The sequence below is a fragment of the Alosa alosa genome, chromosome 10, assembly GCF_017589495.1.
Source record: "Alosa alosa isolate M-15738 ecotype Scorff River chromosome 10, AALO_Geno_1.1, whole genome shotgun sequence".
NCBI classification, from domain to species: Eukaryota; Metazoa; Chordata; class Actinopteri; order Clupeiformes; family Clupeidae; genus Alosa; species Alosa alosa.
Genome location: NC_063198.1, coordinates 27,784,612 through 27,855,979, shown reverse-complemented (window position 1 = coordinate 27,855,979; position 71,368 = coordinate 27,784,612). Strand labels below are relative to the sequence as shown.

The 71,368-nt window shown below is 42.0% G+C and overlaps 4 protein-coding genes and 1 long non-coding RNA gene across 7 annotated transcripts in view; 4 read left to right on the top strand and 1 right to left on the bottom strand.

Moving 5' to 3' along the window:
* necab3 (N-terminal EF-hand calcium binding protein 3) overlaps window positions 1–8,707 on the bottom strand; it is a 28,393-nt gene extending 19,686 nt beyond the window's left edge. The window contains exons 1-2 of the mRNA XM_048255959.1: window positions 8,165–8,707; window positions 2,568–2,592 (exon numbers count right to left, since the gene is read on the bottom strand). Of these exons, the coding sequence (XP_048111916.1) occupies window positions 2,568–2,592; window positions 8,165–8,287 (148 nt within the window). The 5' untranslated portion in view covers window positions 8,288–8,707. The remainder of the gene's footprint in view (window positions 1–2,567; window positions 2,593–8,164) is intronic.
* A 5,439-nt stretch (window positions 8,708–14,146) lies between these two features.
* On the top strand, window positions 14,147–36,212 carry itcha (itchy E3 ubiquitin protein ligase a). 3 transcript variants are annotated; one of them, XM_048254328.1, is made up of 24 exons: window positions 14,147–14,322; window positions 17,163–17,226; window positions 17,404–17,545; window positions 18,345–18,469; window positions 19,301–19,432; window positions 20,006–20,054; window positions 20,912–21,087; window positions 21,645–21,954; window positions 23,129–23,224; window positions 23,731–23,905; window positions 24,811–24,886; window positions 25,273–25,357; window positions 25,729–25,857; window positions 26,517–26,589; window positions 27,201–27,272; window positions 27,364–27,452; window positions 29,332–29,491; window positions 29,892–30,025; window positions 30,235–30,375; window positions 31,452–31,572; window positions 33,374–33,478; window positions 34,644–34,740; window positions 35,571–35,643; window positions 35,893–36,212. In XM_048254328.1, exons 2-24 carry the CDS (start codon window positions 17,202–17,204, stop codon window positions 35,990–35,992), a joined length of 2,685 nt encoding a protein of 894 aa, XP_048110285.1. In that variant the 5' UTR covers window positions 14,147–14,322; window positions 17,163–17,201; the 3' UTR covers window positions 35,993–36,212. The 3 variants fall into 3 exon arrangements, with proteins under 3 accessions (XP_048110285.1, XP_048110286.1, XP_048110287.1); XM_048254329.1 differs by lacking the exon at window positions 14,147–14,322 and adding an exon at window positions 14,434–14,455; XM_048254330.1 differs by lacking the exon at window positions 14,147–14,322 and adding an exon at window positions 14,484–14,502.
* Window positions 36,213–36,258: 46 nt separating this feature from the next.
* On the top strand, window positions 36,259–39,023 carry LOC125301666. The gene is made up of 2 exons (XR_007194780.1): window positions 36,259–36,486; window positions 37,655–39,023. It is a non-coding gene; the product is annotated as an uncharacterized LOC125301666 (long non-coding RNA).
* Window positions 39,024–39,193: 170 nt separating this feature from the next.
* Window positions 39,194–42,549, top strand: pxmp4 (peroxisomal membrane protein 4). The gene is made up of 4 exons (XM_048254326.1): window positions 39,194–39,545; window positions 39,873–39,935; window positions 40,046–40,244; window positions 42,254–42,549. Exons 1-4 carry the CDS (start codon window positions 39,433–39,435, stop codon window positions 42,521–42,523), a joined length of 645 nt encoding a protein of 214 aa, XP_048110283.1. The 5' UTR covers window positions 39,194–39,432; the 3' UTR covers window positions 42,524–42,549.
* Window positions 42,550–60,509: 17,960 nt separating this feature from the next.
* Window positions 60,510–66,613, top strand: tgm5l (transglutaminase 5, like). The gene is made up of 15 exons (XM_048255170.1): window positions 60,510–60,610; window positions 60,849–61,028; window positions 61,218–61,457; window positions 61,710–61,828; window positions 62,001–62,129; window positions 62,431–62,608; window positions 62,774–62,909; window positions 63,006–63,109; window positions 63,694–63,933; window positions 64,195–64,257; window positions 64,384–64,416; window positions 64,525–64,734; window positions 65,120–65,277; window positions 65,459–65,595; window positions 66,222–66,613. The coding sequence occupies exons 1-15, from the start codon at window positions 60,604–60,606 to the stop codon at window positions 66,370–66,372; spliced, it is 2,085 nt and encodes a 694-aa protein (XP_048111127.1). The 5' UTR covers window positions 60,510–60,603; the 3' UTR covers window positions 66,373–66,613.
* Window positions 66,614–71,368: the final 4,755 nt, after the last annotated feature.

Below are 71,368 nucleotides of genomic sequence, written 5' to 3'. Positions count from 1 at the left end.
ACCCCCCTTAGCCATCCTCCTCATACTTTCCTCTCTCCAGCCTGCTCTCCTCGGCGGTCCCCTCCTGCCCTCCATCACGAGGTTTTCTCCTGTAATCTCTGTTTTTTACCTCCCTGCCTTGCTACCCCCCTTTCCAGACAGACTCCATCTTGCGCTCTGCTCTGCGACCAGCAGTCAAGTCCCATTAGCACTTGTGTTCCAAACGGTCTGTGTTTGCCAGAATCGCAGTGGAAGTGGTGGAAAAAATAGGTGGAGAACTGTGATTTGAAAATTCACAAGATTCAGAAGCAAACAAATGTTAAGCAAAGCCAAGGAGAGATCAAAAAGAATCTGAATCAGAAACAGAGTTGTTGATCCAGAATATTGTTTCTAATTCCCATGTCAATTCTTTACATTCTCTAAGCCAGTCTCTCCCTCTCCCACTCCCTCCCTCTCTCTTTCTCCCTCATACTCTCTCTCCCTCTCTCTTTCTCCCTCATACTCTCTGTCTCCCTCTCTCAGTCATGGTGACAGCTCCTGTATTTTTGGAAATGCCCTCTGAGCGCTAGCAGGAGCTGACATGGCTTTGGCTTGACATGCGGTGTGTCATCTGATTGGCCACTACTGCCGGGCTAGGACTGACCTTCTTTCTGGCGAACACTCCGTTACGCAACACCAGCTGGGGGTGACTGGGTGAAGCCCTCGAGGAGCCCGTCTCAGAGGAGAGGACTTGACGAGAGAGAGAGAGAGAGAGAGAGAGAGAGAGAGAGAGAGAGAGAGAGAGAGAGAGAGAGAGAGAGCACAGCGTAGGGCGCCCACCATTTCGGATCGTGGCGCTCCACTGTTGCAGCCAAAATGACTGTGTGGCAATGGCACACTCCTACATAGGAATGCGTGGGCTCATTATGAAGGTGAAGCCACTGTCTTGCCACATGGTTTCACATCAGTGGCACTGTGACAGATTTGCATAATGTAGCCTTAGCCCCCATGAAGTCTTCTTACATTTCAAGATTAAGTGTGCAAGCCTCACACACACACACACACACACACGCACACATGCACACACGCACGCACACACACACACACACACACACACACACACACACACACACACACACACACGTCACATACTCCCCCACCACCACCACCACCACCACCAAGGAATCTGAAGGGCTTGCTTCAAATAAAGCCAACATGAATTTTCACAGTGGACCTTTTAAAGCAGATGCATTCTGAGGCTACAGTATGTGAAGGTCTGTCAGTCTCTCAGTCCCTCTCCCAGTTGCACCACACAGAGTTACTGGATCCTTCTGGGAGGCTTTTCACTTTTCAGGTTTTATAACATATCACCACCACCCCCACCCCCCACACACACACACGCACACGCACAGTACCGCTGGGCAAAACAATCTCACATGGGAAACAGCTACAACAGCTCCAGACAGAAAGTGCATTGACGGCAATATAAACCATAAACTTCAGAATTTCCTTGCCTCTCTTTTCTCCCCCCGATGCTCTACTTAGCGACTGTGCTCCACTTTTCCCGCTCTGACTGACGTATAGACTACATCTCTCCAGTGCTGCCCAAATTTCGTCTGATCTGATCGGTAGCCCATGCATACAGCCCTGGAACACATTCAGGATTCATTAATATACTATGACCACTGGCAATGACGCACGCTCCCGCAGAATTGCTTGTTACACATCACAGCCCTTGAAATCAGTCAGCATGAGAAAGAGATGCAGAACGATAATTTCCATTTAGAGTGAGTGATTGTGACCTCCGCAAGGACACAATCAGCCCTGCCACGACTGTCCACTCAGCCCTGATTGGCCTGGACAACACATCATTTTCTCTGCCAATCTGCCATTTGTTTTACATAAGAGTGGTGAAAAGTATAGTTTCACTGCATATAGCTACACCAAAGATTCAGACACAACACACAACAACATTTGGATGACGAACATGTGAAGTCAGAGAGACACAGCAGCTGTGGTGTGTGTGTGTGTGTGTGTGTGTGTGTGTGTTAATTTGCAAGGCACCCATCATGTACGTAGTGACACAGCATCTTACATTGTTACTCCTGTCAACTAAATCCTGTGAAAGTGGGTCATGATTTGTTCTCTGAGAATCCCTGGGGACATGTGCTGTGTTTATACTGAAGCATTTGGAGCAATAAGATGCCTGCAAGGCAGACCAGCAACTTATCGAAGTGGCAGTCAATAAATTAGCCTGATTGGATTGATTTCCAACACCTTAAATGAACACCTTTCAGGAACACTCTGAGCATATGGAACATAACAGGGGAAGAATAACACCTAAAATAAAACCTTTCTGTTCCAATGAACCGCCCACACTCATTCTTTGCCTTTTGAGCATCATGTCCTGGTGGCATTCTGAACAGTACTATGTGAACGTGACATTCAAAAAAACACAACTTCTGAAAGAAGGACACTTGTTGTTAGTGGGAAAACTAAACAATGAACTGTTCCTGTCAGGCAAAATGCTAATGCATTGTGCTTTTGACAATAAAATAGCTTTCCACAAGCCATAACAAACAAATAAAGAAATGTGTAAATGTGCTCACCATTTTTATCGGCACGCCGAAAGATCTGAAAGAAAAAGGAAGGTAAAAACTGTCAACATCTTCATCTTAATGCCAGACTGGGTCAGCACTGCTCATTGGCTTATAGACCCTTTCAAGAGAGTTCCATTATCAGCATCATAGTTGGCCCCACAAGACTTCCTTTTGAACATTCCATATGTTATCTTAATGCAGAGGAAGTAGATTGGGGCCCAAATAGAACGTTCAAGCATTGTTTTTGTTTTTATTGTTGAAAGGGTCCATGGTAAGGCCCTCAATCTATATTGAGGATATGTAAATGAAGTATAGTCTATGTAGGCTACAGCCCATGAATATGCAGGCAATGTTAGAATGCTTTCTGTCAAATTTGAAGTTCATGACTACACTATCATCAAAATGATATTGTTTAAACCAGGGACTGAAAACAGAATGATTTTCATTTTGGTTCGTTCTGAGCAAAAACTTTATTTTTTCGTTCCCGTTCCAGTGTTCCAAGGCCTCTCCTCTAAATGGTAACCGGGTAGAACGTTAGAAGAGCGGTTAATAATGTTCCTTAAAAATGTCATTGCCGTTTTAAATAGATTTTTGGCCGGTGGCACACTACTATAGGCATTTTTCTGCCCAACAGCCTTAAAGCTTAAATCAATGCACATTAGATATCAAGGCTAACTGTTAAAAACACTGTGCCTGAACTCAGATTGATGAGATGAGATTTGAATAGGTAATTAGCCTATATAATATTAGATCTTCAAAAATGTTCAAAACTTCAGGCACAGAAAATGTCCTTGGTTTAAGCCCTGTAATCGCCTAACTTATGTGTGGTGCTATCAACTACTAAATACTAAATACTTAGAAAAGACAGTTAGATAGTGTTGGATATGAAAATCCTTTTTTATCAACTTTTTATCAAAATCCTTTTTATCAACTAAAAATCCTTTTTATCAAGCCTATTATACAGGGAGACACTAATTCCTAAAAGCTAACTAAATTCATCCTAAAAGGGGTTTGGGGAACACTGTGTCGGCAGGTTTCCAAGCCTATGGACTTTTGAATAATATTACGGAACAATAAATACCGTTATTAACCGGTTATCTAAAATTTAAAAAAAAGTGAAATTGGTTTTGTTCCTGTTTTTTGTTACGTTCATCCAAAAATGTTCCTTTCCGGTTTCTGGTTTCGTTCTTTGAACTGTTTCTAATCCCTGGTTTAAAGAAAACAACTTACGTATCAAGAAATTACCAGTATGTGATATTGCAGCACCACATACTGACCAAAAATATGCACATGTGTGCACACACAGATAAACACACACACACACACACACACACACACACACACACACACACACACACACACACATTTGAATGCTTTTATTTGGAAGATTCACAGATCCAAACATTGAAGGAAGTAAGTTACACGCTTAGGCAGGTCTGATCAAACACAGAATGCATTGTGCTATTTTCATTCTGAACTGCATGATTATGGGTAAACATGGCATCGTCGCTTCCAGATGGATAAACTACCTATTATTGCAGAAATGGAGCAGTATTTTGCAAGTTTTTTTTGCAATTGGCTTGCTTAATCCACACAGTTGCAGTCCGCGTAAGACAAGTTTGTGCACATGCCCAAGACTCCCAAAAACGAGAATGATAATTTTGCAATGAAACCCCATATTTGTGATGTTGTCAGCAAGTGGCTGATATTTCAGCAGCTTGGAGTTAAAACACACACACACACACACACACACACACACACACACACACACACACACACACACACACACACACACACACACACACACACACACACACACACACACACACACACACACACACACACACACACACACACACACACACAGTGTCTCTCTCACCATTTTACACAGATAGACAGATACTGTACAGTAATCCCTACGGCTAGAAGTAATTGTAGAGATACAAGGACAGTGAATGATTCAAGCTTGCTGTTGAGCTGTAGAGAGTGGATTCGATGTCCACAGCCATAAACGAAGGCTTGCTCTGACACCTTTTTTTTGGCACTTATGTTTAAAGAATTCTCTGGTGTGTGGTTATGACACAAATAAGCAATCAAGCAATCAAAATGTCACAATGAATCAACTTCAAAATCCAACAAAAATATATATTGACAATAGGGGGATTATTGCATCATTTTTAAATGTTGTCTGCAAAAGAAACCATCTTTTACAGTAAGCTTATGAACATAGTGGGTTGGTGATAACTTGCAGTATCTACTTGCAGTATCTACTTTCCTGTCCGAGCAAAATTGGGTCAAAAGTGACTCCTTTACTACATCTTGCTGCTGTTGGTGACCTAAGCACATCTCAAGGAAAATATCTATTTTCCTTGAAGCCTGATAGTTGGACTATACCCAATGTTTGTGATATGCGTTTAAGTGTGCTATATAAATAAATATGACTTGACTTGACTTATATCTATATATATATATATTGCATCATCAGTACGTGATATTTGCATTGGCATACTGGAAAGAGTTAATGTTGCAATATATATACTGTAATATGTAATATATATATATATATATATATATATATATATATATTGGTGGCTTTATTTTGTTGGTGGTCTACAGTCTGTAGTGGTCTACAGATGAATACAACATCTGATTTTTTTTTTTTATTATTATTTTACCAGTAGCCTATGTATAATAAATGTGTGATGCCTAAGGTTATATACATATCATGATTATGACCTTTGCTTTGCATAATATACATAAACACATTACATATACCCCCAACATTTTATTTTTTATTGGGGTTGGCTTGGTTATAGAGGCTTGGATATACAGACTTTCCTTGGGTGATAAGCCAACTCATCTAATTCATCATTAACAATGTGTTTTAAAGGTCATCCCTGCTACCCAGGGAGACATCTATTCTGATGTCACCATGGCAGGTGTTCAAACAGTAGGACACTCAGATCCCACTGACTCTATTCTGCAAGAGCAATACTGAACAACAGAGAGAGAGAGAGAGAGAGAGAGAGAGAGAGAGAGAGATCAGCCTCAAGTTTAAAAATAGATAGAAAAGCTGAGTTGTTCCATATGTCCTCTACATTACGCAAATTTGATTGAAAGGACACAACTGTGGAACATTTAACACTGTAATCCCATTGATTTAGCCTTTTTAACTTCAAACTATCCACCTATTCACAATGTGAGATCTCCTAAAGACTAAGATGATCCATCTTACAAGATAAAGATGGAGATGTAGTGAAGGGAAAACATCCATAAATGGAGTCATGATTCATCATGGTTAAACAACCTTTCTGGGGATAATCCTGAACAAGAGGACAGAACTCTGAAACAAAATGTTGCTGTTTGTCCAATTAAATTGATGACCTAAGAGTACACTATCTCTCTCCTCTTCTGCAGTGAGGGTCAGTCATCCCTTTTCATCCATCCCTAGGGCAATGAAAATCAATTATCCATTTTTAAACCTCATTTGATAGTGTTATGCTGCAGTGAATAACAATAAACCTGTGTGTCTATATCACACCCTATACTGTACGAGAAGGAGGCATTGAGAAGAAGTGATCACAAATACACTACCTGCATAATTCAGGTTCATACATTATTCCATCTACTGAGGATGTATTTCTGGAGAGAGGGGCATGAATAAGACATTGGCCAACACAAAATGACCCCATTCATCAGGCACTGGAATCAGTATAGCAATCAACCACATCCGAGGTACACAACTGTCTTTGGTTATCTCTTCAAAGGTTGAGTCATATGTTTGTAAACTGCGTTGAGCTGTCAGCCAAGAGTACGAGTTGTTCTTGTAAAACCAGCGTCTTTTGATCTTGCTACGATCAAGTATGCCATCCAACTGCCAGCAGAACCCTAAAATCTAAGATACAGTTGGTTTCCAGCATTGATTTTCCATTCTTCTCCATCAGGACCAGCTCAGCGGCCCCGAGTGGCTTTTAAATCCACATCTGTGGGGTACCGGAGCCTGGCCCAGCGTGGTGGGTGAAAATGAAACTAGAGGACAAGTGCACACTTTTCTGTGTGTGCGTGCGTGAGTGCGTTTGTGCGTCTCTGTAAGTGTGTGAGAGAGTCACTGCTGTGTGTGTGTGTGTGTGTGTGTGTGTGTGTGTGTGTGTGTGTGTGTGTGTGTGTGTGTGTGTGTGGCGTGTGTGTGTGTGTGTGTGTGTGTGTGTGTGTGTGCGTGTGTCTGTGTGTGTGTGTGTGTTTTGCATGCATGTGTGCGTGTGTATGTGTGCATACATACGTGTGTGTGTGTGTATGTGTGTTTACATGCATGTGTGCGTGTGTATGTGTGCATACGTGTGTGTGTGTGTGTGTGTGTGTGTGTGTGTGTGTGTGTGTGTGTGTGTGTGTGTGTGTGTGACTATACCCCTACTGAACAGGCTTCAACAGAGGCTCATCCCACCTCAGGTGGTATATTTCATTCTTCTGCAAAGACACTAGCCCCACACATCCCTAGGATAAATGCAGAGGCATATAGCAAGATGCACCCCCTTCAGAATGCCAAGCACTCCAAAAATCCATAATCTGAGTTATCACAAACACATTACAGTCTTTAGTAGCCACTGCCAACACAGCCAGTACAAACCAGTAACCTACAGCTGTACAGGTCTGAGACACCATGTCCTCCAGATAATACAGCAGCCCACACTAGAACGCAAATTATTGCTTCTTTTAATAACAGAGGCTCCCTGCATTATCTCTAGTGTGGGACTGTAATTCATGCCTTACACCACCTTGTGTTTCTCAATAATAGTTGAGTCTGAAGCCTAACAGCCGATATACAATAACAGTATAATCCATCACAGGGATAACTATAAAATGCAGGTATTCGAGAGAGAGATTCAAAAAAATGCATCAGCATTTTTACAATTCCAAGCGACAATAAATCTCAAAAGGATTCGCATGGTCTCTGCCTTATGCCCCATGGATTAGGCTACAGGGTGACCTCAAATTCTTGAGAGGTCACACATAAATCATCAATGCCTTGTCATTATTGATTGGCTTGCTGACACACCATCTTATATGCCATCATGTAAACAAGCAGTCCACAACTACCTTGTTAACAAACAATTCTTTTCTATTCCACCATAATTTTAGTGAGAACATGCCATCCTAAATACTGACTAAGAACGTTAATCTAAAACTCACATCAGCTCATGCAGTTGAGGGAAGATATTTGCTAAAATAGCATATTGACCAATTAAACTCAATTTAATTTATGCAACACCGCTGAACTTAATTCAACTATTTGTAAATAGGCTAATAACTTGACAATAATAAATTGATAGCTTGAACTATTGTGTCACTGTAATGTTATAATGTTTTTACGGTTAAATTGAACCGAATGTGAACAGCAAAAAAAATGCTATCATTGGGGGTATTTGCTTGTCTGAAATTGGAAACGCAGACCATTAGCTACTACAATAAATGCTACATATTCGCAATGTTTTGGTATTTGGGTAGCTGATGCTCCTGGACTGAACTGGTTATATGGCTGAGTAGCCTGCAAATGCATTAACATGTATTTAGCTGTAGATAGCCTAATCTGAGAGTCATTAGATACTTACATCGTGAAAAATGGAAAGTCCGTGTACAGGGTTTTGGGTTTGCTGCTGCTGCTGCTTGGCGAGAAGATGTTGCCGTTTCGCTGACTGGAGACACATTGTAATCATTTCCGTGCAAGCCAACATTTTTTCCCTCCAAGTGCTCTGTATTTAACACTGATAAAGATTTTTTCCCCGTTACTTCTGAAGGCTGTGTAAGTCAACTGACGCTATGATAAATAAAATGGCAAGAAGATGACAGAAAGGCAGTCAAGCTGGAACGGGTCTCTCCTTTGACTGGTGCTGATGCTGAGGAACTTTCAGCGGATGGTAACTCCACCTTCTCCTAATCTGATTGGTCGTATTTTATTTCAGCATATGCGTAGAAACCAACATATTTTAGCATTTCCCTTTTTTCATTGAGAAAATCAGCAAAATAACTTACATTTAGGGGATGGGACTTTTTCTAAATTATTAGATGTATTAGAATCCCAAAGCTGGTGATCCCAGTTGCATAAATCAATAGCCTACCATAAAGCAACTAAGTCGGCTATGCTTTGAAATCTAGTCCTTTATGAACAGAAGTAGCCTACACAGCCTACTCACTAAATGGACAGTGTAAGCTAAAATGTCATTTTTTTTTAATCACAAGCATATAACTGTAAGCCATAGGCCTATACAAAAGAAGAAGCAGTGCCCTATCGCCATCTGGTGGTGCAAAAGGTTTTTGTCTTTTTTTTGTGTGTTTTTGACAGACCAGGCAAAAGTTGTAATGAGCAAGGTTTAGTCTACCTTATATTAGCCAGTTTTTTCTCAAGTCCCTTTTGTGCATCTCTCAGATCAGAATAGAAATTCTCAAAACTACGAGTTCAATCTCCACATCATCTAGTCACTTATGCATATCATAAAAACAATGTTTGACTGTTTCAAACAATCAGCAAATGCTCCATGCAATTTAAGATATGTACAAGTGTCTGTTTTTTACATCACCTATCGCTAATTTCCCATCAGCCAAAATGCATTTTAAAGGTTCTTGTCCTTCTCTCCAAAACATTTAGGCATTAGTTCATTGCTTGAATCATTAAGCCTATTGGCTGCAAACGATTGCTGTGTGTCAAAACTTTAGTCATTTGCACCTATTAAAGTCTCAAAAAACTATCTGTGAGCTTCTGTCCTTCCCTGGGTTCAGTCATTTGAAGTGGCCTAGGGCCTGCTACTAATTCTGTGGTCCTGCTCCGTGAGCACCAAAGAGCTGGAGCGCAAGTGAACTGATAGTTTTTCAAAGTTGTGAGGTCAAAGGTCAAGGTTGCATGGGGTCACGCAAAGAAATGCAGTGTTTGCATATCTCATATCTCCCAAACAGTTTAAGGATATTCCCAATCATAGTACAGTAAATCACTAAAATAGGCCATGAGCCAGAGGGGACTACTATGCAACTAGGGTTGTGCAAAATTCCAGAATTGAATTGAAACTGGCTCTTAAATTCCAATTCAATTCTTTAATTTCCCTTAATAACATAAATTAAGACATGTCTCACCATGTTCCTACATACTGTGGTTCACCATGCACACTAATCCTGTATTGTATATTAGTTGAGGCCAACATGTATACCAATATACAATACAGGATTAGTGTGCATGGTGAACCACAGTATGTAGGAACATGGTGGGACATGTCTTAATTCATGTTATTACACATCTAGAAGGCATAGGCTTTCCGAAAACATACAGTTTAGGTGGTTGAATTTGAATTATTTTAATGGTCAAGGCCTAAATGTACAAGCCGTATACCTGGTTCACCTCTACAATACAGAACAATGTCTTGTGCATGGTATGGAGGAAGGTGGGACATGTTTCAACTCATATTAACTCACATCTAGAGGGTATAGGCTTTAAGACAATAGGTCAATAAGGCTGTTTAGTACATTCGTTTTTCCTTAATGTTACAGGCCAAAACATATCAGCTGTATACTTGGTTAAACTAATATAGGACTATGTATTGAGTATGGTATGGAGGAAGATGAGACATGTTTCAACTCATGTTACGTAACTCACATCTAGAGGGTGTAGGCTTCAACAACATATATAGTTTAATTAGAATCAGGGTTATTGCCAAGTAGGTTTGCTTTGGTCTCGAAGGTGCATAAAATACAATAACAAAATACTTAAAATACAATATATACAACAAAAAAAATGGACAACATTATAGGACAAGACAAACAGAACCATAAGCTACAACAAAGTGGAATAGACATACGTAATCACATATCTCTCAGTAGTACAGCGTGACTGTCTGGTGTCAGTGGGGGTTGAGGTGAGAGGTAAGAGTCAGCGTTAGTGTTGGGGGGGTTAGTGTTTGTTGGTGAGGCCAACTGCAGTCAGAAAGAAACTGAGTTTGTGCCATGAGGTTTTGTCCCTAATGGGCCGCAGTCTCCTGCCAGAAGGGAGTAGTTCAAAGAGCTTGTGTCCAGGGTGGGAGGGGTCGCCCACAATCCTACCTGCCCGACCCAGGGCCCTGGAGGCATGCAGGTCGTGAAGGGCAGAAGTGGAAAAAGTACGAAAATATTGTACTCAAGTAAAAGTACCAATACCTTGATGAAATATTACTCAAGAACAAGTTAAAATACCGATCTGAAAATGTACTTAAGTAAAACTAAAAAGTAGTTCATTTAAAATGTACTTTAAGTAAAAGTTACTTAGTTACTTTTTTTTGAGAAGATACAGCACTCAAAAAATCCTCCATAGTAATGCATGGGGTTAGTCAGTTGTCTACAAATATCACAACCCTTCCGCGGCAAAACGTTGACATGTGAATACATTGAGCCAATCATGTGGTGTGTTGTAAAATACATTGAGCCAATCATGTGGTGTGCTGTGAAGACATCATGCCAATCATCTGTTGTGATCTCGCTGCTGGAGCAAGATTGGTGTCGTGAAGCCTTACGCACACGCATTTCTGCCGAAATAGATGCACGATAAATGCCCAAAAGTGTTGCAATATGGCCGCCGAAAGTGGAGTGCCTGAAAAGGACTTTGGTCTAGCTCGAGTTGCTGCAGCCAGCAGCTAAGGCAGCCATGTTCATGCTCCCAGTGTGTGGCGCCGTAGCTGCAGCAACTCGAGCTAGGTAAAACCGATTGTTTTAGTTTTGTTCATACCGACAGTACTAGGTGACGTCGAGAAATGGAGATCTATGTGAAAAATCACCGGAGTTCTCCTTTAAGTTTGAGCAGTAGTTGATTTTCAAAGTTAGTTGCACTCATCCTTGCGTCACTTTGCAGTGAACAGTAATCCAGCACAACTGAAAAGCACCTCACAGGCAGCTGAGGCAGGCAGGCCAATGTTGAGTTGCAGAGAGTTTTTTTTTTTTTATATTTGGAAACGAGCAGAAGGTTCAGCAGATGAAAGGGCGTCGAACTGGGGGGAGTGGGAAGTATAGGGCCCCAATGGAGGAGAGGGCCATTAAAAAGTGGAATAATGGGGTACAACATTTTCACCAGGCATTAGTAATAACTCAGGTTATCCACACATAAAAAATCCAAACAACTCCATAAGTAGAGTCATGTGTAATGAAGTGGAATAACACAGGGAAAAAGTATTAAACAAGCTAAGAAAAAGCAATAAGGCAAGGAAAGGGAAGGAACGAGCTGGAATCTGTAAGTAGTTAGAGTAGTTATCCTTTCTATCTGTGCAAATTAATATAAGCTTGGTTAGTATATTGATGGGGTATAAAAAGGTTTTTCATTACCAAGGTTTCACACAAGAAACATTTCATGATGGATAAAAGCAAAAAGCTCTCCCAAGACCTTTGCAACCTTATTGTTGCAAAACATATCAATGAAACTGGTTACAGATGCATTTCAAAACTTCAGAATCTTCAGTAAGCAGCATGGGAGCCATTATCTGCAAGTGGAAGAAACATCACTGCCATGCAGGATCTCCTCATATTTTCTGACCAGGGAGTCAGAAGGATAGTCAATTCCAAGAGCCAAGGACCACTGGAGAAAGCTCCAGAAAGACTTGAAGGCAGCCAATTCAATTAAATTCAATTAAACAGTTCTGGAAGTAACTAAAGATCAGGATTCACAAGAGGGACCCCTGGAATCTGTTTAGAACAATGGGCCAAAATCACACCTGATACTGTGACTAATATGTTTTGTCATACAGGAAATGTCTTGAAGCTGTCTTTACAAACAAAGGCTTTTCCACAAAGTATTGAAGAAATTTCAGTAGGCACGTTAAATACTTTTTTCCTGTGTCATTCCACTTTAATACACATAACTCTTATGTTTGGATTTTTTATGTGTGTGTTAATATAATGTGTGGTGAAAATTTCGAATAGACTCACTGGAAGTTTAAGCTAATTACTGAAAAAAAAAAAATATATATATATATATGTCCACCATATATTTATTTTACCTGAATATTTTAACTTCCAAATTAAATGTCAAAATGAATGTCAGACGAAATTTAAAGTTTGACTGACTGGATTTTGTATACAAAACATAGTGAAACCTGTCTAAGGTCACTCTCACTCTCCCTTGCTAAAGAGCTAAATGGTTTAGTCCGCCTGCACATTCATAAGGTAGTCTATCTTTTGTTTATTTAGTTGAGCATGCTAGTAGTGGACCGCTAATTGTTGTGCTGCTGGTGCAATGTTTTCTCCAAGAAAGCCAAGTCAGGTTACTAAAAAGAGAGACATCAAAATGAGGGGGAACAACTGCTAATAAACTTCTTTCCAAAGAAAGGTGAGCACAAACGTCAAAACACGAAATCCCATGGTGTTTGCTTGAATATCTCCGCTATCATTAATGCTAAAACGAACTGAGACAGCCCATTGAAATAGCGGAAAATACACTTTCATAGGTTAGGCTACACATGTAATCTGATGCCTCTCGTGATCCAGCTCCATCTCTATCACTTTCCGAAAGACTGCATGGTGCCAGCTTGATTCATGTCCTGTTGTAAGCTACATGCTGATCATTATCACTAGGCTAGTGGTTTAGGGCGCGATTTCTTTTCTCCCTTTATGTTTTCTTTAGTCTAAACTTTTAATTTTTTTACTCAAGTAACGGATGGGATTTTTTATGTAGCGAAGTACAATACTTCACTCAAAATGTAATCAAGTCAAATTTAAAATACCGATTTTATAAACTAGGCCTACTTAAAAAATACAAAATACACAGATACACAATCTACACAAACTACAGATACACAATACACAAACTACTCAATACAGTAACGTGAGTAAATGTATTTCGTTACTTTCCACCTCTGCCTATAGCATAGGCCAGCGGTTCTTAAACTTTCCTGACCCCCAGTTTAAGAACCTCTGGCCTATGTTATAGGGCAGCCGTGGCCTACTGGTTAGCGCCTCGGACTTGTAACCGGAGGGTTGCCGGTTCGAACTCCCTGACCATAGGCACAGCTGAAGTGCCCTTGAGCAAAGCACCCCTCACCTCACTGCTCCCCAAGCACAGTGAGCTGTTGTTGCAGGCAGCTCACTGCACCGGGATTAGTGTGTGCTGAGTGTGTTTCACTAATTCACGGATTGGGATAAATGCAGAGACCAAATTTCCCTCACGGGATCAAAAGAGTATACTTATTTATATACTTATGACAGAGAAGTCTTGAATTTGTCCCATAAGATTACAAGGAGTGTGGCCAAACTACTCTCCTCTTGAAGACTAGGCTATTTAAATGCCACCTTACAGACTCTTTCAAAAGCACAGGCCTAAGAAATTGTATTTACAATTTATGACATTTTACAAAATTGTTAGGCCTAAATATAACTAAAAGATAAAAAAAAAAAAAAACTGTTAGACTACTTTTTTAAAAAAAGTGGATATAATGTGGAGTAGACCTAAAAGTTAATGGGTAGCCTACCACAAACATCATCTCAAAATTATAAGGTTGGGTGTTATATTTGTAGCCTACACACTAATCAGAGCCTATGAGGTTACATAAGATGCGTTGAGTAAATTGTAAGGAAATTGAACTGAGCTCTGCCTAACGTCAAGCTGCGTTGTGGGTTCGTCTGTCACATGACAAGCTCAGAGATGGTGGCTGATCCTCGTTTAATAATATGAAATGGACCGAAAACAAACTACTCCAAAAAGTGGAACCTAACCTTGTTTTAAATCGGACATCAAGGACTAATCATCTTACGTATCCTATCAAAGTTGGTAAGATTGTGTTCAATGACGAGCAACCAAAATGTGATGATCGGAATAGAGCTAACATTAGGGTTAGCTGCACCTGTGACAGCGCTCTGGCGCGGCTAATTAGTGGCCAGCTAGATCGCTGACAGCGTTTCAGGTAAACAACGTCTTATCTGACCCCAAGGATGTTTACAAGCTTGTTTGGTACTGTATATATTTGCTTTTGATATGACATGAGTCACTGCATTAACTAAGTGGAGTCGTTATTTGTCACATCAGTCATGTCCGCCTGCTAGTTCGCTAGTCAGCTAACTTAACATTAGGACTGTCGAAGAGTTAGCAAACATTGCTGGCCAACGCAGCAAGCAAGCTAGGTAAGCTAGTTCTAGCTAGACAGCGAATGTTATAGTGGTCTACGTTTGCGGTGCTGGTACGAACTCCTGCTAGCCAATTACTCCCTTTTTAGCTTGATATCCTTATAACGTTACCTGTTGTAAGGCTTCTGTACACATGATCCTCAAAAGTTAGCTAGTTAACGTTATTCCAGTTTTTAAATTGTAAACTACAAGGCGGACCATCATGGCTGCATAAGTTAAGTTAGCCATCTGATGTGAGCGAATAAGCTTACGTTACTGGACCTGTGTGTAACTTATTAATGTCTCTGTGGCCAGCTAGGCACCATAACCTTAACTTGGATAACTTAGGTTTTTACGTTTGCGCTGTTGTTACCTGGACACATTTCATGTGTGACTTATTAAAGTTGGCTAGTTTGGCTTCACTGAAGGCCTAGCTAGCAAGTAAGCAACTAGCACACACGACAATCACATAATGAGCCTGGTTGTTTGCTTTTGGTTTTGGCGTAGACACTTATAAAAGTTGGCCATGAGTTATCATATGCGGCTATGAAAGGTAGCTGTGACGTGTCAGCAATAGCTGCTAAACGTTTATTATGTCCGTGTGTCATACCATTGTGTAAGTTCAGAATTTAACGTTACAAAAATTAGGGTCTATGTCATGTTGTTAATGCTGTTACAGCTTAGTATAATTAACTTAACATTAGTGTTACGTCAACAGACAGCATCCTAGGTTAGTTCAGATCAGATCAGACACTGGGTTCTCTTGAAAATCTATGTAGTTCAGGAAAATCTGCTCAACATTGTTGACAGTTAACCTGTTAACTGCGTGTGCTGGTTGATGTGGTTATTATTATCTGAAATAAATACACAGGTGCCATGTTTGCTATCAAAGGTCGAACTTCCCGATCGCATTCATCCCAGGAAGTCCATCCTCAAAATAGAAACTAAAAGCTCTTGTGTTAGTGTTTCGAATGGTCTGGAAATTAAATCATATAGCCCTAGCTGGGCTGTAGCTGCCAGATAGAGGCCCTCATTTTGTCATATCCAGAGCCATGCGTAAGATGCCCTTTGGTAAGCTTTCCCTGACATGCAAATGAATTATTAACCCTTGAATTATGCGTGTTCTGTTGAATCTTTAGCCTTTGATGAGAGAACAAACTGTCTGTCCTGGAGTTGGATTAGGCAGATGTCAAGGCCATGTAAAATATTCTAGGTGAACGAAAGCCGAATGGCAAACCTTTCCTTAAGACCATCTTAACGGCTGAACCAGCCAGCTTCACATGTTTATTTGCTTGAATATCTCACCTGATGATAGCCTGAGTTGTGAAGATTTGGTGGTTAAATTAGCAAAATTGGCAATTTGCTGTTGACTTTGATCCCTGACACAGAATTTGAATTATCTACCTAGTCCCAGACAATAAATGCCACGGTGTCACGCTCCATCTCCTGTAGCAAATGTTAACATGAGAAACAATGGAGCACTTGAGTGATTGAAGGGGAGTCTTAAGTTGCCTTGGCTCATTCAAATAGCGTAGGCTAGGTTATCTTAATGGAATGTTTTCGAACATGTTAGATGTTAGATTTGGTTAGGCTGACCGTCTCTGTCCTTCTATAAGAAGCAGGCCTAGTGCTGGTACTTTGTGAATCTGCGCACACCTAATACCCGTACCCCAAGTGTTTGATGTCTGTTTACAGTGTGTGCTCTCTGTAGTGGTGTGTGCTCAAGAGTTTCCAAATGGAACAGTAGTGGCTGTTTAGGTCTCCTCCGTTTCTGTCCCTCTGACGCACACTGTAAGCATCTTCATCTGAAAGTGATGAAACATGGGGATACGTTAACTTTTTTTGAGCAATGTTGCTAGGCAATGACAAAACAGATTCCCTGTTATCTGATTGTAGGATCATAACAATTTGCCTTCTGATGACTTAAAGCTCAAAACGTTGCTCTAAAAGTTGCCTTGTGTTTGTGAATCATCAGCTTTACTCTGTCCCTGGAGATAATAAGTCCGAGTAGCATGTAGAGGGGCCCGTGTCCTCAGGGTTGCATCATTGCTAATCCTGTTCAGGTTAAGCCCGGTCTTTCCTCCCATACTCCCTGCACCACAGCCATAGCCATTCATGACTCCCCTGCCTGCAGCACGGAACTGAGCAGAAGTGTTGCACGTGGCTTTGTTTTTGTTCTGACTCCATGCACTTCAGTACAGCTGAAATTGTGTGATATGAGGTCAAACCACAGTACAAGAAATCAAACAAAAATGGACCTTGAAATGACCCATGGTTGATGACTTGGTGAATTGTATTAATTTGTGATGGTCTGTCACTATAGTCTAGAGCTGTTATTTTCTGCTGGTGAGCCTTGATGTCCTACAACTAAACAGCTCTGTGTTTAACCACTGAGAGAATGGGCCAAATCCTCTATGACCTTTGTGATTTGAAAAGGCTGCACGGCAATGTGTAATTACTAAATGAACAACATTATTTATGATTTTTCCTATCCTGTTTCTTTGGCAGCTTGTTACCTAACCTCTTGGCTCCATTGATGGCTTCACGATGAAGGCCCAACTTCAGGTTATCGGTATGTATCTTGATTAACACAGTATAGTTGTGTGCTAAGTCGGCGAGTTTAGTGCTGATTGCGGATTGTAAAAGGACTATAATATAGCTTGATAAGGTGGTTCCCATTTTATCTTGCTTGATGGTACACCCGATGTTATCAGTGGTATCTGAACCTTTTGCTGTCCCTCACCTGTAGTTCTCGCTGCGAAACTGAAAGAGAACAAGAAGAACTGGTTTGGGCCGAGTCCCTATGTTGAGGTAGCAGTGGACGGCCAATCCAAGAAGACGGAAAAATGCACCAACACCTTCACTCCCAAATGGAAACAGCCCATCACTGTGTGAGTATCACAGGTGGTTTACTCATGATCGAGTGACACGGGCTGGAGGGTAGCAGCAAAGCAGGAAACGCCCAACCTGTGAAACTAGCAACAACAAAAACAACAACAATAAACAACAACAAAACCAGCGTGTTTCAAGTACATGGTTTAATGACACACCTGCAAGTTAAGCCTGAGGATGTGGAACATAAAGGAGCCTTATTGTGTCATTCATCTAGCAAAACATAGCCAGATCGCTCCTTTAAAGTGTTTAGGCTACTCCAAACTAAGTTAACTTCTAGTTGCTTTTGTCACTTAACCACAACATATTCCTCCTCAATAAATATAGTGCTGTTGATGTTTCTGTGATGTGCTGAGTGGAACACCAACATGGTGCTGACTAAACCACAAAATATGACTGAAACGTCAACAAGGGAGTTGTAGTGTTTGTGTTTCTCAGAATCCGAGGTGAGTGAGCTGCCACTGTTGCCTGTGTAGTTGTGTAGTGCATCAGGTGTCCTCACCAGGGAACACCCACAAGATGCAGTCAATACGTTGGCAGAACCATTTCTAAATGTCACCTTTCCTCTTCCCTTTGTGAACCTCTACTTGGAGAATGGAGAACATCTAATGTGTATAAGAATATGAAAGCTCAAACAACATAGTTACAGTTTTTGGATTGTGATTGTGCTGAGGAGAAACCTCCTTATGTCCTTATGACTAAATGAAGTTGTCCTTGAAAAGGCTTTGGGTCTATGATTGCCAACCTGGAAGGACATTTAACACTGGCTCACTTGTGTTGTGTTTTTTTCCCTTCTAGTATTGTTACACCCTTCAGCAAGCTTATCTTTCGGGTCTGGAGTCACCAGACACTGAAGGCCGACATTCTTTTAGGGATGGCCACTCTGGAAGTCAGCGAAATGCTCAAGTCGAATGACATGAAAAGTAAGTGCCTTTTTCTCTCTCTCCATCTCTCTCTATCTCTCTCTCTCTCTCTCTCTCTCTCTCTCTCTCTCTCTCTGTCTCTCTCTTTCTGTCTCTATCTCTCTTTCTCTCTCTTTCTCTTCCTCTCTCTCTCTCTCCTCTCTCTCTCTCTCTCTCTCTTCCTCTCTCTCTCTCTTGTGCCCGCCCCCCTCCTTCTCTCTCTCTCTCGCCTCTTCTTTTGACGGCAGATCTGATTCATCACAGAAACAGAAATGAAAGACACTCAGAGGGTGGGGATGGAAAAAACCAAAACAAAGAAGGAAGCAGAGAGCGAGAAGAGCATGTGTCTGTCTGAGCGCACACACATTACTGGTTTTGCATATGGGCCGAGTTGCTCTCTACCCTCATGCTTTCTCTGCCACTTTAGCTTTTAGCAGGCAGGTGAGCAGGCTTACTCCACTACCACAAAGGGTCTTTTCACAAATACTTAACATGTGCAGGCCATGTGACTGAAGCCAGCCTATTGGAAACACCTCCACCAGTGTGTGGTCCTTAGAACACTGGCAAACAAAAGACCCCATTTAACCAAGAGTTTAAATGATCTGAGCACTCTGACGTGTTTTGGCTTTGGTTTGGTTGATTTCTCTGGTGAAGTCTTTGAAAGTCTCTATCTGTATCTACCCACTACTGTGCCCTGTTGCCACAATAATGCCGTTCATGTACTCCTCATGCGCTCTTGTGCACATCCTGTAAATATGCTGACCTTTATAACATTTGCCAGGTTGGCAGGAAGTGTGTGCGGTTTTGTTTCTGTTGCCTCACTGTGTCCCTCCTCCCTCATGTGGAGTGTAGTCTGTGAGGTGGTGCAGACGCTGCAGCTGAGTGCAGACAGGGACCAGTCGGACGTGGTGGGGGACCTGTGCGTCTGCCTGGACGGCATGCAGGTGGATCCGCAGACCTTCGCCGCCGAGGAGCAGAGTCGCGGTGAGACATCTAATTAGGGCCGTGTGACCTGACTAAGATCTCATGACATCATAGGTCATCTCGTATTCCAATAACCATATACAGCACATTTATTTTGTAAATTCAATGAAGAAAATAGAGAATATACTGTAGATAACCACAATTATATTTGAATTACATACATTTGACAAACAAGGCCAAGTCTATGCAACTGGATCATCAATATGACATTTTGACAGTATAGTTGATATTTGTTATGAGGGGATGAATTATCACAATCTCTGATAAAGATCTAAGGCTGGGAGTAGGGTTGTGTCATATCACGTTGTCTATCACTGGGCCAGCTGGTTTCAGATGAATGGGGAGGAGAAGGGGACCGGGGATCAGAGAATAGACCCCTGCATCTTTGCACCTGTACATTACTTACAGCTTCATGTCAGATTGTTATGAGATATTGTCTTGCGTGGCCTTTTCTTTTCTGATTACTAGGCATAGATTGTATCGTGTGCAAGTGTGTTCATCTCTTCAATGAATTGATCTAGGGTTTTGCAATTATTTCCAACCTAATGATGTTTTTTTTTTATTTAAATACAGAAGCATCACTTCCAAATGGGGATTTGAAACCAAATAAAGAGCCAGAGAGGTAGGTGTATCTTCACTTTTGCATTTCAAATTTGAATCATTTTATTGCCTTGGGATGTAATGGTTTACGCAGGAGAACATGCTTTGATAAAAGCCCTCTATGCCAGAACCTTTGTACTTCTGGGCCTGTATTCACAAAGCATTTTGTCTTACTGCTAAGAGTACTCTTAAATTGGACTAAACAATTTTAACTAGGAAATTTCTCTTAAAAGGTATTCACAAAGCTGCTGAGACCAACTTTTAGTTAGGGAAAATGACAACTGCTAAGATAAGTTAAGAGCTCCGTTGCTATGGTTGACGTCTTTGTCACGCACAAGCGTGCTTGGAGTGAGTGACCACTGTGATTGGCTGATGATGAGTGGGAAGTGTGCTGGTGAGAAAGCGTGGCTCCATGAGTACCATGAAGGAGGAGGAGAGATAAATAAATAAATAAATATATATATATATATATATATATATATATATATATATATATATATATATATATATATATATATATATATTTTAATCACAGGCTACAAAGCAAATGGCCTATCATGCAATCCACTACGGATTGATGCAATACTGTATGTTTGCATTTGCATGACAAAATATTGTGACGTGGAATGCTACAAACAGCTGCTTACGATTCTTTGTGAATAGTGAGTTAGGAGTCCTCTCGACTACATCTAACCTGTCCCAGACTTAGGTGCTACCTTTAGTGCTAACATGCTTTGTGAATTACTCTTAGTCCAAAAAAAATATTTTTAGAAGTTTCACCTAAATCCGTCTATTAGAAACTACTTCTAACCTTAAGATTCTTTGTGAATATGGGCCCAGCTCTCTAGTCTTGTGAGTAAACTTTGTGTGTTTTGCTAGGCCCAGCAGAGGCTCCTCCCCCGCCAGTGACATCGCCGATGATGCTCCGGCTCTCCCCAATGGCCACGCTGTCAACGGCACGGGGTCTCCCTCCCTGTCTGCAGGGGCCTCCAGACCGCCACGACCCCCCAGGCCTCTCCGCCCACCCCCTCCCCGCAGACCCACCTCCTCCCCAGGTCTGGAAACGTTACTGAGCGTGCAGCGTTGCCCTCTCACAACGCGAGGTCTTCCACATCATGATAACACACTGTCCACAGATAGTGATACTGCCATAAAGCCTTTACTGATCTACCTTTATAATGGTCTACCAAAGGGTTTTGCCGTTTTGAGGACTTTCAGATTGATTCTCTGGTTTAAATATTTATTGTATTAAGGAAAGCAAGATGTGATATGAAATGCATAAGGCAGCGACCACCTCAAAAAAAAATACTGAGTGTTAAAAAAAAAAAAGCAAGGTACACTGGTGGAGTATCCCTTTAAGTGCCTGGAGGCGTGTCCGTGTGAATGCCCTCTAAGTCAAGGAAGGGAAATACTGGCATATAAGACTGACTTCCTGTACTTGGATTAAACCTAGTTCTAGACTAAACGAGAACTTTAATGACGATCTCCTATCAAAAAACCTTTTAGTCTAGGTCTAGACTTAGTCCATGTATATGAATTCAGACCATACGTCTTTTAGAGGTGTTAACTCCATCCTTCCAGGCTCTCATAAAACTCTGTTTGTCCTGCGCAGCCTCTTCTAACGGCTCCACCCCGAGCCATGGCAGCAGCGCGGCCAGCCCGGAGCCCAACCCCAGCCTGCAGGTGAACGGCACGCCGGAGGGCCCGAGCTCGGGGCCCCCCTCTGGCTCTGGCCCTGGCTCTGGCTCTGGGGCTGGGACGAGCCCCCCCGCGCCCAACCAGAACTCCAGCGCGCCGCCCGCCACTGCCCCCTCCCGGGTCAGCCCCATCAACACCGGACCCCTGCCCCCCGGGTACGTCCGTCCTGACATCCCTGAAAATCCTACACGTAGCCCCTTCAACACCGGGCAGCTACCCCACGGGTATGTTAAGCCCGCCTCTCCCCTCATCCTGACCCAACCTAACCCCCACTTCTCCACAGAGACTGCATCCATGGATTTGTGTTGAAGGCTTTATCATTGCAGAAGAGCCACTTGTGAGAGATGTACCCAACAAACGTGCCTTGAAATTTTGCATCCCCTGACGGCGTTAGTGGGGAGTTAAGTAAATTGAAACAGCAACCTCGAGCCGCGAAGAAGTGGAAATGACGGCACTATCTGAGCCAGGAGAGATCCTGCCCGTGGGGCCTCCCGTTAGTGTCCCGTTAGTGCCATAAGGTTGCTATCTGTAGCCCTCGGTCACGCCGTCCCCTACGGACTGCCGGAGACTTAGTGCTGGGTTCTCTGTTTCTTTTCCCCCCTTTATTTGCAGCTAGTGCTATGGAGCCTGGAGGAGCTATAATTATCCTCTGACACTTTAATGCTAGATTCCAGGGCCTCGGCGTGCCCGTAATGAACAGGGCTGTAATGGGACCACAGCAGGGGAGGGTGGAGGTGGGATGGGGCCGTGTGGGGCTGATGTCATGTCACCGCCTCTGCTGCATGCTGGTGGTTGAATCTGCTTGAGGTTAAGTGAGTCTTAAATGTGTGTGTGTGTGTGCGTTGAAGTGAGTCTTAAATGTGTGTGTGTGTGTGTGTACGTGGGAGGGAGGTTTTGTGCCCTCTCACACCCACTTAAGTGCAGAAATGGAGAACATCTGCCCAGTAATTGCACATTGCTGTTGGAAGCACACAATATTATTGGCCCCTCTCTCTAAATGTGCAAACTTTTCAGAGTGTACATGACAGTAGGGATTTTGTTTAAAATGTAAGTTCTCTCTGTATCCTTGTATGACCACGGTGTAAGTGATGGGTTTTTTCATTTGGAAGTCTCATTTCTATGACTAATACCAAAGCAGGCCTGTGTATTAGACTGGTACAGTTGGCATCATGCTTACAGTAATGCTAACTAACACAAACTGAGCATCGTGCTACTAACACTTAACACATTTAGCGTCACACTAACAACAATACCAAAGCAGGCCTGTGTGTTAGACTGGTCCAGTTGGCATCATGCTAACTAACACAAACTGTTAGCATCGTGCTTCTAACACTAACACATTTAGCGTCATGCTAACACTTCTTCCACCCTCTTCTGTGTTGCTGTGTTGTTGTGCAGCTGGGAGCAGAGAGTGGACCAGACTGGCCGTGTGTATTATGTGGATCACCTGGAGAAGCGGACCACCTGGGAGAGACCTGAGCCGTTGCCACCTGGGTAAGGCCTTATTCCACGCTGAATACCCCTACTAAGAGACTGAGGACGTTGCATGAATAAACCCATGGGGCTCATGTGGGATGTTCCAATGCATCAAAAAAAGCCAGCTTTCCTGGCCAGTCTCTAAAGGGACTAAGTGTTGAATTTGAGTTACAGATGGGAATTAGATTAGATTCAACTTTATTGTCATTTAGCAGGGTTCAGAGCTAATGAAATGCAGTAATTACCATTACGTCTGTAACGCCGTTCTAGTGGTATTACAAGACAGTATGTCCGACGCGTGCTAAATTAAGTGGATGTCCGGGCTAGACTAGACAAAATGCAGGCATTTGAGACATCACGTCCAATTTCGTCAGATTCTGTTGCTATTTGTAGGTCATTGTTGAATGTTTCAAATTAAAAATCCTACACACAACCCCTTTTCAAAATAAGGTTGATAATTGACTTGCCGGACATGCTTTATCCTAAAGCTGCTAAAAAGGCTGTGCGTTTGGCCCGTGTTGTAGGTGGGAGCGTCGTGCGGACCCCATGGGCCGGGTCTACTACGTAGACCACATCAGCCGCACCACCACCTGGCAGAGACCCACTGCCGAGTCGGTGCGCAACTACCAGGAGTGGCAGAGCCAGCGCAGTCAGCTGCAGGGGGCCATGCAGCAGTTCAACCAGAGGTTCATCTACGGGGTGAGCCTGCAAGACCCCACGGCACTGGACAGCTTTAAGGGTGGTGGGGTGGTCACCATGGCCAGGGCACTTTTAACAAGGAGTTCATTTGATTTTGTTTGCAATGCACAGAAGTGTCTGTTGTTAGGTGCCACATCTTAACCATTTAAAGCTCTAATTGTAGTTTACCTTTCACTTCTTTGTGATTGGCCCTTTTTCTACTTCTGGTATACAGTGGGGTATTTGATTCAACAAAAACGGAACGCAATAGAGTGTGGGATTAAGTAGCCGCTTTTATTCAAACACACATGGTCTCGGCGTCGGATTCAGGGTTTCAAATTCGGGTTGGTCCTTTTTCAAGCAGTTTGACCACTCTTCCTCCTATTGTTTGCTACTGAATTACAACAGGAATCAACCCCTAATCATAGTTTTCACCTTTCACCTTTTCATGCTCCTTACTACTGCTATACTGTTGATCTGGGAGTTTTTGTTTGCCATTGCTCTTTTTGTAGTATTGCTGAGAAACAGAACAACAGATGGCCAACAGGTCTTCCTCCTCCTTAAAAGTGACATACTGTATTGTAGCTTACCATGCAGCAGTGAAGCCCAGTGTTTCCCATACATTGACTTATTTGTGGCGGCCCACCACAATATCAACATTGACCACCACACAATGATTTTCCAGGTTGTACTAAATGGTGCTTAAAGCTGGTTAGCATCATAACCACTCTGCGCTAATTTGTTAAAAAATGTTGCATTCAAGTTAATTCTGCAAACCTACCACCACAAATAGAATTCAATTCTGTGGGAAACACTGGAAGCCTAGAGCTGCTGTATGGCGCTGGATTAGATGTGGGCCGGCACGGGTCGGTGACTTTGTACTCTCCGTCTGTAACTGTTGTTGTTTTTGTCTCTGTGTGCATCAGCTTCAGGAACAGATTGCACCCACCACAACCACCCAGAAAGAATTCGACCCTCTTGGCCCTCTTCCACAGGGATGGGGTAAGGCACTCATCGTCACCCCATGCCATCTGGACACACTGGGTTCATTAACCCACCCCTCTTGTGGCTAATGTTATCAGTAAAGTACCGTAATTTTAAAAACTATTAGCCGCAGCTTATACATTGATTTTCAAAACTTTTCAGCTATGAGGTTAATACACGGAGGCAGTTAATATGCTATTAATATGGTTTTGTTTCTTTTAACTTGCATAAAACACTGTCCTTCAGTTTATACACAATGCGGCTAAGACACAGGAAATGACTGTATTTGCAGTAACGAAGCGTAGCGTTTGTGTGACTGATATTAAGCAGTATTTGACGTGCATTTGTTCACATTTCTATGCATGTTTTTGTGTGTTCACATTTGCCTGGTTGTGTCCCATCAGAGAAAAGAACAGACAGCAATGGCAGAATGTACTTTGTGCATCACCCTACGCGCTCCACGCAATGGGAGGACCCTCGCACGCAAGGGTAGGGCTCTCTTGGACTCAAGCACCCAGATAGTTGACATGCTATTGGTGAAGAGTTTGACTTCCCAACACCATGCTATGTAAAAACTGACTGCTTGTGTCCTGGTAGTGAAACATTAAGGATTATTGGGTTCATACACTGTCAGCCTTAGTTTGTTGCAAAAGAGATAATGTGTGAAATGTTTCTCACACACACACACACACACACACACACACACACACACACAGCACTGCAGTGTGACTGAACTCCTGTCTTTTCTCTTTCTCTCTCTCTCTCTCTGTCTGTCTGTCTGTCTGTCTGTCTGTCTGTCTGTCTCTGTCTGTCTCTCTGTCTCTCTCTCTCTCTCTCTCTCTCTCTCTAATCCACTCCAGGCTACTGAACGAGAAGCCTCTGCCCGAGGGCTGGGAGATGAGATTCACAGTGGACGGCATCCCTTATTTTGTGGACCACAACCGCCGGACCACCACCTATATCGACCCTCGCACTGGAAAGTCCTCTCTGTGAGTACTAAGCCAGGCTCGCCGCATCAATCATGCTCGACTCGTGGATCCTGGAATTTGAGATTTGAAGAAATCAAGGCCCTAAAGTTTTTGAAAATAGTTGGACATGGGTCATTGAAAGTGCTCGTATTGATATATTTTGTGTTGTAAAAGGAAAGAGACCCTGTCTGCCATCACTGAAAAACAGTACAATTGAGATGTTGAGAAGTGGCTTTAGACATTCAAGCCTCTCTCTATCTCTGTAATTGTTGTATGTGAGTTTCTGTAAAGCAATTACTAATGTTGTAACAGTAACCTTGCCCCCTGTCTCAAAGTATGCTATGTTGTGTCCTGTCCTTGTAATTGAGGCAATTTGGCCTGGAAAAAAGGAAAAAATAAGTCCTCAAAAAGTTCATCATTTGATTTGTTGACTGTGTTGCTATTGTGTATTCATATTCCTCCTGGGAATCTTCCTCTTCCCTAGCGGGTGGGTGAATGAAGTAGCTAGCTGCTTATTGTTATTCATTTTCCCCTCGAAGGACATCATAACTATAGGGCCTAATGTCCCCCAGTAGCATGGCACTGTCTGGTGGTGTGCACAGTGCTGGTGCTGCATTTGTCTGGACGCTCAGAGTTTTTCTGACGTGCGTATTTCTTGCCCTTGCGTGTTTGTGTAACAGAGAAAATGGTCCCCAGATCACCTATGTGCGAGACTTCAAAGCCAAAGTGCACTACTTCAGATTCTGGTGTCAGGTAAGTCAGCGCCTCTAGTTTTGTCTTGCCTCACTCTCTCTCTCTCTCTCTCTCTCTCTCTCTCTCTCTCTCTCTCTCTCTCTGTCTGTCTCTCTCTCTTTCTCTATCTGATCCTACCTTCCTCTTTATATCTGTCTCACCCCGCCTTCCTCTGTTATCTCCATCTCTCTTATACCTGTGTGTGTCTGTCTCTCTCTCTCTCTCTCTCTCTCTCTCTCTCTCTCTCTCTCTCTCTCTCTCTCTCTCTGCTGGTACAAAGAGTGTGTCACTGAGCAACCTTGTGGTATTTTCTGTTTTCTGGTAGAACTGGCTCTGCCGGTTGACAGGGGCAGGTGCTGTAGCTGACAGGCTGTGGCAAAGCCTGGAGTTTCACCATGCAATAGGCAACGCTACCGAGTTACGTCAGCTTATAGCTCTTCCCTTGAGTCACTGTCCTTGAAGTAAGATCAAGTCAGTGATGTTTTGTAAGATTATAACTTAATGTGGTGACTAAGGCAGTTAATATGGTCTCTCACACACACACACAACAAACACACATACTCAAAAACATAAACATGTGTGGAAACATTGGTGTGTTTGTTAGTTTGATAATTTGTTTGTCTGTGTTTTAGCAACTCTCCATGCCCCAGCACATCAAGATTCATGTCACTCGCAAAACTTTGTTTGAAGATTCATTTCAGCAGGTGAGTACATGCACTGCTTTCACAATCCCATGCCATACACTGGGCTGGATGATGTTTTTCTAAAGCAACTGTTTCCGTCATTGCCATGCAGATCATGAGTTTTCACCCTCAAGACCTGCGGAGGAGGCTGTGGATCATCTTCCCTGGGGAAGAGGGGCTGGACTACGGAGGAGTGGCCAGGTGGGCGCTCTGTTCCTCTCAAGCCACTGACACTGACAAACACTGACCGACAGACACTGTACCATTTTGGCCCGAGTTTAGCCCCGCTGCAGTCGAACTTGACAATCCGAAGAATCGGGATACATTTCCGTCAGACCGGTTGACATTTGTCATGCGGTTTGAACCGGGTCACAGACCCCTTGTAAAAGAGAACAGTCAACGTTCCAGATCCCGAACAATCGGATTACTGGCATGTCACACATTTTTGTTGAATAGCTTGTGTTGGTTATTAGAGTGCACAGTTGTGAACACAAGAGGAAAGACCTGTTAAAACATGTGGTGTGAGTTTACCACATCGTCGCTTACAACATCGAAAGTATCTGTCTGGTTTTACCCAGTCAGCTACTTCTCAGTGTTCTCAAATGGACACACTCCGAGTCGGAATTATAGCAGTTATATCCGGGCCTTACTGCTGGAGCAATTGAAGTGCATGAATCAGTCACTGTAATTCTGTTCACTTATGATGAGTCGCATGCAGCACTCAAAGGAGATTCAGTACTCTTGGCTCAAGGAATGCTTCATAGATATGGTGAAACAGAATAGAATAACTAATGGCCACAACACAGCATAAAGCAGTAAGCCCATAGCACTCCCCATTGAAATGAAGAGCATTGCCAAGTTCACTTTCCTTGAGATACTTTCCTGCCTGCTCTGCTCTGCTCTCTGCCACACTGGGCTCATTGGGGACCGGCATAATGAGTCTCTGCTTGAATAATTTAAAGGCCCTTCTTATCTCCGCACACTGCCAGCCAGACAACTCTCACTGCATCTACTTTCAAAATAAAGTCACTTTCCCAGTCAGACGCACTGGTTTGGAGAGAGCCGGCGGCATGAAACAGACTGGAGGAGCCTTTGGAGCCTAATTATGGAGCCCATCTGGGCTTCTGTGTGCGTGTGTGTGTTTACAGTTGAGCCATCATAGATAACGATAAGGTGTACGTTATCATTTAATGGTCATTTTCTTTTCATATTTCGGAGGTTTATATAAATGTTTCATGTTCATATTGACCCTAAAAAAAGTCTTGTAAGAAGAAAATGTAGGTCACCTATAACATGCGGGTTCCACCACACACAAAAAAAACGTGTTGGATTGGTAGCAGCTAGTGTGACATCCAGAGACTTGGCACGCGAATCCACAGCCAGCCAAACGTCCCCGTGCTCTTAGTGGACCTTAGGTTACGGCCAGTGAACTGTGCTGTCAGTCAAACGTGCCTGCCCGTGCTCTTAGTAGACCTGAGGTAACAGCTAGTCTAACTTGCAGGGGCTCTTTGTGGAGCTGAAGTGACTAAGGCTTACAGTGGGATGTGGGGCAGGGCTCAGACCAGCAGCCTCTCAGGGGCTCTCTCTTTTGTCCGGCTGGCAGTTCAAGCATGGCCTTGGCAGAGTTCCAAGGGTCATTCACTAAGCTGAGAGCCAAAGTCTCCCTCTCACTCTGCTCCCTTGAAGGACTCACTCTACTGAAGGCTTTCTCTCACACTGTCTACCTGCTTTAGCGCTCTAGTTTTACTCCTCGTCCTCCATCTTAAACCATATAGCATGTGTGCGTGTGTCTCTTTCGTAGCCTCTCTGACAGCCTTGAGCTTCATTAGGGTCTTTAGGCTCCATTAGGATTAGCAGGATCTTTATTAAAGTGTATTTCGGAGGCTTTTTTACGATGGGATAGTGAAGAGTGACAGGAATTGAGTGGAAGAGAGAGATGGGGGATGACTGATTCAAATCTGGGTGCCCTTGGGCGCATGGACCTGAATGTGCTATGGATGCTGCTGCAGCTTACACCACAGTGACCCCCATGTTCACTACGGTCGTGTGTGTGATTGTGTGTGTGTGTGTGTGTTTGCAGGGAGTGGTTCTTCCTGTTGTCCCATGAGGTTTTGAATCCCATGTACTGTCTGTTTGAGTATGCTGGAAAAGACAACTACTGCCTGCAGATCAACCCTGCCTCCTCCATCAACCCCGATCACCTCAAGTACTTCAAGTTCATCGGCCGATTCATTGCCATGGTACGCATGTACACACACACACACACACACACACACACACACACTCTCTCTGTGTACACATGTGCACTGTTTTTCACAATCCACTGTTTGATCGTGCTCTTTTACAGCAGTGTCCTGAGTGCAGTCAGACAACAGCAACATCAAAAGAGCTTGTGACACCAAAGTCACAGCTTGTGATACAGAAACAGAAAAGACAAATAATAATAAAAACAAAAACCAGCAAAGACATCTGCGACAAAAAAAGGGGAAAAAATTGAAATGTGGTAACCCTTGACCACCACTGTTGTCTATTTGTATACTTGTAAGGTGTTAATTGTTTAAAAGAGTACATGAAAAAAGGCATATTGCTTTATTCAGTTCAGTAGATTTATTTAATTGTCTTCCCTGTCTCGCAATTCAGGCTTTGTTTCATGGGAAGTTCATTGACACAGGATTCTCCCTGCCCTTCTACAAACGCATCCTCAGCAAGCCTTTGGGCCTAAAGGATCTGGAGTCCATTGACCCGGAGTTCTACAACTCCCTCATCTGGATCAAGTAAGACCAAAGAGACCCTTGGGAGTGACCATGTTGGACATGTACTCAACAATCAATAGTGTAAATGATACTGATAATATTGATGAGATAGTTATAGGGAGGGCTTATCATTTACCATGGCATTGCCGGTGCTACAGTGTGTCACAAATATAAACAATATATTATTTTTAGCTTACATATGCTTGTTGTTCTTCAACCCATTTCCCCAGGGACAACAACATCGAGGAGTGCGGTCTGGAGATGTACTTCTCGGTGGATAAGGAGATCCTGGGCGAGGTCACCACTCATGAGCTCAAGGCAGACGGAGGAAACGTCCTGGTCACGGAGGAGAATAAAGAGGAGTACATCAGGTACCAGAGACCGGTCATACTCACATTTGTACTCTAGGAATCATATCACGTCATATATTCGTGCCTAATTATAGAACGTCAAAAAGAAACAAAGTAGCCGGGCTGCATCCAGACACTTAGCTGCCGTCGGGGGCTGCATGCAGTCGACTCAACCTCTCTACGGACAGTTTTTAATGTTTATCAGAAAATAACTACTCAGTATTCTGATTGAGTATAATTTTCGGGACAATTAGGGCAGGATTCGGGATTCGGGACAACTGCTTGGATATCGGGACTGTCCCGAATTTTTCGGGACGTCTGGTCACCCTAATATATATAAATATATATTTATTCCACTGCTTGGTTGAATTTCCCATTGTCCTACGTAATTTAGAACGACCATTAACCGTATGTTATTTGCATACCTATGAAGTAGATCCATTTTTTTTGGCCGTATCACACTTGTATATTAATTCGCCGAACTCGTTGTGAAGTTTAAATGAACCGTCACGTTGCATCCAAGCTGTAAAATGCAGAGGTTCAGAACATAGTAACATTGTAGCATATGACTGAGGTGACTTTTAGCTAGATGGATGACAGCAGGCTTGGTAAAATAGCGATGTTTCAAAGCTAAAGTTCATCAGAATCTTGGGATACGCCCGCTTGACAACGGGAGAGAGAGAACTAACGACTGGCCTTTGGCCGTAGCAACCATCCATTTAGAACTAGTAACGGCAGTTTGTCCTGCAAGTTGAGAAATTCGTTGATATGTGTCGGAAGAAAGTAGTTCTACAAACAAGACCGTTTTAGCGATTAAAACGTTTAAATTGTAACAGAAAATGAACACAACGCAAGTGGCAACAGTGGAATAAGCAGGATAATGGACTCCACGGGGGTCTGTTCACAGAAGTTAATGCACTTACGAGGTTTTGCGTCGGGGCCGTTTTACAACCTCGACCGTGCATTAACTTCTGTGAAGAGACTACCGTGTCGTCCATTATCCCTTACATATATGATATTTTTCCATCCTGAGACTTGTGATCATATTGTGAATGCTGTTGTGTGTGTGTATGTGTGTTTGTTCTGTGTGCTCCCAGGTTGGTGGCAGAGTGGCGTCTGTCGCGTGGCGTAGAGGAGCAGACGCAGGCCTTCTTTGAGGGATTTAATGAAGTTCTCCCTCAACAGTACCTGCAGCTCTTTGACGCCAAGGAGCTTGAGGTACCAGTCCACATGCAGCTGTCTCAGACCAAATACAACTGCAGTATCTGTCACAAACTATCCTATACCTGTACACCTCACTTGATACCAACTAAAGACCAGTAGCCATGGGATCTTTGTTTAACACCTGCACAGCACTTTTTAAGCACATGTTTCAGGTTCCCAAATGCATCTGCAGTATCTGTCTCACTACTACTATAACTATAACTCACTCTCCCTACCTTGGACCTACTGGGTAATTTCACAATCAGGGTGTGCGCTTTGTTTCAACAGGGTCAAAATGTCATTGTTTGAGTTTTACACATTCAATATGTCTGTAGATGGATAAAAAAAGTTATTTCAAGGCATCAAAGCATGGATAACTCTAAAAAAAACATTCAAGAAGGGATGATATTGGGAAAACTTATGAAAAATCAAAGTATTAAATTGTCTGTCTACATGAGTAAACATCCCATCTGAAGCATTTTAAATCCTGATGGGTACAGTCTATACTGCAAGAAATATTAGTGATTTATATGTATATATGGGATATCCTATGCATAATTAAGGCTTTTGTGGCAAATACACCAATTTATAAAAATATTCTTATCTCATTTGTTTTGCACTGAACAGCCATGACTCTTTGAAATGATTGCTTGCCTTTCATTGAAAGCTTCTGATGTTGTTGGACAATTGTAAACCTTTTTTGAAAATATCTTGATTGAGCTGTGTCTGATGGACTGTCAAACATTTGAGTTGGAGTGGAAATTTTGGTGTTTCTTTGTCTAAACACACAGATAATTAATATGTTACTCCTAAAATGGTAAAACACTGACACTGTTTGTCCCAAACGCTTTTTTGGATAACATTAGGGTATCACAGTGCATGTTTTCACAGGTGCATGATTATGCTGTTTTAATTGCATTTGTAATCACAATGGTAATTTCAGTCAGCTGTGTTTTACCCTCTGTGGTAAGAAAGTAGTACATAGAATCATGACATGGATAGTCTGGTCACTCACGATTGGGAATCCTTTTCAACGCTAGCATGGTGGGCGTAGACATGATATTAACTTTGGTTAGGTGGACTGATGATTTCAATCACATTGATCAGAGATTTGCCTAAGCTTTACAAACTATAAACAGAATCAGCAGTCAGGAAACGATGTATGTGACACCTACCTTTGCTGTAACCAATTTGTGCATAAAAATGACTGAAAGGTGCCTTTACCTTTTGTCCAGTTGTCCATGTGCTCGTAAGTCTAGCCATTAATAATAACATGCAATATTCCAAGATTGTGACATTTTGGGGTACACAGGCCTGTTTTTGAAAAATTTCAAGCGCACCCCCTGATTGTGAAAACTACCCTATCCGAGAAACTCAGCCACGGAAAAGAGATTCTTTTGTTATGTATACTGTAGCACCCGTAGAGCACTTGTGTAGACATGTTTGTTTCAGGCCTTGTGGCTGGTGTTGACTGCCAACACGAGGCCTGTTCGTAGCACCTGTAGAGCACTTGTGTAGACGTGTTTGTTTCAGGCCTCGTGGCTGGTGTTGACTGCCAACACGAGGCCTGTTCGTAGCACCTGTAGAGCACTTGTGTAGACGTGTTTGTTTCAGGCCTCGTGGCTGGTGTTGACTGCCAACACGAGGCCTGTTCGTAGCACCTGTAGAGCACTTGTGTAGACGTGTTTGTTTCAGGCCTCGTGGCTGGTGTTGACTGCCAACACGAGGCCTGTTCGTAGCACCTGTAGAGCACTTGTGTAGACGTGTTTTGTTTCAGGCCTCGTGGCTGGTGTTGACTGGGTGCTGTGTGTTGCAGGTGATGCTCTGTGGGATGCAGGAGATCGACATGGCTGACTGGCAGAGGAACACCATCTACAGACACTACGCCCGCAGCAGCAAGCAGATCCTCTGGTTCTGGCAGGTAGGGGGCAGGCGAATTCCCGGAAGTAGAAGAATTGACGTAGGCTGGAGGGACCACCTCTCTGCTAACTCCCATAGTCCATTCATTCTAGGATTTTTTTGAAATACCATAACTTCATATAACATATATCCTGTGCCGATATTGTAGCTTCTGTGTAATCCACATAAACACTACAAAGGCAAAACAGACTCCACTACCTTGTCCGTAGCGTTGGTTACCCGTAAGAAGAATGGTTAGCTTGTTAGGTTGGAGGGAAGCTAGCTTTGGCGTAATCTCTTTCAGCGCCGTAGGGAGATAACCGTATTGTTTGGATAAGAAGCTCAGTCCACCTTACTGTCTATAACGGTAACTCATAAGCAAAACCTAGCATACACGACCGTATGTTAAGGTAAAGCATTACACAGAGGCAACCTAATAATAATAAAAAAGTAAACCTAATTTTTTTTAAAACGGCACTAATCATTACAGAGGTTTTCTATTGATTGACCGTAGGTCGGAAAAGTGGAAAGAAGATTAGCTTCAAGGCTATAACTTTTTTTTGTTTTGTTGACTGTTTTTAAAGATGATTATGTGTGGTAGCTTCAACATTAACACGACTTGGTGAGGATGATATTAATAATAATACATAAATAAATGTTTAACTTTGATGACTTTGAAGGCGAAGGAAGTGTGAGAAGAATTTCTGTGTATCTATCATATGAGTTACAAGATTCAGTTCGATGGCTAACGTCACGAAGTTAAGTGTGAGTCTGCGCAGTACTAGGGGGACCAACTGAAAAATCGTTCTATTTGACTCAGTGCCCTCCCATTGAAAACGACGGAGTCTGTTCGTCCATTTCTTTTACTGTCTATGGGTTAGGCCTGGGCTCGTCGCACAACACCAGTCTGACCAGGCCACTTCACAGGTCCAGCATCAGTATGTCTGGTCACAGCACTGGCTTGAACTGTTGTGCAGATCCAACTGATCCATCGCACTCCAAGGGTCTCTTGCTGTCCTTGTCCACACACTTTGACTGATTACATATGGATTTAGTCGAGTGATTTTTATTTGTATTTATTTAAAACATTTAGGTGGCCATTTTGATATCCCTCCTCCATTTTGTGGGCTCACATTTTCACTCATTGACTTGTAATTATTTTGTGTGTGTGTGTGTGTGTCCTGCAGTGTGTGAAGGAGATGGACAACGAGAAGAGGATGCGACTGCTGCAGTTTGTGACGGGCACGTGCCGGCTTCCCGTCGGAGGCTTTGCTGACCTCATGGGTGAGTGCAGGAGCGCCGCTAGGAGTGGAAAACGTCCAGGACTTAGCGTGGTCAACATCCACAAGGGCTAGGGGAGGCTGGTGGGGCATTGATCAATGATGTTTTCTTATTTTTTAGGAAGTGTATTATTATGTGATCCGAGACTATTCATAAAAGATCCCGGCCTAGAGCTCCCAATTTGCAGGCCTATCAAGGCCATGGAAGAGAGTGACCTCTCCAGATTGATGTGGTGTGTCAGTCTAGGGCCGGGTTACAAGAACACTAAAGAAAAACCTGAGATCTATCAGAATCACTATAGGCTCAACAAACCGCAGCAATTTATTGACACTAACATAAACACGTTTCAAGAGTGACACAGACTGAAAAAGCAAATGTAAATTATGCAACTGTCCTTAAAAAATGTAAGACTGAATTACCTGCCAAAAAAGAAAAAATCAGATGGAAAACAAAGGAGGAAGCTGCCCATCGTAATTAATTATTTGCAAAGCGAATAACAATAGATATGCCAGACCCAACTCGCCCATTTAACAGCAGCATGGATCAATGTAATGGTAATGAGTAGCTCGTCACTAGGCAGAAAGGGTCAGCACCCTCAGCAAATGTTGAATGTTTGTTGGCCAACATGTCATCTATCAAGAATTCCATTCAGGGTGACCCTCTTGATTGTCTAATGGTGCGCACACACAAGGGTGTAGTTATGGACACTAGTGCAGAATGACCCATCCGAATCAAAGTTGGAGGCAAAATAATCAAAATATATAAAGACAATATATATCTGCACATACTTTTTATCTTAGGAGTCCTCTTTGATTTGATTCTGCTTCTCACAGGGAGCAATGGTCCTCAGAAGTTCTGCATTGAGAAAGTGGGGAAAGAGAATTGGCTTCCGCGAAGTCACACTTGGTAAGAACGGCAAGAACGTGTGGCTTTGAGCCTACAGTAGCTATGGACCCTTTCAACAATAAAAACAAAAACAATGCTTGAACGTTCTATTTGGGCCCCAATCTACTTCCTCTACATTAAGATAACATATGGAATGTTAAAAAGGAAGTCTTGTGGGGCCAACTATGATGCTGATAATGGAACTCTCTTGAAAGGGTCTATACAAACTCTCTTGTGTCCTCTTGAGCATGTCTTTGTTTTTCTCCACAGCTTTAACCGTCTGGATTTGCCACCTTATAAGAGCTACGAGCAGATGAAGGAAAAGCTGATGTTTGCCATTGAAGAGACGGAAGGTTTTGGGCAGGAGTGAAATACACACACACATGTACACACACACCGATGCTCTTCTTTTGAGCCTGGAAACCCGTTGGGGACAAGTTTTACCTGTGAAAATCACCTGAAAGAGACACAAAGACAGAAGAGTGTGTGTGCGTGTGGTGTGTGTGTGTGTGTGTGTGTGTGTGTGTGCGTGCGTGCGTGTGTGTGTGAGTGAGCACGTCAGTTCACCTTACAACCCCTTATTAACTGATCCCCCCTCGGCTCCATTGAGCACTCGGTGAAATAGTCAAACCACCCCCAACCCCTCTCTCTTATCTTCTGCGCTGCGTCCCGTTGTCTATCTATGCAGAGACGCTCCACCGCCATGAATGGATCACCCACAGCCCCCACCCCCCCCCCCGAGCTGCTGGACCATGACTCTGCAGCAGAAACCATCTCCCGACGCTACTGTCTTGATTCCCAAGCAACCACTTGCTCTCCTCCTCAGATGGCTGGGGCTGTGGTGCCCCAGCTCTGCATGAACAGGTCTGTGGATGGATGCCAGTAGCTTGATGTCTGTCAGAACAGAGAAGAGTCTAAGAGGAGAAAAGGGTGGGGGAGGGGGGGGTAGTGTGTTGTGCTGTGTAGTAAGACAAAACCATCCATGTGAAGCAGCTACTGGCAGAAACAACACAAAACACAGGCAAACAGATCAGTGGCAATTAATACAGATTAGTACAGCTTTTGTAATAATAAAGAAAACATTAGAAGGTATCATGCCCAAGCTCAAGGATGACAAGTGCTGTAGAAAGATGGTGTAGCGGCTCTGTCATGGTCAGTAATGTCCTTTAAACATCCATGGCTGTGTCCTTCTTTAAGTGCTGTGTCCAGTGCAGGAGAGAGCAGGGGACTGCTGGTTTTGCCTAGACGGGTACCGTTTATCTGGGTCAGCACGCCTCAGAGAGTGGCCAGCAGAAATCTTCCTTGGGTCTTTCTCATGTGTTTGTTTGTTTGTGTGTGTGTGTGTGTTTTTAAGTTGGTGTGACTGACTCGCACCCTATTAACCCTGTTGCTTAAGGGTTTTATTTTTTAGAGAGTGGAAGAGTGCTGTTATTTTATGAAGGGAGTAATGACAGATCACCTATGACGTGGGAAGCTCTGGTTTGTCAAAATATTTAAATTCCATGAATTATTTCTTAAGAAATAGATTCTCAATCATCCACCGATCACTTCAATCGTTCCCACTGAATGGTATCTTATTGAAAGAGTGACCTGAATAAAATGCTAAATTCTGTCATCTATTTAATGCTTTAGTGTGAAAGCGGAAATGGTAAAGTTTGGCTTACTCGGCGCATACCTTTAACTGTATCACTGTGACTTCCTCTTAAGAATAAATATCATGTAAAATGGCTGGCAAACACTTTAAAAAGGAATTGCTTCAAAGGAAGCACATACTTTGTACAGTACACTGTTGATGTGTGTGTATGGTATGCTTTGATATATTTGCAATTGGAAAAAAAAAAAAAATTGCTCAAGGAAATGACTTTGCTTTCAGTTACCTGAGTTCAATGTGTACAACATCTCACACCGATTAAGTTTTTGTTTTCCCGCAAACATTTTTTCTATGAATGAAATTTCTTATTTTCTATGCAAACACCTAAAGAAATTCACTATGATCCCACTTAATTCAATGTTTTTTTTTTTTTTTAAAAAGGTGCTCAACTCCACACAAGGCAAGACTCTGGGTACAGTGAATGGAGGCTGTGCCAAGTGAATATTACTTGGCCAGTTTTGACCTTGCATTGTTTCCAGGCACCTGGAAAAATAATCTGTGAAAGGCATGAGAAAAAAAAAAATCTGCATTTGCGTGTCTGGGCATAAATGACCGTTGGGGACAAAACAAGACCATGCTGGGAAACACTGGAACAGACTTTGTTAAGCGATGAATGAAAAAAAAAATAAACAGAAAGAGGGACAAAACAAGTTTGTGCAACCTACTTCCATGTAGGAAATGGCTTTATTGTTGTTTATTTTTTAACACCTCGTTTTGTTTTCCATCTTGAATTTCTGTAGGGTTCACTTTGAGGAGCCATTTCCAAGGCATGCTATAACAGTCCTGTGTGGTATCTGATTCTAATATAACGCACTTAACAGCCAGATGCATCTCAAAAATGTGTATGTTCAATATTCTGTGTATTCTCTAAAAACTATTAACTGTGAACATCTGATAGGACATGAATTTACTGATAATTAACACCTATTTTGACATTTCCTGGTGTAAAGCCTACATACATGTACCCTCTCCCTGACAGTATTTAATATTTGGCTAGAAGTTTGGCTGGTTTCAGCTGACCTCAACCATATCCTTTTGCATGCAGTGCACTGTACTGAAGTTTAACGGGTCTACATGAACATTGGACAGTTAGTCTCTGTCAGCTGCAGTATGACACGTATGCAGGCTTCACAGCAAGTACCTTCAGTGATCCTCACCACTGCTCATATTGCATATGTTTGGCTCTTTCGCTTTAAAGGATTTTAGGTTGTGTCCAGTATGGTTTTGCCCAGAGGTGGAGCACAGAACATTTGTACCCACAGCAATGTTTTGTGTTGGCTCTACTTTAAAGCAAGTCCTCTTGACAACTGTGGACATTATCATTATAGGCCACAGGTATACATTAGCATAGAGTGCTTTCTTTACTGTGGGCTGACTTTCTTTACTGCACATGTTCAATAATGTAACAACTGCATAATTCTAGCACAGACAAAATGTCATAAAAAAGGAGGTTGGAGATTCCTTCTCATTTTTTTTCTTCATATTGCCATTTCCTAAATCCTAGAGAAGGTGAAATAGTGTAAAAATGACGATCATTCATTTATTTTTTTCCTATTTAACATTGTAAATCGTGTGATAGTACATTTAATACATTCAAATCTTGTTTTAAAATACCTAATCTTTTAATAAATTGGGGACAGGAAATTCTCAAAGCTATTTATTTTTCGTATAGCCTATGTACATGTACAGAAAGATAAACATGTGAGATGTCCATTCAGAAATTTGAGAAATAAAAAGGATTGGAGCTTTACTTATTGTACCTAATTAATGTCATGCGAGAAGAAAATTAGTTTGTGCCCCTCCCCCGCCCCCCACACACGGGTCATGTTTAAACACTTTGAAGTCTTTACTAGGCCTGTGCTATGAGTTGTTTCCACTAAGGGGCGATATTATGACTTACTTTGGATGAAGAACGGGATACATTAACTATGGCCTTAGGCCGTAAATTCAGTTTGTTTTTATGATAAAATATTTTACATATAGCGTTTATTATGGTATTTCATGTTTTTGCCGAGGAATGAATCAGCCTTCAACGTCATAAATTGGAGGTAACTATATCGGTGCCCCTCGGAACACTTTCTCTGGGCATTGTTTCTAAACGACAATACATAATACAGTACAATCGGGTGTCACATTCATTCAGTACCCCTCAATTTAACATGGCTGGGTCAGAGCTCCTGAAAACACTGTTGTACACAGTGAATAGCATACTTCAGCAAGAGAAGTATAAAGCTGCGTTAGCGGTGGTGAAAGGTTTCAGGAATGGAGCAGTGTAAGTGAAACACTGGTCGAAATGCGTGGGCACTTTTGCAATGTTGCCCAGATTGTTGTGACACCTCCTAGCTAGCTGAATAGTTACAGTGTTAAAAGATGCTAGTTAGTCACTTGGTTGTAAGCTACCTTATCTCTACTGTTGCCAATCTAGAAAAGTATCTTTGTTGACGAAATACCAATTTAGCTGCTGCTGGTATCCTTCATATTCTAGCATTTGCCGTTACACAAAATATGATACAAAAACTTGTGGGAGTAATGTTAGCCTACTCATCATGGATATGCCGAACCACATTTCTTAGGTTAACCTGTTTCTGTCGACTTGCAGATATGGAGCGAAAATCCGTGCCCCCCATGCGCTTGTCATGACATTTTTGTTCAGAAACGGGAGGTAGTATTAACTCTGCACTCTATATTCTATCTTACCCTCTTAAAGACCAAACCTATCACAATATTAATGGCTGTCTGTACTTTGCTGTTCTTCCCTTGTCATAATTTCAGCTTGAAAGACAAGCTGAAAGCCATCGCAAAAGCTACATACACTCACTCACGGAATCTCGCTTACTTCGTCTTCATTTACAAAGGGCTGCAAGCTCTTCAAGTGAAGATTCAGGGGAAAAGCCTCCAGTCCCAGTCTTTCCTTGCAGCGTGCCTTGGGGGGTGGCTAGTGTTTGGGGACAATAACAACATCAACAGCCAGGTAAGCAGTTATGTGTTGTTCTAGTTTAGGGTAGCTTCAACCTCTCAGGAAAGACTAGCAGGTTGTGCTACGTGGTATAGTGACAGACCTGGGTGAGTTAACTCAGAGTAAGTGGTAAACCTCCTAATAGAAGAGCTGGATGGCTTCATTCTCCTAACAAAACAATGCCATAGGGCTCTTGTTGTAGGAGGTTTACCACTTACTCTTAGTTACAGTTTTTTTCAGTCGCTAACAAGCGTTTGTCCAACCAGTTGTCACATTTTCAAAACTAAATACAAATAGCACAGCATCGGTCTTTTGTGGCCATACCATTCACACATTTCATGTCGTTTTCACACGATATGCAGTCAGTGAAAACATTTCCACAATGCTTACATTTTAACAAGCTTTACCTCCCAACACAATTATGGATTGTTTTTGCAGTATTTACGAATGTTAGCACACAACATCCCACAATAGCAAAAACAATATTCCAAACCTTAAATACAGTATAAAAACTCAGCTGATAATAAACAAACAATTGAATAATTGCCACACAACTGATTTATGTTGGGTAAATTGGGCCAACCACAGCTGATTCCAGTCTGGCTTAGACTCAGTGGTAGGGGTTATTTTTTTCTATTACATTGACACTTATACAGTAAAAGGAGGACTTTGAGGAGTGATATATAATGATTTTAGAAACAGAAAAAGACAAACACTGTAATGTCTGGAAGAGTAAGAGCAAGGGGCCCAGGGATAAGAACAGGCCCAGTGAGAGATACAGTGAGAGGTGCAGGAGCAGTGTGAGATGCAGTGAGAGATGCAGTGAGAGGTGCAGGAGCAGTGAGAGGAGCAGGGCCAGGGAGAAGAGTAGGCCCAAGGAGAGGGCAAGGTAGAGGTGTAAGAATGCGTGGTGGTGGCATTCCAAAGGCTGCAAGAACAGTTTTTCATTAATGAAATTCGTGCCACTATCATTGACCATGTAATCAATGCGATGTTGATGAAAACATGTGGCCTAACCCTGAAGATCGCCGAGATTAGATACAGTAATTTTGTGCTTTTTTTAGCTCCCCCCTTTTTATCTGGGCTTTTTTCTGTTGTTGTTTTGTTCAGAATGCTCTTGTGTGTTTCATGGATGTTTTGTTCACTGTAAGCAATACTGTAAAACGTTTTCTGTTCTATCATACTGTAAACAGTGTTTCTACTGTACCACCTGTAGTAAACAGTAAAGGGGGAAAAAACTGATTTGCTTTTTACTGGAATGCTTTTGAATGTGAACATAACATGTGGACATACAGTTCCCAACCAAGAAATTTAGAGTAAAAATTGCATGCAAATACCTGTAAAACTGAAACATAATATGCAGTTTTTGTCAACAATAGCCAGTATTTTTAAACCTGGTTTACTTTGATTGACTGCATGTACCTTGTGAAGTGAAAACAAGTGTTATTCTTTGACAGAATAATTTCATTTTGAGTCAGATTTCCAGTGTTTTGGTGAAGTTAGTGTGTGCAGAGAAAGATGTGTTCGTAATATATTTAACAAAATGTGTTTTTGAGAAGAAAATTATCCATTTGGCCAGTTGTGTTTTGTAGGTGTGAGTCTGTGTTAAGAGTTTAGAAAAAATATCTGAAGTATGGGTAAGCGCTTGTTAGCGATTGAAAAAAAAACTGTAACTTACCTTTGTTAACTTACCTTTGTTTACCACTTACTCTTAGTTAACTTACATCAACAAATCAAAATAAATGTATCTTAAAACTCTTCAGACTTATACCTACGGCTAAATTACAGCCGTGGCGATATCCTTTATCAATGCCACTCCCTATCGTGTCATAGTGCTTAATTAATCATTTAGAGGTGTGGTGGAACTCCTCCATAAACCGCTAACGGCCGACTGCAATGAGACAATATGCCTGGTGTTCTTTTTTACAGTTGAAAAACAAACGCGCAGAATAGCATGCTATAATTTGTATTCTTCTTCATTCTCTCCTTTCCATTTCTTCCCTTTGCATCTTTCCCCTTTGCAGATAAACATGTACTTACTATCCAGGATCCTATTTGCTCTTTCTCGTCTGGCTGTGGAGAAAGGCTACATCCCTCAGCCAAAGAGAGACCCTTTCCCCATGTTTGCCACCCTGGTGTGGGGAATCGTCTTGTGGTTATTTGAGTATTATCCCCACACCCTGCAGCCATCTCTCCAGTCCTCCATGAACTACCTCTATCATGACAGCAACGTGTGGCACGATATCTCAGATTTCCTTGTCTATAACAAACCCAAGGCTACAGCGGCTAAGTGAGACCTCGTCTTTGCACTGGGCCACTGTTTTTTTTTTTTTTTTTTTCAGAACTGCCATGCTTGGATACATTTAAAGTCATGCAAGGCCAAGTAAGTATTAGGCTCTTCACAAACTTGCTAACTTGTGCCAATACGGGTGACTGTAAAGAGCTATCTTTTCCCAGGAAGTGATTTAATATTGTTTGATTAGTGTGCACTCCACTGAATCAAGCTGCATTTGATGTAGGCTACACCATCATAAACCTAAGTGCAGTTGAGAGGAATGAAGGATCAGGTCATGACTTATGAGCATTGTCAGTTTACAGTTTGAAATCAGAAGTTTTAAATAGGAAAGTAGCATTTATCTTGTATGTTCCAATGATATCAGCTTTTAGAGAAAATACTTTTCAGATTTAGGCCTAATCTGATGATGGTTATAGGATAGTAATAACAATAATACGTTTTCCTTTATCTTTCCATTGTAATATGGTGTGAAGTGTGAAAAGTAATTACACTCATTATTTAGCTTTACTTTCTCAATCACACTCTGACCTTGTATGCCTCCTAAGTGATTTTGATTGAACCAGTCATGCCTCTATTGAATGATGTCTCCAGAAGTGCAGTATTATTTGAGTCAGTTGCTAACCTTATGAAGGGTTCGGGGGCTGTTATACACTGATTACATTTCCATGGTCAGTGGCTGGTGTGCTCCATTATTTCTTTCAGACTACATGCACCATTCAAATATCTTATTAGCAAACAGGTATGCAGAGGTCTGTTTTTCTTAAAGTAAACAATTTAACACTAAGAGTATTCCCCTGAACCATCCTTGCCCATATTTGAAATGACAGGAGTAACTATAGGGTCCATATGATCTTGCCTTAATATGGCTTTGATTTAGTTTTAGGAGCAATTACTAGTAAATGTTAACTTAAATGATGGTAACTTGATTTGTATTTAAACACTGTCTATCTGATCATTTTGTAAATATGTAATATATACATGAATGAGTTGCATAATTAAATAACACCAGTGCACAATTCTCAAAATATTCACTGTCATTTTGTCTCGTCACTCCGCATTATTGCATTGAATTATTATAACAATTCCATTCATTTAAAGCGAGAGAGCACCGTTATCATAACGTCACATTTGAGTTAGAAAGTGTAAGAAAGAGTAAATAAAGAGTAGATGAATGTTCAATTTAATATGAGACATAGACAATGTCTAATATAGACAAGTAAGTAGGCTTTACAAGTTAGCCACTGTGTGTATAAGCACATACTGTAGCCTGTCACTAGACTTGTTGATTGGCAATGGGAAACAGCAAGGCTAAGATTAGAGCTGTTTTTGAGGCCTGAAGGATGAACGAACACAAATCAAACTAGAAAATGTAATTTTGAGGAAATTACCAGTGCATGAAAATATAAATATACTGTATATTAACATAAAATGCAAAACAAACTTTTATTTGGAAACAGTTGGCAGGAGTCATAGTTGATAACAACTGACAGTTGAAATGTCTAAACAGTTAAATAGTTGAGTAGTTTAAATAGTTAAATTATTTAATAGTGAATTATTGTAGTGAGGACATTTATTTTTAAACAGTTGTGGGCAGAGGAAATAGGAACAGAATCTGTAGTCTTAAGACAGCCAGATTGCATGCTTAAAGCCTGAGACAGAGTATATAGTTTAAAAGTTGAATTTAGATAGTGTAATGGATGTTGATAGACAAAGTTGAATGGATGTTGATAGACAGATTGTTTAATGGATGTTGGTGGATAGTTTAATGGGTGGATGAGTGAATGGTTTGAAGAGGATGAATGGATAGAAAGTTGGATGGAATGTGCCTTATATCCTTGTAGAATGGAGAGACACAGAGAGAGTTGGCCTAGTTAAGCAGAAAGCAGTTGATACAGATGCAATCAGTTTAACTGGCCCTTTGATGGGTCCTAGTAGTGAGCAGCTGGAAGTTGATACAGGTGCAAATCAAGTTAATTAGCCCATTGTGATGTTATTAGCCCATGTTAAGTCTATGGGGAAAAATAAGCTTGTTTATTATTAATATCTCAAAAAGTATGAAGTTTACAAAAGTGAGAAATACATTCCCCACGTGTCCTTTTCAGGACCTACGTTACAAAGTTTGAACGAAGTTTCTACGTTAAACGGTTAAAGCTGAATTAGACGCAGAAATTTGGTGGGAAGAAGAAGAAGAAGAAGAAGAAGACTTCGGATAACAGAACAGTGCATTTTCATACACTGTAATAATAATAAGAAGAAGACTTCGGATAACAGAACAGTGCATTTTCATACACTGTAATAATAAGAAGAAGAAGACTTCGGATAACAGAACAGTGCATTTTCATGCACTGTAATAACTAGAAAGTGTTATTTCGAGGAAATTACCAGTGCATGAAAATATAAACATACTGTATATTAACATAAAATGCCAAACAAACTTTTATTTGGAAACAGTTGTCAGGAGTCATAGTTGATAATAACTGACAGTTGAAATGGCTGAACAGTTAAATAGTTGAGTAGTTTAAATAGTTAAATTATTTAATAGTTAATTATTGTAGTGAGGACATTTTAAATTTTGAAACAGCCTGAGACCCAGATTGTATATAGTTTAAAAGTTGAATGTAGATAGTATAATGGATGTTGATAGACAAAAGTTGAATGGATGTTGATAGGCAGATTGTTTAATGGATGTTGGTGGATAGTTTAATGGGTGGATGAGTGAATGGTTTGAAGAGGATGAATGGATAGAAAGTTGGATGGAATGTGCCTTATATCCTTGTAGAATGGAGAGACACAGAGAGAGTTGGCCTAGTTAAGCAGAAAGCAGTTGATACAGGTGCAGTCAGTTTAACTGACTCTTTGTTGGGTCCTAGTAGTGAGCAGCTGGAAGTTGATACAGGTGCAAATCAAGTTAATTAGTCCATTGTGATGTCATAGTGCCCATGAAAAGTCTATGGGGAAAAAATAAGCTTGTTTTTTATTAATATCTCAAAAAGTATGAAGTTTACAAAAGTGAAAAAGTGTCCTTTTCAATACCTACGTTACAAAGTTTGAACGAAGTTTCTACGTTAAACGGTTAAAGCTGAATTAGACGCAGAAATTTGGTGGGAAGAAGAAGAAGAAGAAGAAGACTTCGGATAACAGAACAGTGCATTTTCATGCACTGTAATAATAATAAGAAGAAGACTTCGGATAACAGAACAGTGCATTTTCATACACTGTAATAATAAGAAGAAGAAGACTTCGGATAACAGAACAGTGCATTTTCATGCACTGTAATAACTAGAAAGTGTTATTTCGAGGAAATTACCAGTGCATGAAAATATAAACATACTGTATATTAACATAAAATGCCAAACAAACTTTTATTTGGAAACAGTTGTCAGGAGTCATAGTTGATAATAACTGACAGTTGAAATGGCTGAACAGTTAAATAGTTGAGTAGTTTAAATAGTTAAATTATTTAATAGTTAATTATTGTAGTGAGGACATTTATTTTGAAACAGCCTGAGACCGAGTATATAGTTTAAAAGTTGAATGTAGATAGTATAATGGATGTCGATAGACAGAAAGTTGAATGGATGTTGATAGGCAGATTGTTTAATGGATGTTGATGTATAGTTTAATGGGTGGATGAGTGAATGGTTTGAAGAGGATGAATGGATAGAAAGTTGGATGGAATGTGCCTTATATCCTTGTAGAATGGAGAGACACAGAGAGAGTTGGCCTAGTTAAGCAGAAAGCAGTTGATACAGGTGCAGTCAGTTTAACTGACTCTTTGTTGGGTCCTAGTAGTGAGCAGCTGGAAGTTGATACAGGTGCAAATCAAGTTAATTAGTCCATTGTGATGTCATAGTGCTAATGAAAAGTCTATGGGGAAAAATAAGCTTGTTTTTTATTAATATCTCAAAAAGTATGAAGTTTACAAAAGTGAAAAAAGTGTCCTTTTCAATACCTACGTTACAAAGTTTGAACGAAGTTTCTACGTTAAACGGTTAAAGCTGAATTAGACGCAGAAATTTGGTGGGAAGAAGAAGAAGAAGAAGAAGACTTCGGATAACAGAACAGTGCATTTTCATGCACTGTAATAAATGTATCTTAAAACTCTTCAGCCTTATACCTACGTGTAAATTACAGCCGTGACGATATCCTTTATCAATGCCACTCCCTATCGTGTCATATTGCTTAATTAATCATTTAGAGGTGTGGTGGAACTCCTCCATAAACCGTTAACGGCCGACTGCAATGAGACAATATGCCTGGTATTCTTTTTTTCCATGGTCAAAAGATGTTTCTAGGAAGGTGATAGGTGTGTGCATAGCGATGTGTGATGAAAATGGGTCTGATGGTGGCATTTGTGAAACACAGAAAAAATATCTTAATCCCTATATAATCTAGCATTCTATATACTCACTTATGAGGCTTACAGAGAGGAAGCCACATGCACTGTGCTCACGGCTGGGTTGCATTGTGTTGAGCGAAGGGCCCAATGATTTGTGTTTTGCTTGCCACTGGGCGCAGTGCAAAATGGCTCTGATTTACAGTGTACCCCAGTCATAGTTCAGCATGGGTCAACATGGTTGAATTTTGAGCGGAAAATGCAAAAAGCAAAAGCCATTGAAAAATATAGCTGCAAGCAGCAATGAGGGGGCCAAGCAATTGAGCAGGAGTTGTCATGGCAACCCAATGTTGCTACATTATACTGTGACGGCCGGACCAGCCGCCGCACAGAGCAACGAAGAGGTGGCAAATGGTCAGTCAGCTCTTCTGTCATTTAGCCTACTCTCCACACACTCACGTAGTTAATTTATTTGTCTTCGTTTATGCACATTTGAAATATTACCTGGTCACATTGTCATTCATTCATTAAATATTAAGTTATCCCGTATTATTCAGTTACAGTAACACACACCATTTAGGCTACAATACAAAACACACAACACGTTTACTTTCGTTTCACACTTTAAACTTTATTTAACGGTTAACACATTAAGTTACAGCTGGGTGCACACAGTTTGTATCTTCTGTTTGAATCCACGTACACTTACATGTTTTCTTTGAGTTATCTTAAGTTACCGTGACTGGTGAGAGGCCGGTGAATCGTCTGGCTGGACTTCAGTTCTGCTTCTGCGCAAAGGGCTTCCTGCGGCGATCATGTCGTGTTAAGAGTCCTCCGGAAGAGACCATCTCAGAGAAACATCATGGGGCAAGAGGAAGATTAATTTGGTCTTATAAATTAAGTTATTCTGTTAACTATATTGTTTAAGATTATTTTCATTCAAGAAGTATTATTTACTTACCTTTATGCTTATGTTGAACTGGCCGTAGTTGCTACGTGTCATCCCTTCTGTGTCTTATTAGTCTAGCCGGCCGGCATATATGTTCCCCTGTCATCCCATTTAGTTAGGTCAGTCGTTTGTGTTCAGTTTGCGCATATACTTTGAGTTATGTTCTGTTTGTCTGACCTCATAGGCCTATTATGTTATGTTAAGTTATCATTTTGGATATGATTTATCATATCTGTTTTTTGAAAAAAAAAAAAAAAAAAAGTTTCATTTTTGAAACTGAAAAACCTGCGTCTCCTTAAGCCAGCCTGCTCGATCCCTCACATTACACACACCGAATTATCCCCCCGTCCCACACACACACATACATATACACAGATATACTTCATCCCCCACACACCCCGATAGCCCCCATATACACACACCTCAAACATCACCAAATATATTGTGCGTCCTCAGGTTGTAGTCACAAGTCCACATATCAAGTTTGCTGTCAATACAAGAAAGTGTTGATAATTATAACGCCCCTAGTGGTCAAAGCTCCCTAAATATATTGTGCGTCTTCAGGATGTGTTCCCGAGTCCATATACTAAGTTTAGTGTCGATACGAGAAAGTTTTGCTAATTATAGCGCCTCATATAGAGCCCATATACCTAGTTTGGTTTTGATACGTGAATTATGAATTAAATATTATGAAATATTATTCTTACAATTATGTTGATGTCACAAAATCACATCTGTCATCCTTAGGGCCTCCGACAGACACCCACTAGTACATTAACATTAACATTAACAGACACCAATAGCAAGTTTTAATTTCAAACACATTACCCGTTACAGGCCAAAATGTAATTTTGCTAATTATAGCGCCACCTATAGGTCAAAAGTCATCAAATTTATTGAGCCTCCTCCTTATTGGGTCCTGAGTCCATGTACTGAGTTTGGTTTTGATACGTTAAAGCTTTACTGAAATATTACTTCAGTTCCTGTTTGGCGGCTTCGCTTGATTGGTCGTGACAGGTGACAGGTTTTGAATATGGCTCCAAAAAGCAATGCGTTTGTGAGTCATGGTCTGATGATCATTTGCGACAAGTTTCGTCAAAATCGGACAAACTTTATGACCTTTGATTCCTTTTAAGTGTTTTTGATTAAATCCAATATGGCGGAAGATCCAACGTGGCGGAAAATGACGTCATGGGGTGCGTTGAGTTCGGTCTCATCCAAGTAATCCAAGTATACCTCAATTTGTATGGTTGAAACTTTAAGCGCATAGATGTAATGCAAAATCTGACACATTGGGGGCGCTAGAGCACTTGACATGAAACTTAATGAAATTAATCATATGACTATACCGAATCAATGTGCCAAATTTCCCAACTTTTTACTGTATGGTTCAATGGCAAATGAGCGTTTCGTTATAATAATATTAACTAGAAATGCAATTCCAAGGAATTACCAGTGCATGAAAATGCTAAAGTTGTGATGTAAAATATCATGTATAGTTAAAAAAGATAATACAGAGATGGTTACTACGGTGATGCTAGGATAGACATGGTGGTTGCATAGCTTAATAAAAGTTGATAGTTTAAAAGTAGACTGTTTAAAAGCTGAATGTAGATAGTTTAAAAGTTGTTGATAGACAGTAGATAGTTTAAAAGTTGTTGATAGGCAGCTAGTTTAATAGATAGGTTAATGATAGTTTAATAGATAGTTTGAAAGTAGACTGTTTAAAAGTTGAAGGTAAATAGTTTAAAAGTTGTTGACAGACTGGAAGTTTAATGAATGTTGATATTCAAATAGTTTAATGGCTGTGTATAGGTAGATATTTGACGATAACTGAAAGTTGGAATGGCTCTAATGTTTGCTAGCAGTTATGCTAAGATTTTTAACTATGCTAACCATGTTACTTAGCTACTGTTTTATAGCAGTGTTAGCAATGCTAACATGCTAACCATGTTACTTAGCTAACTTAGCTAACGTTTTCTAGCAGTTTTGCTAAACATGCTAACTATACTAGCAATGCTACTTAGCTAACTTAACTAATGTTTTCTAGCAGTTTTGCTAAACATGCTAACTATGTTAGCAATGCTAACATGCTAACTATGTTAACCATGTGACTTAGCTAACCTAGCTTATCATTTTTAGTAGTTATGCTAACTATGTTAAATAACATGTTAACAATGTTAACATGCTAACTATGCTAATTATGTGACTTAGCTAACCTAGATAATCATTTTTAGTAGTTATGTTAACTATGCTAACTAGCATGCTAACAATGTTAACATCTTAACTATGCTAATTATGTGACTTAGCTAACCTAACTAATCATTTTTAGTAGTTATGCTAACTATCCTAAGTAGCATGCTAACATGCTAACTCAAGTCAAGTCGGTTTTTATTGTCAATTTCTTTACATGCACTGGTCATACAAAGAATTGAAATTTCGTTTCTTACTTTCCCATGCAGACATAGACATGCTTTAAATACAGACATAGACATACTATAGACATAGCCATAGACAATAAACATTAAATTAAAGTGCAAGACTGAAATATAGAACATGTATGTATCAAAATAGAAATATAGGACATATATATATAAAAAAAATAGAGGTAGTTGTGTTGTATATTTATATAGTCTTAACAGTTACATGAAGTTTAAACTTGTGCTTGTGTGACCTGTATATTTACATTGATATGCAGTATGCAGTAATTTCAAGTATATCAGGCTTGATGTGAAGCAGCAACACGTTAGGCTCTTGCCAGTCACAGTGCAGTTCCACAGGGCGGTGTTGGGGGAGGGGGGTTAGGGTAGACAGGATCCTAGTTTCCTAGGTTCCTGGCTGGCTGGTGGGGGCTGTCAGTGATGGGAGAGTGGGTAGAGTGTTCAGCATCCTGATTGCTTGGTGGATGAAGCTACTTGCCAGTCTGGTGGTGCGGGGCCGAGGCTCCCTGTACCGCTTTCAGAGGGCAGGAGGCTGAACAGTTTGTGTGCAGGGTGGGTTGTATCCTTGACAATCATTAGTGCTTTCTTGGTGGGTGAGGCGGGGTGGTGTAAATGTCCTGCAGGGAGGGGAGTGGTGCTCCAATGATCCTCTTAGCTGTGTTAACAGTGCGCTGGAGGGTCTTCCTGTTCTGATCTGTGCAGCTTCGCCCCACACTGTGATGCTGCTGGAGACGATGCTCTCGATGGTCCCTCTGTAGAATGTAGTCATGACAGGAGGCGTGGCACTTGCCTTCTTCAATTTGCTAAGAAGTAGAGGCACTGCTGGGCTTTCTTAGCCAGTGATGCTGTGTTGGTGGTCCAGGAGAGGTCGTTAAGCTGATGTGCACCCCAGAAATGTTGTGCTGCTCACTCTCTCCACAGCATCTCCGTCGATGGACAGTGGTGGCAGTTGTTTGTGGCCTCTCTGAAAGTTGACAACAATCTCCTTGGTCTTGCTGACATTTAGCAGGAGGTTGTTGTCTTTGCACCATTTAGCCAGCAGGTCTACTTCTTCTCTGTAGTGAGCCTCATAAGCCCTTAGTGATGAGGCCCACCAGTGTTGTGTCGTCCATAAACTTCACCAGATGGTTGGAGCTGTGAGTGGTTGTACAGTCATGTGTTAGCAGTGTGAAGAGCAGGGGCTGAGCACACACCCTTGAGGGGCCCCCGTGCTCAGGGTCAGAGTGCTTGAAGTGTTGTCCCCGACACGTTACTGCTTGTGGTCTCTGCAACAGGGAAGTCCAGCAACCAGTTGCAGAGGGAGGTACTGAATCCTAGCTTGTCCAGTTTGCTGATGAGTTGTTGTGGTATTATGGTATTGAATGCTGAACTGAAGTCTATGAACAGCATTCTCACATATGAGTCTTTATTGTCTAAGTGGGTGAGGGCTGGATGGAGGGCAGAGCAGATTGCATCCTCCGTGGATCGTTTGGCTCGGTGGTATGCAAACTGGAAGGGGTCCAGGGTGGGGGTAGGGTGGCTTTGATGTGTGACATGACTAGCTGTTGAAGCACTTCATGATTATGGGCGTGAGTGCTACAGGACGGTAGTCATTGAAGCATGATGGTGATGATTTCTTTGGCACGGGTATGATGGTGGCAGTTTTGAAAAGTGATGGGATGACTGCTTGCTCCAGAGAGGTGTTGAAAATGTCTGTAAAAACATCCTTCAGCTCTTCTGCACAGTCCTTCAACACTCGTCCTGGTATGTTGTCTGGGCCTGCTGCTTTGCGTGGGTTAATGGTGGCTAGTGTCCTCTTCACGCTGGCAGAGGACAGGTACAGGGGTTGGTCGTGGGGGGGAGGTGGGGTTTTCTGTGGGTGAGTGTCATTTTGTGCTTCAAAACGGGCGAAAAAACTGTTCAGGTCATTTAGCAGAGAGGTGTTGTTCTCACAGCTCCGTGGCGCAGGCTTGTAGTCAGTGATGGCCTGTATGCCCTGCCATAGGCTCTGTGCATCTCTGCTGTCTTTGAAGTGTGTTGTTATTTTGTCTGTGTAATCCTTTTTTGCCTTCCTGATGCCCTGGGACAGGTTAGCCCTCGCTGTTCTTAGGCCAGCTACATCTCCAGCTCTGAAGGCTTTGTCTCTGGCCCTCAGCAGTCTGTGGACGTCTCCTGTCAGCCATGGCTTCTGGTTGGCCCGAGTGGTGATGTGTTTTATTTCTGTAACATCATCGATGCATTTGGTGATGTAGGAGGTCACAGTGTCTGTGTATTCCTCAATGTCAATGTGGCTGTTTTGAAGATATCCCAGTCTGTTGTTTCAAAGCAGTCCTGAAGTTGTGAGACGGCCCCCTCCGGCCACATTCTCACCTCCTTCAGAACCGGTTTGGTGACTTTTGCTCTTTGTCTGTATCGGGGCAGCAGCAGGATGCTAATGTGGTCTGATTGCCCGATGTGGGGGAGGGGTTTGGCTTTGTAGGCTTCTTTCTGTGGGGTGTAAACAAGGCCCAGGGTGTTTTGTCCTCTTGTTGGGAAGTTTACATGTTGGTGAAATTTGGGTAGTACAGTTTTGAGATTGGCGTGATTGAAGTCTCCAGCGATGATTGTGAAGGCATCCGGGTGTTCACTTTGTTGTTCACTGACGGCCCGATACAGCTCATTCAGTGCCATGCTCCTGTCACTGTTTTTGTTGCTGGGGGGGATGTACACCGACCAGCAGAATCGCGGTGAATTCCTGGGGAGGTAGAAGGGTCGGCACTTAATTATCATAAACTCCGCCAGTGGAGAGCAGTGTCTGTGTACTACCGTAGCGTCTCGGCACCAAGCATCATGTGTGTAAACACAAACTCCTCCACCACGTCTTTTGTCTGCTAGGGCTCGGTCAGCTCGATAGCACGTTAGCTGCTCCAGGTGTATAGCAGAGTCGGGGATGTTATCGTTGAGCCATGATTCAGTGATAACAGTCACGCAGCAGTTACTCACTGTCTTGTTTGCTGATCTTAGCAACCGAATGTCGTCCATCTTATTGTCCAGTGATCTTACGTTTGGCAGGAATATGGATGGTATTGCTGGGCGAGTTGGGTTGGCTGCTAGCCTTGTTCCGACGCCAGCTCGCTTGCCTCTCTTCCTTGTCCTGGCACACCGCTTTTTATGACGCCCGCCAGGTGAAACAGACGGGTCCGATGTTGTGGTAGGCAGGCGGCATTCCCAGTTCAGCCAGCGTCTCTGTTTTTATGTCCAAAACATCGATACTGTTGTTTTCCTCCCGTATCTGCAACAGTTGCTGTCGGCTGTACATGCGTTCCGACGTAGTTTCATACGATAAACATTCCGAAAAACACATTTTAACAACAAAAAAACACTGCACGTTCAGGAGAAGCAAGGAGTCGCTGCATCTACATGCGCCACTCAACCGGAAAAACCCTATGACAGGTGTTCAGGCCACCTGGATCAACTGCCAGTCTCAGGCTTTAAGCATACAAACTGGCCCTTGACATGCTAACTATGCTAACCATGTGACTTAGCTAACATAGCTAATCATTTTTAGCAGTTTTGCTAAAAATGCTAACTAGCATGCTAACATGTTAACTACGTTAACCATGTTACTTAGCTAACTTAGCTAATCATTTTTAGCAGTTTTGCTAAAAATGCTAACTAGCATGCTAACATGCTAACTAGCTACAGTGGGTAGGAGTCATAGTCGATGACAAGTAACAGTTACAATGGTTGAACAGTTAAAAAGTTCAGTAGTTTAAAGGGTTAAATTGTTTAATAGTGAAATATTGTAGTGAGGACTTTTATTTTGAAACAGTTTTTGGCAGAGGAAGCAGTTGAACAGGATGTGTAGTCTTAATAGGGCCAGTTTGTATGCTTAAAGCCTGAGACTGGCAGTTGATCCAGGTGGCCTGAACACCTGCCATAGGATTCTAATTGCTTAACGGCCGTGATATGATGTCACAATGTCGGCAATGTTAAGTCTATGGGGATTTTTAAAAAGTTTTTCTTTAATAGTTTAAAAAGTATAAAAGTTTCAAAGTTGAAAAGTCATACCAACCCGATCTGTTTGAAGACCTACGTTACAAAGTTTGAAGGAAGTTTCTAAGTTAAACTGTTCAAGAGAAATTGCGTACGGAAAAAGTGGTAAGCGGAATAATAATAATAAGAAGTTGTTGTTGAAGTTGCCTAGGAAGAACAGTACAGTGCATTTTCATGCACTGTAATAAGAACACATAGAATCACTATGGGTTGCAAGCAGCAATGTGGGGGCCAAGCAGTTGTAGAAGGAGTTGTCATGGCAACCCAATGTTGTTACATTATACAAACACCCAATTAACCCCCTGTCCCATATACACACATATACACAGATAAACCTCCTCTCCCACTCACCCCAATAACCCCCCACACATATGCATACCTCAAACCTCACCAAATGTATTGTGCGTAGTCAGGTTGTAGTCACAAGTCCACATACCAAGTTTGGTGTTGATACGAGAAAGTTTTGATAATTATAGCACCCCTAGTGGTCAAAAGTCACCAAATTGATTGTGCGTCCTCAGGTTGTAGTCACAAGTCCACATACCAAGTTTGGTGTTGATACGAGAAAGTGTTGCAAATTATAGCACCCCTAGTGGTCAAAGGTTGCTAAAATTATTGTCTGTCCTTAGGATGAGGTTCCAAGTCCATATACTAAGTTTGGTTTCAATATGTGAAAGCATTGCTGAAATATGAGCCCACTTCCTGTGATTATAACGCCACCTATAGGTCAAAAGTCATCAAATGTTTTGAGCCTCCTCCTAATTGCGTCCTGAGACCCTGTACTGAGTTTGGTGTTGATATGCGAAAGCCTTGCTGAGATCACTTCACTTCCTGTTTGGCAGCTTTGCTGCCAAACCTGATTGGTCATCACAGGCAACCGGTTTGGAATATGTCTCCAAAAAGCAATACGTTTATGAGTCATGGTCTGACGATCATCTGCATCAAGTTTCGTGAAAATCAGAGAAACTTTGTGACCTTTGATGCCTTTTAAATGTTTTTGGTGAAATCCAATATGGCGGTCGAATCAATTATGTTGAGGTCACATGTTGGCATGTGTCGGCCTAAGGACCTCTCAAAGTAGACATCACTAATATGTTTTAATTCCAAACACATCACCCGTTACAGGCCAAAACGTAATATTGCTAATTATAGCGCCACCTATAGGTCAAAAGTCATCAAATTTATTGAGCCTCCTCCTAATTGGGTCCTGAGACCCTGTACTGAGTTTGGTGTTGATACGCGAAAGCCTTGCTGAGATCACTCCACTTCCTGTTTGGCGGCTTTGCCGCCAAAACTTGATTGGTCTTTTTGAATATGGCTCCAAAAGCAATGCATTTGTTCATGGTCTGAAGATCATCTCGTCAAATTTGCAAAATTTTATGACATTTGATGCCTTTTAAGTGTTTTTGATGAAATACAATATGGCGGAAGATCCAACATGGCGGAAATTGACGTCATGGGGTGCGTCGAGTTTGGTGTCATCCAAGGATTCCAAATATACCTTAAATGTTCAAAATGTGGTGCACGGTTTAAACGTTAAGTGCATAGATGCAAAAAAAAATTGAAACGGGTGGCGCTAGAGCACTCCAAGTGCAGACTTGAAACTTTGATAAATTAAAGATATGACTGTACGGAATCAATGTGCCGAAAATCCCAACTTTTTACTGTATGGTTCAATGGCAAATTAGCGTTTCGTTATAATAATAAGAAGAATACATAGAATCACTATGGGTTGCCTCGCAGCTTCGCTGCTTGGCCCCCAATAATAATAATAAGAAAAGGTAGAATCACTATGGGTTGCCTCGCAGCTTCGCTGCTTGGCCCCCAATAATGAGTTTCAGAGTGCAGCGGTGCCATTGACGGATCCTATCTGTAGAGGCCTCTAAGCGTAGCTACATGTAGATATTTGGGGGGAGAAAGAGGTCACCATTAACATATATAGTCTGCTTATGTAAACATAACATTTGACAATGATCCAGTTGTAGTGCAGAGGTAATGAAAAAGGAGATTACTGGTTGCTGTTGGACGGCTGTGTAGTTTGGACTTCCTCCACCATCGGCCCCACCACTGAATGGTGCCCCCTTTTCAGTTGGTTTCCCAAAGTGGTGCTGTGGTAGCCTGGAAACTCCAGACCCTGGTAATCTAGAAAGATTAAGGGTCTGGCCACCAACTCAATGGGCCATTACATTATGGATAAGACTATATGACCAACGTTGACTGACTGATTCCGGACTTCGACGCAATTGGATAACACTACGACTGGCATCTGTTTAGCTCGCCTTTGGCCCACCTATATCAGATACACCGATGTGATTGGCTCGCCGCGATACAAGTGGCAAAAGTAACGTGCATCATTACTCATTGCCAGAGTGTCTCGCAGAGACAATTTAAATTGTGCTCTTGCGAGAACTCCGGATTTTCCAGGCTAGTGCTGTGGCAGGTGGTAGCCTACAAGCACAACCACACCTTAGGGGTGAGGTTTACTTTATCTGTCACTTTTCCCATATGGCGGATGCAGGCTGGTACTGTGTCAGTGGGAGAGTGTAAAGGTGTTGGAGTGACTCAAGGCGCCTGAGGCTCAGCCAACCTCGACCGCTTAGGCGCAGCATATTTCCTGTGAATTTATACTTAGTAAGGCATGTCTTAGGCAAGTGAATTAGAAGGTGTGGACTTACACTAGTGAAACTCCAGGGCAAACCCTCCCAACACACACACACCGAACCTCTCCCCTTTATGTATTGCATTTAATCTTGAGTTTATAGGATTTTTCATCTAACATGTTTCATCTTGCCCTTACCTATGCAGTATAGGCATTTTACTAGATGTGCTCAAGGAGTGCCTTGAAAGGAAGGGTTTGCCTCAGAGCTAAAACCAACAAAATTACGCAAAAAAAGCAACAACAAAAAAAATACTTTCATTTAATTTAATATAAGCATACAACTCTCAGATTGTGTGTACCTTTCAACAGTTTATTGGGGGCCAAGCAGCGAAGCTGCGAAGGCACCCATTGTGTTTCTATGATTTCTTATTATTATACTTTCTTCCGCCATGGAAGTCAATGGCAGCCCATAGAACCGTCTGGTAAAAAGTTGTGAAATTTGGCACACTTATTAGGGACAGTACCATGATTAATGTCACCAAGTTTCATGATGGCAACTCAAGCACTCTAGCGCCACCAACAGGCCAAAGTTGGATGTGCGTTCACGCACGTAACTTTTGACCCGTATGGCCGATTGTCAAAAATGTGGTATCGTTGTAATCCTTGGACCAAGCCGAGTTCAACGCACCCTATGACGTCATTTTCCGCCATGATGGATTTTCCGCCATATTGGATTTTATCGAAAGTGAAACTAAAGTTTCACGCCTCACATAGTTTGTCCGATTTTAACGAAACTTAATACATATGATCTTCAGACTAATCCGCACAAAAGTTATCGATTTTTGTCTTCGGAACTAAAACCGTTCGCCCGTAACAACCAATCGAAATATCTGCGCGGCCGCCAAACAGGAAGTGAGCTCATATCTCAGCAACCCTTTCATCTGTCATAACCAAACTTAGTACATGGACTTATATCCCCATCTGTAGAGCACTCAAAAAATCTGGTGACCTTTGACCTCTAGGGGGCGCTGTAATTAGCGAAAATGCATTTTGGCCTGTAGCTGTTGATGTGTTTGGAATTAAAACATACTAGTGGTGTCTGGTAGTACTTTTGGATGTCCTTAGGCTGACCCAGGCCAACTTGTGATGTCAACAGAATTGATTCTGCCGCCATATTGAATTTAATCAAAAACACGGAAAAGTTTTCACTGGTCACAAATTTTATCTGATTTTCACCAAAATTGGCTCAGACCATCCTCAGACCTTGCCTTATCAGTGTTTAATTTTCTGGAACGATTGACAGAAGCGTTCGCCTGTAACAGCCAATCGAAATTTCTTGCTGAAGCCGCCAAACAGGAAGTGAGCTCATATCTCAGCAACGCTTTCATGTATCAAAACCAAACTTAGTACATGGTCCTCAGGACCCACCAGGAGGACGCTCAATAAATTTGGTGATCTTTGACCTCTAGGGGGCTCTGGAATTGGCAAAAATGTATTTTGGCCTGTAGTTGCTGTATTATTCTGCAATGGAGGTCAATGGCAGCCCATAGAACCGTCTGGTTCATCCTGATGATGCACAAATAATTTGGTGACCTTTGACCTCTATTGGGGCATTGAAATCACAGCAAGCATGATCATATCTCAATCGATCTTTTATTTTTGATGTGAAACTGTTGACAGCGAGTTCCATCCAGTTAATTCTAATGCGTGCGTGCAATGGTGGGGCGGGGTGGGACGGGCAGGGGCGATTCTTGGTGGGGTTGGCTGGGTGAGGGGGCGGCAACACTCAGCCCTGGTTCAGCCACACAAAATCAGTTATGTTTTGATGTGAAACTTGACCTTGTAACTCAGCCAATCTTGGGTTGTTTGACATGGAACTTGTTGTGACTGCTTAATGCTATATGCCTGATGCCACGGCATTGAGTTGCATGGCAAATCTGGACTTCTGGACTGCTGAACTGCCTACTTGGCCCCCTCATTGCTGCTTGCAGCTATATTTGTTCATTGACTTTGCTCATATTTGCCTTGCCACAGGTACCGCCACTACAGTACCAAGGGCCCTTATATGGTGTTATATGCAAGCCACAGGTGCCGCCACCATAATGCCAAGGGTCCTTACATATCTAATACAAGCCACACCGCCACCACAATGCCAAGGGCCCTTATGCCTTATATGCAAATAGGAATCTGAGGGACTCTGAGGAAGACCGCAAGGTCGAAACGTCATGTGCCAAATGAGAAAATAAACTCAACAAAAAATAGTGTAGTGGAGTGTGTGTGTGCAAACTTTTTTCCTAAAAAACTTGTATGCAAATAGGGCCATGCACTTCATTTGAACTGTAAAGCAAAATAATATGAATCAACTGAAAACTCTATTTCTTAGATGTTGTAATACACACACACACACACACACACACATATATATATATATGTGTGTAACAATATTGATTTAATGTTGATTTTTGTCTTTATCAATGCATCATTGGACCGTGATTGGATACAATGATCCAAAACATACAGCCAAACAAGGCAATAAATGCTTAACAGATAACAATGTCAACATTTTATAGTGGCCCAGCCAGAGTCCAGACCTCAATCCGTCAAAAAAGTGAGCACAAGGCCAGAATGATGGCAAATAATTGTTCCTGCCTCAAAATCCGGATTGCTGCTAAAAAGATGTGGTCTACAATCACTGTGGAGACATATAGAGGCTTTGTAGGTATTATAATAAACATTTTGAGAGCTTTGATGGCAAATAAAGATGTTTCCATTGATTATTTAGAAAGGGTATGAATAATTTTGGACACGCCATATTTCATAAAAAATGTAAAAAAGATAAAAAACGCTTATTTTTTTTATTCCATGTTTCCTCCACATTGTAATCATAACATTAAATCAGTATTTGCCAGGTGTATGAGTAATTTTGTTCTTAACTACATACATACATGCATACATACAGACATACATGCATATGATACAATATGCTGATATTGTATGGTGGGAGGGTTGTGTGCACCTGGTGGATTGGGCCTGTTGAGAGGGTGAATTATTAAATATATTGGGAACAGATATATTTTTATATATTTGTTTGTTTATTTGGATTTATGTATGTCTCTCTGTCTATAGTTGTTGTGGTATGTATAGTCACTGGGGTGGGAGGTGTATTAATTTGACAGCACAATGCTGTGTTTTTCACTAATTGTCTTATTAACGCTTCCAATCATATATCTGGTCAGGTGACCATCTGAAAGGTACATTTGTACTTGTGTGTTTTTTTATATCTGGTTTATGTCTGAGGAAAGACATGGCTCGAACACCATGCAATTAAATATTTCTTGGGAGCTAAGTTTTGTGTACAGACTTTATTGTTATTGCTATGGCTTTTGCTTTGATCCAGCACCCTAAGCTTTTAGTACTTGGATGTGTGCCTTTCAACCCACATTCCCACAGTTGTTTATTTTTTGGCCCATTTCCTTCCTGCGGTTATTATGACGTCCTGACTTGCATGACTTAAACTACATTCTCTTATGCCTCACCTGATTGCGAAATCGGCCAGACCTGGATGGTGTATAAATGGGAATATCACTGAAAGAAGAATGTCAACATTTCGTCCCCTCCTTCCACACCATGTGTGAACCCCTCCTGTCAGGGTGTGGCCGAGAGAAAGTGCCTAAATACAGGACAGTGGCAGCAACACCACCACAAACCGCAACCTGCTCACACAGCACAAAGAGATCTCATGGAAGGTAGGTGGTTTGGGGTTTTATACGGGAGATTAGGATTTGTTCTACACCACAGAACCACAGAAATTAGGGCTTTAGCACATAAGTGCCTCGTTGGTTTCCTTCTCGTGCTTTAATTTAGTCCAGTCGTTTATTTTCACCTCATTTGTCCTTGTTCTTGTATTGTTAAATATCACTAACATGAAAACTCTTGCTGGAGTGGAAACCTAATTTGCATGTTTTCCTTTTTCTCCTTGTGCAGATTTGACGATTCAGTTTGTTAACTGGGACAAGGAGGAGAACGTGGAGAGCCACAGAACAGAGGGTCTGGATGGAGAGTCCCTGGTGGTGAGAAGGGGACAGCCCTTCAAAGTCAGTCTGAAGCTGGGGGGCAGAGGCTACGACCCAGCCAAACACAGACTCTTCTTTAAAATTCTATTAGGTGTGCTACTGCTCTGTCATGCTATGTCAGTCTCTCTCTCTCTCTCTCTCTCTCTCTCTCTCTCTCTCTCTCTCTCTCTCTCTCTCTCTCTCTCTCTCTCTCTCTCTCTCTCTCTCTCTCTCTCTCTCTCTCTCTCTGTGTGTGTGTGTGTCTGAGTATGCAGCACCTTACCTGTCTCTCCCTCCTCAGGCAACCTGTATGTCCAGATCCCTGTGGCGTTCTCCAAGCAGTTAGAGCGCCCTGACTGGGCTGCCTTCTTCCAGGCTGAGAGCTTGGCATTCGACCCTCAGAACGTGTCCGTGTACCTGTGCACCCCCGCCTCCGCCCCTGTGGGCATATACCAGCTCGAGCTGAGCATACTCTCCCCGTACTATCACAGGGTCTACAAGGTGGGGTCGTTCACCCTGCTCTGCAACCCATGGCTCAAAGGTGAGCTTGGAAACCACTGGATATAAGTGGTTAACTGTGCTTAATATACTTAGAGGGTTTTTTACTACTACATGTTGTAGTACTTGTCATGTGGATATGGTTTTCCCTTTTGTTTGGTGGTATAGATGGTTTAAAATCAATGTGACTGGTAAAGAAAAGTGCCTAACATCTGGAGGTTTTGCAATTGCCCCAGTCACTAGTGTTTAAAGGTTCGACAAGTTAATGTAACCTATGTTGTTCTGTCTTTTACAGAGGATTCTGTGTATATGCCCTTGAAGAGCCATAGAGAGGAATATGTCCAGAATGACTTTGGTTTGTTGTATATGGGCACGCCCAGCAACAATGTGGCCAGACCATGGTCTTTTGACCAGGTGAGACATTCCTCTCTGTCTTGCATTATGCCTTATTCATCACGGATCATTGAGATGTTGAGTTTTTTTTCTGTCGTTGACGTTTGAGCTGCATTGTTCTGTCAAGTCCCATGTATACTCTGAATCAAATACTCACACTCTGATCATGTGCGTTTGTCTGTCTGTGTTTTAGTATGAGGCAGACATCTTACAAATCTGCATGAAGCTTCTTGACGTAAGCCCTCAGCACCAAAAGGACTGGAAGGCTGATTACCTGAGCCGCGGTGACCCGGTCTACATCGGCCGAGTGGTGTCTGCCATGGTGAGCGTGCCATCTGTGTCTTACCTCCATCCCATAGCACTGCTACTCCAATCGAATGCTGCTAACACATCACGGATCTGAGTGTCCATGGGGACCTGGATTTAATTCGGACCCAAAGACATTTCCCAATTCCACCCCCATCTCTCTCTCCCATTCGATTCCTGTCTCCACTTCTCCACTCTCTACTGTTTCCATAAAACATTCTTAATTGTTTTTTTTAAAACAAGTAAAAACTTCTGCATTCATAAAGTATTCTTGATAGCATTCCATTCTTAATTGCATTTACCTTCTGTGATTTCAGATTAATTCTCAGGATGACCAGGGAGTCCTGATGGGCAGATGGTCAGGGAGCTACAGTGATGGTGTCCACCCAACCAAGTGGACAGGGAGTGGGGACATTCTAAAGCAGTGGGCTGCATCCAACTTCAGTCCGGTTAAATATGGCCAGTGCTGGGTCTTTGCTGGAGTCATGTGTACTGGTAAGGCATGGCCTGTTCCTCCATGATGATCTTTGTATCCACATGAGAAGAATTATGTTAATATCCTGCTATGTGAAAAAAACATACAATACAATTTCCTGCGTAGATATACTGTGACTACATTGTTATGAGTTTGGAATGGGAACGGTTGTTTTTTGCTTACAGTTATGAGGGTGCTGGGGATTCCTTGTCGCGTAATCACCAACTTCAACTCGGCCCACGACACCAACGCTAACCTGGTGATTGAGGAGTATTACTCCGTCATGGGGGAGAAGCTGCCTCGCAGCAACGACAGCATCTGGTGAGTTCTCCTCAACCACAGTGCACGCTCTTACACACCATGCCACACCAGTATTCCTTTTGTTCAAAACACCATCTTGTCTTCATCCCATCTCAGGAATTTCCACGTGTGGGTGGAAGGCTGGATGAGACGTAAGGATCTGGGAATGGCGTTTGATGGATGGCAGGTGCTAGATCCCACCCCTCAGGAGAGGAGTTCAGGTCAGAGGTCAAGCTTAGTTGTGTTTATCCATTGGATGCCATGAGTTCTGCATGACTGGCCCTGTTTGGACCTTTGATACTTGTGGTCATTTGTTCCTGGCGAAGCCTACGTATATTTGACAGATCTAAACAAATCTATATTGTCCCACATATTGTCTTTGGTTTGATCAATTATTTGATAGATGGTTTTATATTGAGGTTTTATATTGGGGCGGTGGTAGTGTAGTGGTTAAGGAGCTGGGCTAGCGTGCAGTAGCCTGAAAGTTGTCGGTTCAATTCCCGGCTTCCACCGTTGTGCCCTTGAGCAAGACACTTAACCCCAAGTTGCTCTGGGGACAATGTGATCCCTTGTAATATAGCTGACATATGTAAGTCACTTTGGTGTCTGCTAAAATGTAATGATCTGCCTTTTAGTTGGATTTGCAGCTAGATTATTCCATAAACCTTTTCTATTTATCTTGGAATTAACCTTTTTTCTTTTCATTACTCACCTGTGAACAGCTCAGTCATTCTTGTGAGGATGAAATATGTAAAAGAACGCATCTGCCTGTCTTTACCTAAATTGATTTGGTTGTGTGTCACAGGTATATTTTGCTGCGGCCCAGCATCAGTGAAGGCTGTGCAGGACAAAGAGCTCCGCATGGTCTACGACGTCCCGTTCGTTTACGCCGAGATGAATGCCGAGGTGCACACCTTCATCGTGTCAGACAATAAGTCCTTCCAGGTGGACGTGGACACAGAGAGAGTGGGAGCGCTCATCTACACTAAGGCTATTGGTACCAATCAACCCCAGGACATCACAGCTGATTACAAAGCTCGGGAAGGTGAGAGAAGTGGCTCAGACACTAAAGACCTTATGATGTATTGCTGGCCAAAGAAAATGAGTTTATTCAGACAGAAAATGTATTATTCATTGCAATCTACTCTACATAACTCAGTGGTTTATCATACACTTTCTTGTTCTTTATAGTTTATTGTTACCAAGCTTGTTACCCATTTTTTTGCGGTTAGCTTACCCAATCAAGAGTCGACTGAATGGTTTGCTTGAGAGCTTTATTAATGGCCTTACTTTTTGGTTTCACCAGCCCCTGTACCATACTCTATGGACGTTCCAGCAAATGGGCCCACTATAATGTCAAGATCACTTGGTAAGTTATTTTATTGAACCAAAACATTATAAACCTGGAATAGAAAACATTGGGGGATGTCTCCTCAATATCAATAACAATCTCATTGGCTGCAGTGTATTTTACCATGTGGCTTCTCCCCTCTAGCTTTCGTACCAGAGCCTGCTGCCTTCAACAGACGTAAGTTTGATTTTTTTTATTCTGTTTCACCACTGACTGCCACGTTGTACAGGTATACATACTAGAAAAAGGACGTCATTAACCCCCTGTCTCATGGTTGTGTCCCAGGACCCAGACAAGGTCTCGCAGTGTCCCTGAAGTTCCAGAATGTACCAGCAGCGGGAGATGACATCTCCTTCGTGGTCGTGGTGGCCAACTTGGAAAACAGCGCCAAAAGACTGAGACAGCACGTGAATGCCCAGGTCAAAGAATACAGCAACCTCCCAGGAGGCACCATCTGGGAGGACCACAGGGTCATGCAGGTCGGCCCTCTCCAAAGTAAGGGGCCACTCAGTCCTGCTCGCTGTCCTATCTCAACATTCCTTCTCCCATTCCTAATGGTTTTCACTCTGAAGACTACACCTAACTGTCCTAACGGCACCTCTAGTTACTTATGCAACAAATGTGACATGTTTGGTTGTTTAGCTACACCCAGACACACCCATATACAAGAGGTGTGCCATGTGTTTGATTGAATGGGGATGTTGTTTTGTAAAGACAGAAATATGTGTGTCAAAGCTCAGCCCATTAATGGCAGCATGAACAGCAATAAGTGGTTTGGTGCGCATTCCATGTAGCATATTCAAGTGTATTTTGTGGATATGAATCTAATTATTCTACTTTGTTTGCAAATATATTTACACTGTTCTGTTACAATCAACAGCTCTGGAGATAGCGCACCAGATACCCTATGAGACATGCAAGGTCCTCGTTGGGGAGGACCTGGTCAATCTGGCTGTGGTGATTGAGGATATGGGGAGTCAGGACCGAGTGTTGGCCTTTGACGAGTTCAACATTGGCAACCCTGAGATCCTCATAGAGGTACGGTGGCCTCACAGGGGACACTCAACACCAGAGCACCTTGCAAAATACAACAATGTATTGTCAACATTGCAAGAAAAAAAGAGTTGTGACCCCAAAAACAAATGGTCAGAGAATCAGAAAATAATTAAATTGCATGTATTTAAAAATTTAGAAGTTTAACATATGTCCCATTTGCCAGGTTCCAAATGCCCAGGAAGTGGTGCTGGAGAAAGAGCACCAGGCCCAGCTGACGTTCAAGAACCCGTTCAGAATGGCCATCGGTGGGGTGCTGACCATAGTCGGTGGCGGCCTGCTGGAGAACAAGATCAACATCAGGTGAGAAATTCACATCAACATGAAGGAATTCACCACTTCACACCATGCAACTGAGGTGTGCCTCAGTAAATATACAGAACAGAACTGTCCCAAGGTTATCATCACATAGTTATAATGTGCCTTGTATTCAGTACCATGTAGGAGTGGCACACGACACAGATCAATGCATGTCTTTGTTGGGTGGAAAGTAGGGCAGTTCCTTGTTCGCTATTTATCCTGGCTGGAATGTCCACATTGTGTTTTGGACAAAGTATTGTTTTAAAGTTTGCCATTCCCCTGAAGCAAAAGCCATAAAATATATAAACTTTGCTGAGTTGCAACATCGGTAATTGTCTGACATGAGTACAGTGGAAACAGTTGGAATGGGAACTATTCACAGAGATGAAGCTCTGATGGAAACGGAGATATGTGTAGACAGGAAGATCAGGTCCTTCCATGTAATGTTGGCATAGGATCAAATGTGTACAATATGTCAGCATGCTGTTGAGATATTGAGGGAAGAATCAAAGGACAGATTCTCATTTTTAAGCCACACTTAAAAATATACTCATTTATAAATTCTATTGCTTGCACTTGGACGTAATGTTGTATGCTTTTTCCATGATGGCAAATGTTATATGTTGCAGGGTCCATCTCAATCCAGGTGAAACCATGCAGAAGACGATCACTTTCAGACCTAAGATGGCAGGAATCAAGATGCTCCATGCCAGCCTCGCCCTATCCAACACGCCAATTGTGGTCCGGGGCTTCCAAACTATTAGAGTCAAACCTATGTAAGGAGGCTCTTTTTGATCACAGCACTTTGCGGACCGCAAATGATTGAATCACCCCGGTACATCACAGTGTACTATTTTAATGATGATTTCTATGGCTGTTTGTGTATTATTATAGAATAATGTGAGTATTTTGTATTGTTAAAGTTATTTATTTATTTTCAGATTTTTAAAGCATATGTATACGTATTTGTACCCAGTTAAACATACTCAGTTATAATTAAATAAACATAAATATTGTCTAACATCATTGTATAATATGTGTTCACTAAATAACACTGCTTGAACATACCATAATTGCACGATTGCCAGAGTTGTCCCACTGACTGATGAAGCCCACAAAGCATAATAGGCTAGTTAAATAAAAGCATAAAGCATGGCTTCCTCGAGGGGGCACTGTGGTTCTTAAAATGAACTCAACTGCACTGACAGGCAAGTCCCAGAGTTCATACTAAGTTTATTACATCTACATGTATATCCTCTGAACATTTCATCGACAGCACACTTCAAAAGTGAATCAAAGACAGGTCGGGCTATAACATTCTATGGACAAATGTTAGTGCTGTTTAATATGCTCCACTGTGGCATTTTGTTAAAGCAACACCAAAGAGTTTTTTATACCTTAAAATAATGTTTCCAAAATCGTTTCAGTGGTTCATCAACTCGTAACAGGGTGAACGGCACTTCTGCATTCGCTTCGCAGCCCTCTATCGGCTATAACCGCACTATGTAAGTTTGCCAGATCGGGTAGCGGATCTGTAGTTCGATGGAATGAGACATAAGAAACTACAAATTTGACTTGCATCTGATGTCGCAATACATCGTACTTTTATAAGTCATGCAAAATATTCTACCTTGTCTGTGGACATCATTATTTGCAAAGCCGGTGCTGGATAAACAAATAGCGTGTGTGCGACAGAGGGAAAGTTCTTTGGTGTTGCTTTAACACCCGTTTTGTTGACAATGGAAATAAATCAATATACAAAACACAATAACACAAACAAACTTACTGAGAGCCAAATATGAGAAACAATGGAGATGCAGCCACTATTGGTGCTACCTTCGTTCACTGAGAATTGAGAGCAACCTTACAAAGTAATAGACCCTCCTTCATCTCATTGAACCTTAGTGCCAAGCCTGATTCTGGAGCGGCACTCGAGGCCGCACCGCCGCAGCAGCACACTCGGCTGCATCTACTGTAAGCCACAGCTCAGGGCGCAGGCTCGCCATCAAAGCGGGGCGATGTGAACTGCTGTGCGCTACTGGCAGCCGACTGGCTTTCTGTGATGCAACCGTCCTCATAGGCAGCTGAGAGGGTATTATCCGTAGCCCTCCCTCAGGAGAGATGAACGCCGGCATGCATTAGAGGCGACCCTCCGCGATCGATCGGCAGTAATGGAGGGCTAATGAGTGCAGAACAGCTCAATGGAGGACCGAGCATGCTTTCCTCGCCCCAGCCCAAAGTTTTCCAAACTTACTCGCCGAGGGAGTTCACAGAGCGATGGATAAGAGATTAATGGGTTGTGTGCGGGATAGAAGAAAGAGGATAGGGAAAGTGAGAAAGGGAGGGATACAGTGAGAGAGGAAGAGAGCCATTTGAGAGGGACCATGGTAGGTAGAGTCAGGAGAGATAGATAGATAGATAGATAGATAGATACGTTATTCATCCCGAGGGAAATGTTAATACAAAAGTCTAGTATGTGATGCATTGACCATGTTAAGGTGTGTGCAATGATGGTGCAAAAGTGAACAGTGCAGGGACTGAACAGTACAATAATTGTGCTTGTTATTAGGCTAAATATCAACTATGACTATGAAAAAACAAGAATGTAAACATAATAGAATCGCTTAACAACCAAGAAAAATAATATAATTTAAGAACAATGTAGAAAAGGGAATACGTTATAAGGTTTAGTCTAGATTACCCGATTGTGTAGAAGGGCAAATGTAGTAAATCAGTCAGGTAGACAGCTGTCAAACTGATATGGTAGGGGCTGAGGTAGACAGGCTCATGCTGAAAAGTCTATTTCTCCCCTCCCCTTTTGTGTGGAATTGAAAAGTTGGATGGCCTTAGGGACAAAGGACCTCCTCAACCTGTCTCTTGAGCATGACAGTGACAGAAGTCTGCCTTTGAACATGCTCCTCTGTTTATTGAGCGTACTGCATAGAGGGTGGCGGTCACTGTCCATGATCGCCAGCATCCTCATGGTCCGTTTCTCTGCAGCAATGATGTTGCAGCGTTTGTACATGTAAGGAGCAGCCTGAAGGGGAAACAGTGTGTGTGTGTGTGTGTGTGAGAGAGAGAGAGAGAGAGAGAGAGAAAGGTTGATTGTGTGTCTGTGCAGATACTGTATGATGGGCATTTACTGTCACTTGCCTTTGAAACTGAGCTACAGTACAATAGCCTCTGCGCCCCAGTGAGCACCATTGAAGCAATCGTGCGTGGGTGTGTAGTGTGTTTCTGTCTGCCTTTTTTGTTGTGTGTGCGCGCGCGTGTTTGTATTCCCTGGTGTCACATTGTGCTGCGACATGCAGCCAGCTGCAGTCGACAGCCGCGTTATCCCAGCCGGATTCCAGACGAGCAAAAGAAGAAGCAGCCAAATGCATACTAAACATCAGGCAGGGCGCTCTGACTCTGACTCACTGCTCCGACTAGCTGCGCCAATCTTTAATTATTAACACGCATTTTCTCTCCTAGCGCTTCATTTGTGCTGAGTTATTGGAGAGAGACAGACATGAAACGGAGACGGTGAAAGAAAGCCGATAGGTTTAGCAAACTTTTCTCTCAACAAGGGAGTTAGTGAGTCAAACTTCTCGCGACAGTGTCGCTATCATTTAAATGGTAGACTACACAGTCATGCAAATAGAACACGTTTAGACACATTAAGAGAAGTTGGACACGTTTTGCATCAATGAAAGCTTTTGGTTTACAACCACCATTCCAAATTCATGGGTTTCATCAGGTCCCTTTCCTCAGGTGTGTAAAATTAACCAAGCACATTGATTAACCTTTAAACACTGTTCGTTGCTACCCACCTTTAGGCTACTGTTCGCGGTCAAATTTGACCGAACAGTTTTAACTGCTCTTAAATACCAATACCATGACAAAAAATTATTTAATAGAACATTATTGTAAACAGACCCTTATTAGAACATTAACATCTACATCACGTGTGTTTGTGTGTGTGGGTGTGTGTGTTTCTGTATGTGCGTGAATGTGTGCGGACACTGTGGTTCACATGCACAGTGGCAACATGACAACATGAACTGTGTGTGTGTAGGTGTGTGTGTGTGTGTGTGTGAGAGAGAGAGAGAGAGAGAGAGAAAGAGAGAGAGAGAGTGTGTGTGTCTGTGTGTATGTTTGTGTGTGTGGGTGTGAGTGTTTCCATGTGTGAAAAATGCATGTGTGTGCAAACATTGGTGGTTTTCCTGCTCATGTGGCACCATGACAACATGAACTGTGTGTGTGTGTGTACATGTGTGTGTACAGTATGTGTCTGTTTGTGTGTGTGTGTGTGGGGTGTGTGTGTTTCTGTGTGTGCATGCATGCCTGTGTATGCGAACATTGGTGGTTCACATGCACAAGTGGCAACATGACAACATGAACTGTGTGTGTGTGTGTGTGTGTGTGTGTGTGTGTGTTATGTGTGTGTGAGTGGGTGTACATGTGTGTGTGTCTGTTTATGGGTGTGTGGGTGGGTGTGTTTCTGTTCACCCCTATTCACGTATGTGCGTGAATGCCTGTGTGGACATTGGTGGTTCACACGTACAAGTGGCAACATGACAACATGAACTGACAACATGTACTGAGTGTGTGTGTGTGTGTGTGTGTGTGTGTGTCTGTGAGTGGGTGTACATGTGTGTGTACTGTATGTGTGTCTGTTTGTGTGTGTGTGTGGGTGTGTGTGCTTCTGTGTGTGCATGCATGCATGCGTGTGGGAACATTGGTGGTAAGTTGTAGGAGTGTGTGTAAGGAGATATATTTTATCTCCTGGATGAAATGTATACTCTTTCCCATTAATTTCCTATGGTGGTCATTTTTGACCGTAAACAAAAAAAGTGTTTCTACGTTGAATAAATCACTCAAAATTCAAAGAAAGAACGAGAATGTTGGAATCAATTTTGTGTATCACCCCTACTATTGATGAATGACTGAACCAGGGCCGGTTCTAGCCTAGCCTGCTACATTTGGGTGGGCAACGTAGCAAAGCGGTCAGATTGGATCAAAATGGACATAAACACAAAACACAAACACAGAAATAAATCGGTAGGCCTACTCAGATCCGGTCCAAGCCCTGATGGCCCTAAGCAGAATTTGATTTGGGGGCCCCCTACCACCTTATCACCACCAGTAATATTGAACATTGTCAGTGCTGGTGATTATATATATATACAGTAGGCCTATATAGCCTATATGTATATTATAATATTGTATTCATTGTAGTTCATATTGGAGTTCATATAATTACAATAGCCTAAAATATTTTGGCATTTAAATATTTCATATTTATTCTTTTTTACTTTTTTAACACCTATCTTTAATGTCATGATTACATTGTATTAGTGGTGCCTTAGTCTAATTGTGCCTTTCAGTTTAAGACTGAGAGTAACTTGTGTCTGTTGCAAGGGAATAGACGAACATTCGGAAGGTGTACCATCTATGGGAAGCTCTGAGGCTAATAAGGCTTCACCTGGAGTTAGCATTCCATTTTGGCATCTCTTTGACAACGAATAACTTTACATCTGAAGCATTTTAAGCTTTTATATGAACCATTTCTATATCTAGAGAAAAACAAAATTGTGTGACTGGCATCATAACCTTGTATCTCACTTTACAGCTCCGTAATAAACTTTTTTTGAAAACCAATGTTAAAATGATGTCATGAGCACTTTTAGTCACACATGAGAGAAGTAACCGTATTTTCTGGATAAGAAACTAAAGGCAGTCTAAGGGAAAGTCCATGGGTAAGCTATTTAGGAAAGCACTGAGGGAACAAACA

Bases quoted from the DNA above. Each gene is read 5' to 3' on its own strand.
- itcha (XM_048254328.1), top strand. From the start codon at position 17,202: ATGAAGGCCCAACTTCAGGTTATCG. The intron at 30,026-30,234 runs GTAAGACCAAAG...CCATTTCCCCAG, and splicing joins AACTCCCTCATCTGGATCAA to GGACAACAACATCGAGGAGT. The intron at 33,479-34,643 runs GTAGGGGGCAGG...TGTGTCCTGCAG, and splicing joins AGATCCTCTGGTTCTGGCAG to TGTGTGAAGGAGATGGACAA.
- pxmp4 (XM_048254326.1), top strand. From the start codon at position 39,433: ATGGCTGGGTCAGAGCTCCTGAAAACACTGTTGTACACAGTGAATAGC. The intron at 39,546-39,872 runs GTAAGTGAAACA...GTCGACTTGCAG, and splicing joins GGTTTCAGGAATGGAGCAGT to ATATGGAGCGAAAATCCGTG. The intron at 39,936-40,045 runs GTAGTATTAACT...TCATAATTTCAG, and splicing joins TTTTTGTTCAGAAACGGGAG to CTTGAAAGACAAGCTGAAAG.
- tgm5l (XM_048255170.1), top strand. The intron at 61,458-61,709 runs GTGAGCTTGGAA...TGTCTTTTACAG, and splicing joins CTGCAACCCATGGCTCAAAG to AGGATTCTGTGTATATGCCC. The intron at 64,735-65,119 runs GTAAGGGGCCAC...TACAATCAACAG, and splicing joins GCAGGTCGGCCCTCTCCAAA to CTCTGGAGATAGCGCACCAG.